Consider the following 72,089-nt stretch of genomic DNA (forward strand, 5'->3'; position numbering starts at 1 on the left):
ATTTTGTGCTCCTTCTCCCTCCCCTCATCTTCTCCTCCTTCAAGCTCTTGACCAGGCTTCCTATGGTGGTGACCTTATGCTTAACTCATCTTCTCCTTGAAGTGGTATCTCCAATCATCTTTCTTCCTTCTCCATTCCGCTGCCATTGAAATTCAAGAAGCAAAGGACTCTATTGATGAAGAAGATCCAAGGCCTACAAGCTCCACATGGAGCTACATCAAGCTGACTATAGACCGGTGAGACAACCACAGAGGAGACTTAACCCATCCATGAAGGAGGAAGTGTGAAAAGAAGTCCTCAAGTTGCTTGAAGCAGGTGTGACTGTGGTGCTTGGGTGAGTCCAGTCCAAGTAGTGCCCAAGAAAGGCGATATGATTGTGGTTCATAATGAGAAGAATGATCTCATTCCTACACTAACAGTCACAGGGTGGAGAATGTGTATAGACTACTGCAAGCTTAATGATGCCCCAAGCAAGGATCATTTTCCTCTGCCATTCATGGACCAGATGTTGGAACAGCTAGCTAAACAAGTTTTTTATTGTTTCTTGGATGGCTACTCGGGGTATAATCAGATAGCAGTAGAACGTAAGGACCAAGAAAAAATTGCTTTTACATGCCCTTTCGGTGTCTTTGCTTATAAAAGGATTCCATTTGGGTTATGTAATGCCCCTGCCACCTTCTAGAGATGCATGCTAGCTATGTTTGTTGATCTGGTAGAAAAATGCATTGAAGTGTTCATGGATGATTTCTCAGTCTTTGGCCCCTCCTTTGACTGTTGCCTATCCAATCTAAAATTGGTGCTATGGCGGTGTGTAGAGACTAATTTGGTGTTGAACTGGGAGAAACGTCATTTCATGGTTCAGGAGGGGATAGTTTTGGGCCGTAAGATCTCATCTAGAGGGATTGAGGTAGACAAGGCTAAAATTGATGTTACTGAGAAGCTACCTCCACCGGTTAATGTGAAAGGCATTCAGAGTTTTCATGGACACGTCAGCTTCTATCGGTGGTTCATAAAAGAATTCTCCCAAATTTCCAAGCCATTAAGCAATTTTTTGAACAAGGATCCTGTGTTTAAATTTGGTGAAGAGTGCATGTTAGCTTTTCAAACTCTAAAGGAAAGGCTTGTGTCTACTCTCATGATGGTGCCCCTAAATTGGAGCCAGGAATTTGAGCTGATGTATGATGCCAATGACTACGTAGTGGGTGCAATGCTAGGGAAATGGAGGGATAAAGTGTTCCATTCAATTTATTATGCCAGCAAGGTCCTAAATGATGCACAGTTGAACTATGCAACCACTAGAAAAAAGTTGTTGGCAGTTGTATAACCATTGGGGAAGAATAACGTTGAGAACATCATCAAGTTTCTTAAGAAGAACATTTTCTCCTACTTTAGGGTTCCAAAGGTACTTATTAGTGATGGTGGGTCACATTTCTGTAATGCACAGCTGCAGAAGATGTTGGGGGCACTACAATGTCAAGCATAAGGTTATTTCTCCTTATCATCCCCAGATAAATGGCCAGGCCGAGTTATCCAACAGAGAATTAAAGAAGATCCTGGAGAATACTATTGCATCTTCAAGAAAGGATTGGGCTATGAAATTGGATAATGCCCTATGGGCCTATAAAACTGCTTTCAAAATTCCAATTGGTATATCCCGATTTCATATGGTCTATGGGAAGACATGTCATCTACCGATACATATGGAGCAGAGGGCTTACTGGGCTCTCAAATTCCTCAATTTTGATGCATCCTTATCAAGGGAAAAGCAAAAGTTGCATCTGCTGGAGCTAGAAGAAATGAAGCTCAATGCTTATGAATCCTCCAAGATTTATATGCAGAAGATGAAAGCTTACCATGATTGGAAACTTGTTAAAAGGAACTTTCAGCCTAGACAACAGGTGTTGCTGCTCAAGTCCCGTATCCAGCTTTTTCCTAGAAAACTCAAGTCCAAGTGGTTTGGCCCTTTCATAATCAAAGATGTGAAACCCTGTGGAGCAATTGAGCTGATGGATCCTTCATCTACTGACCCAGAGCATAGTTGGATAGTGAATGGCCAAAGGTTGAATATCTACAATGGTGGCAATATTGAGAGATTAACCACCATCATTTACCTCAATGACCCGTGAGGGTGTTTTATGTCAAGCTAGTGACGTTAAAAAAAAGCTTACTAGGAGGCAACCCAGGATTTCTAACCTTCTTTTCTTTTATGTAATTCATGTCCCCTGATTTTTGTTTGTTAATTCTTATGTGTGTGATATTAAGTAAATTTAGTTGAGCCTTAACTTTCACTAATGATGCGAGCTTGTTGTTACTATAATGTGATGTGCTCAATACTATAAATGTTCTTCATGATTAGAATTGGTTAAGTTTGTTGATGTAAAAGTGTTGATCTTAAGTTTTGAAAAATGCCACCTATGCTCGCTAAGCGCACAATGCTCACTAAGCAAAAGTTATAGGTCAAATTTCACCTACAAATCAAGCTAAGTTGGAACAGCGGCTCTGAGCCCAAAAAACTCTCGGGTTTGAAATTTCACGAATTGGGCTTAGTGAGCACACTCGCGTTAAGCACAAGTTTTGTGCCAATAAAAATAAAATTTGAAATTCAAAATAAAAGTTGAGGGAGAAGACAAAGAACATCATCCTTGGCGCGCTAAGCAAGTCTTGCTCACTAAGCGTAGGGATCATAAATGCAACTGTAATTGTCAGGCCCAACAGCTAAGCGCGATGCTCGGCTAAGTGTGTAGGCCATAACTGCAGGTAATTTCAAAACTACCATGCCCCCTCCTTATCTCTATTCTCCCATTTTCTTTTTCTTTTTACGCATTCTAGAAAACCTTCTCCTCCCTTACTCAACCTCACACTTTTCCTTCCCTTAGCACTTCCCCCCTTCAACCTCTTTGTGCTTCCAATCTCCTTCGACTTTGCACCTTCAACTATCCCTCTCGTTTAGCTTCTTTGTATTTTACCTTGTGCATTTTTTTATTTTTTCCATTGTGTGTTTACTTATTCTTATTTGCTGTGGTGTCCCCAAAATAATGACTGGTTTAATAGTAATGATTTAAATAACAGAAACCATGGTAAAAAAAAAAATTCTTCTTTTTCTTTTTCATTTCTTTCTCTTTTCACAATAATTAGGTTCAGAAGGAAAATCCTCACTATAGAGTCCTGAATGGCCAGTTCACAACTGTATTCGGAGTCATTTCTTTCTTACCGCTCGTAATCTCTAAACTATTTTGTTGTTTCAAAAGGCAGAGTATACCAGCCATTACTTTAGGTCGTCACGTGAAAATAATAAAACAAAATACGGTCGGTAAACTCTTTTGCAAATGAAGTTTGCTAATGCTTTCTTTTCAGATAACAAGATTAAACATAAATACATTCATCATTTAAAGCTATCCAAAATATGGGAGTTTTACAAAATACTTAGTGTCATCCAAAGCAAAAGTATCCACTGTAGTAGCTTCAGCCACATGTGTACAATCATAAAATTCCTATACAATAGGTCTACCCGTACAAAAACAAAAGAGTAAACCTAACAGTCAGTCCTAGATACACCCACCCTCAAAAAGTATATAAAACTAGTCCAATGAGCTGTCTACTATGATGAAGAGCCTCCACTAATCGCCATCTCTCCAGGGCCACTATCCTCCGTAGAGTCTGCCTCAGATGCCGACATGACGTCCTCGGGAGAATCCACATCAGGGAGTGGGTCCTCATCACCCTCTAGAAAGTCAAGAGCATCCACAGCAGGTTCGGGAGGTAGCTCCTCAGGGTCCTCCTCAGGGTCTTCCTCGGATGACGTCACCTCGATCACTTGGATTGGCTCCACTAGACGGTATGGTGTAGGCGTGGGTAGTATCCACTCCACAGTACGCTGAAGCGTGCGCGCGGGTTCATCTGGATGCACCAATGAAGTAGCCGTAAATCGAATCGTGCCCCGAAATCAGCACCTCGTGTTGCCTTCGAGGGTCTCCCAAGCTCCCTCTAGGCACTCCATCTCCACTCGATCATGGATTAGCTGCGCCGCCATCACGATCTACAAGAAAGAAAAGAAAGGGGTAGACTCTTTCACGAGAATCTAACTACGCCGCAACACAATGCGTCTCATAACCACTACATGCAAGTAAAAGGGGTATCTTTAGGCTTTTCATCTCTGGTAATCGATTACACAACCTTGGTAATCGATTACCAGAGGCTAAACTTGAATTACACAGCCTCAGGACATGAAACCTGCAAAAATGCACTGTGTAATCGATTACACATAATTGGTAATCGATTACCAGTGGCATGTTCCTCTGTGTAATCGATTACACAGCCTGGTAATTGATTACCAGAGGCCTCCAAAACATGTTGCCTTCATTTCTAAGCCTGGTAATCGATTACAACCCCTTGGTAATCAATTACCAGAAGCCCTCCTAGCTTCCTGACCTCGTTTTCAAGCCTGGTAATCGATTACACTCCCTTGGTAATCGATTACCAGAGACCATCTTAGTCTCCTGTCTTCATTTTTAAGCCTTGTAATCGATTACCCACCCTTGGTAATCGATTACCAAAGGCCATATCCCATATATCAATCAAAGTTCACAGCTGGCCAGCCACCACACAAGCCTCCTTGCTTTGTGGTCTTTGTTCCTTTTATCTGTTGACTGCCAGGAGCTCGCCTGCTTAGGTACATCACAGGTTCTCACTGACTGACTATGCCCGGGTTGGGTCGGGATTGGTCAAGCTTGGTTTTGGGCAATAGCACCCCACCTGACGTCCCCAAGGTCTCCTGACCCCCGCGACATATCTCCAGGTACCACTTTGTGGTCAACGAATAAAAGCAGGAAGTTTCACCCTTCTACACTTCCTCATTTCAAGCTTGTAGGATTATGGGGTATCCATCACATGTGGTACTAGGTGGAGGTCGGGCGATGGTGCAAAACAAGTTCTCCACATCCACAAATCACGTACAAACCCACCATCCCCTGTTGCCCACCTCCAACTGAGCTCACGTACTCCCACGTAGCCCTTATCCTCGTTCCTCTCAACGCCGAGTCCCAATCAATCCTCCCAAGCTTCCACAACATCCAAGTAATTCAACATCCACCCATCATGAACTAACAAAACCAAGCAAAACAGGGCAAAGGCAGAAAACTCTGCCCAAAGCTCAAACCAAAAATCACAGCTTTTTCTCACTTAAAGACCCCAGTAACATTTCCTTTGTTCCAATTCGTTCACCGTTGGATCGACTTGAAAATTTTACTGGAAGTCCCTAGTACATAAGTATACATTTTGACCGTTGGGATCTGCTAGCAAATATCCAGAACCCCATATGTACTACCCTTTTCACAACCAGCCATACACAAGCATTTTTCTGCACTTATACAAAATTCTACTGCACATTTCAACAGCAAAATTCTGCATAAAGTGCAGATTTCGAAAACCACTCTTTCCCTCATCCAATTTTGCCCAAATCGAATCCTACAAGTCCCAAATCATGTATCAATCATGTATAAACCAAGGACAAGCTTCAGACTAAAGCAACACAAAATCTAGGTATCCAAAACCCCTCAATTTAATGGATTTTCAAGGTTTGAGAAGTGAAATTGAGAATGAGGTAAATTTGGAGTAAACTCTCACCTCACACAAGTCTATAACATCGATTTAAACTTGCTCAAACTGGATTTACACCTAAAATTCCACCGAATCAAAATTTGACTCCTCAACACCCAATTTTACCCTAGAAATGGCTCTTTGTTCACTTTGGTCATTTGTTTTTCTCTCTTGCACAGCCCAAGCTTTCTCATAAGTCCTAAATGACATTTCAAACTAGGATTAACTCACTTTAACCTCCAAATACCACTAAATCCAGATTTGGCCTTCCAACTCTCAAAACCTCACTCTTTTTCCACTCATAACACCGTATTCTCACTTTCTAACCCTAGGTTAACTCTACCCTTCATCTCTAACAGTTTTCCATAAGCAATTTCAGCACACCAACATCAAAAGCATCATCATAAAAACCCTAAAACTGAATGGGTAAGCTTAACTCACTCAAACATAACAAGTTTAGCATGCTTTCGTCAAATCTCTTCACAAATAACTATCACAAAGCATTAACCAAGCAAAACTGCCCATCATATCTCCCAAAGCCCCATACCCACGAAAATCAAGTGAGAAAGAAGTCTACCCAAACCTGAAATTTCGAAGTCCCACACGTAGAGATGCGCTTCATGACTCCGAAAATGCCTTCCTTTCGCAATTTGGAGCAGAAATGGTGACCAAAGGTTGGAGCTTTGTTGGGCAACAATGGTGGATGAGAGAAAAGAAGAAGAAGGCTGCGTGAGAGAGAGGGAGAGAGCTTCTGAAATTTGGGGCTGAGTGAGGAGAGAGAATACAGCTTTTTAGTTTAAAAGAAAGGCTTTTCTCTTTTCTATTATTTTATTTTAAGCTATGCCACATGTCTCCATTTGAGTGGAGCAAAAAGGGCCCACTTTTCCTCTTGATGTGACTCATACTCAGTCACAAAAAGGGAAAAATCTGACCTTTGCAATGCTAAAATCCTGCCTCGGTTTGCGTGTCGTTTCTCTGGTTCCAGTTCCTCGCGTTTCTCTGCACCCGTCGGGGCCAGTTTTCAAAAGTAGGCAATATATATATCAAAACGCTCAGAATGAAACCCCGAGCGTGGTTCAGAGGTTGGTTTTGTTAAATTTTAGACTAATTAATTAAGAATTAACCTATAACCTTCCAGTTATGGATTTCTCTTCCTTAATTAGCCTAACCCGCGTATCTTGCCCCCACCATTCCTACTTCTACCAGGAACATATATGCATATACACTGAATAATACTTATATATATATATATATATATATATATATATATATATATATATATATATATATATATATATATATATATATAATCATTCAAAATACACCGTTTACAAAAAATTCCGGGTAGAAATTTCCAGGATGTCACATTTGCAGTGTGTATTGTGCATTTCTTTTTCAATTATATGAATGTTTGTATGTTTGTCATGTGGCATACCGTAATTTCGTTCGGGGACTATCATTCATTGATGTTTTTTATTCTCGATAACCAAAAGGTGTTGTTTGACACTGGTTTCTGCACCAGGCATGAGATCGTTCGATGTTTTGGTCAAGGATGCGAAAAATACCCAAGGGGAGGGGCAAAAGGGTCATTTTAAGCAATTTTCTGGACCTTAGCTTGCCCATGCTAGCCTTTGGCTCACCTGGGCCCCCAAATTGCTTAGGGGTGAAGGTACCAGCTTGCTTAGGTAAGCAAGGTTACTTTAGAGTGAAGCATCAGCTTGCCTGGGTGAGCTGCAAGTCCACCAAATACCTTTTTTTGCTATAAATAGGCATGAGGCAGGCTGAGTGAAGGGTTTCAAGGTTCAATATTAGAGGATATTGAGAGAAGAGGGAAAGAAGAAGAATAAAGAAGAGAAAACGAGACCGAGGCGCTACCTAATCGCGATCGTAATCAACTTCTACATCATTCTTCGTTCAGTGTTCTTCGTTCGTCATCTGGTTAGTTTTTGTTTTAAGGATTTGGATACGATTTATGCGCCCTTAGGGGCCCTCTTTGTCATTTTGTGTATCTTCATCTCCTTCTTCTATCATCGGCAAATCTCTTTTCTTTTGTAAAGTAAATTTTAACCGATCATTAGTTACGTAAGTCATCTTTTAAAGAGGTTGAAAGCTAATAAACAAAACCAAGATAAAACCAAATCACAACTAAACTTCTTTTTATCAAATATTACTCGAGATTGTTTCAAGGTCCAACGCCTTAATGACTCTCTTTGCTTTTCAAATTTAAAAGATCGTTTCAAGGTCCAGCGCCTTAACGATTCTCTCTGCTTTTCAAATTTAAAACATTGTTTCAAGGTCTAACACCTTAAACGACTTTTTGTTTGCAATTAAAATCAATCTTTAAAAAAACATAAAATCAATTTAACACATAAACTTTCAAACTTAAAGAACTACGTAGGTCTGAATTCTTCATCGCACCTGAGGACACGTAGGAGCAAGGGCAACACCCTTGTCGACCCCAAAAAAATAAAATAATATAAAAAGGGAAAATACATAATTTTGAAGTCACATTTTAGCACACTTGATTAAAGGTTGTTGTCCCTTGTGATGAGCGCGTGGGGTGCTAATACCTTCCCCGTGCATAAACAACTCTCGAACCCTTCTTTGCAATATTTAACGTTTTCCTTGAATAAACGTTGGTGGTGACTCCCACGCCTTTTCCTTTTTGGAAGACGCTCATTTGGCTACTCGCCTCGCCCTCCCACCGAAAGGTAGGTTGCGACATCATGCATTGTCATTTCTTTTCGTTAGCTTTTATTTAAATTATCTTGATTCTGGTAATGTTTTGATGAACTCGCTAAGCCTGAATCACAAGCTTAATGAGTTCATGAGTTTCTGGGTATTATATGCATTTCTGGAAAAAAAAAATTATGAACTCCCTAAGTCAGCGTTGCACGCTTAGCGAGTTCATGCGTTCTGGGTTTTTGTTGAGTTTCTAGAAAAATTTCTGATGAACTCACTAAGCCAACCTCGCACGCTTAGCAAGTTCATAAGTTTATGTGTTTGTGTTCTTCGTAGTTAAGTGTTCATCATCATTAATAGAGCTGGGAATTTCCCAAACTCTGCTGCTTGCTAAGTGCCAATACGCGCTAAGCGAGCATCTTGATATTTTTTTTAGGTACTTGGGCTTAGCGCTGGTTGCATGCTAAGCCCACATTTCGTTTTAACTTTCTGGGCGTCCTTTTGTTTTTTTGTGCAAGAGCTTAGCGCCAGCTTCACGCTAAGCCCAAGTGTCTTTTCGTATGTCAATACAAAGGCTTAGCGCCAGTCGCACGCTAAGCCGTCCATCAAAAATTGCATTACTGGGGGCTAAGCATGCACTCTTACGCTACGCCGCCACTCCCCTGGGACATTTATTATGCATTGTTTGGGCTTAGTGCCTCTCTTCGCACTAAGCCCAAATTCTTCTCTGTCCCGCAATTGGGCTAAGCGTGCCTCCTCGCGTTAAGCCCAAGTTGTTCATTTAATGTCCCATTTTGCATTGGGCTTAGCGACCAAGTCACGCTAAGCCCAAAACCTTCCCTATCTTTTTTTGCGCTAATTGGGCTAAGCGTGCAACCTTGCACTAAGCCCAACCTCAGTTTTGCCAGAGTTGCACAAAGCGCCCAGCCATTATATGTTACCTTTATTTTTTTTCCTTTTTACCTTTACAATTTACTATTTATCTTTCTCTTACTAGTCCTTTTTTTTGTCTTTTTTGCAAATGGTCTCCAAGAAGCGCAGAGCTCCTACCAGCCGACATCAGGGGGCGGAACCCACATAGGACTCCACCAGATTCGTCTCGGAGGTTGCTTGGCTTCGATATCAAGGCAATTTTCATCTTCGAAACATTCTTTCAGAGAGGAATGTGGAGCTAGCTTTCAATTAGTACGAAAAGTTCCTCAAGGAACTGGAATGGAGGCAGTGGCATAGAAGACTCACTAGACTGCCAAAGAAAAATATTGATGTGGCACTGGTAAAGGAGTTCTATGCAAACATCTACGACCCAGAGGATGGCTCACCTAAATAGTGTAAAGTCTGTGGGAAGCTCATCAGGTTCAACACCCAGACATTGAATGCCATCCTAGAAACACTGATCATCATTCAGTAGGGGGAGAGACTACCCACTTTTACCAAGTTTCTTCACACTTATCCCGACCATCAGGCCATTGCGACAAAGCTATGTATACCGAGTTGCCAATTTATGTTGAATGTAGAAGGAGTCCAATGGAAGATTTTGCGAAAGGACTTGACCACTCTCGCTCAAACATGGAGTGTCTTGTGTTACACAACACTACTACAAAAGTGATTTTTTACGACACGTGTTCTAAGACGGTTGTCAATAACCGTCTTAGAATACGGAGCGGTGGCAATTTTGTAATAAACAAAATAACTTTTGTATTTAACGTCGCACATTCTAAGGCGGTTGTAGATGATCGTCTTAGAATGTCCTTCGGTGGCAATATTGTAATTACGTGGAACCAAGACAAGGACGGGTTTTACTAATGATCGTCTTTGTATATCTACCCTAGCCCACGAAGAATGCACGTTCTTTTGTTTCTCCTCCCTCTCTGCCATTGTCTTATGCGTCTTCCTCAGGCACTGTCTCCCTCTCACAGTCTCATGGAAGCATCCTAACCCCCCCCAGGCACTGTCTCCCTCTCACAATCTCATGGAAACATTCTAACCCCCTCAGGTACTGTCTCCTTCATACCCTAAGGTTCTGGAGCTTATGAATCTATTTCTGCATGCTAGGGTTTCCGCGCGCCCTCCACCCTGCTCCCAACACTCCCAATGCCTTTGTTCATGACGTTTTAGCGCTCCCAATGCCTTCGTTCTCGATGCTTCACCACACCCCCATTATGGTGGAAGCCATGAGAAGGTCAACTCTTTACACTAATAGCGCTTCCCTCGTGTGTTTTCTTGGTACAGTAATCTCATCTGACGGTGGAGCGTTTTCACAGGTACCATGATTTCTGGATGTCATTGATTGCTGATCTCATGCTGCCCAACTCTTCCCCTCCCACGATTTTTCCTCCCCTTGACATCCATTGGGTTTGGTTCTGTCACACTTTAAACCTCGTAAGTTTGTTAGTTATCCTTGAAAAATATAAAAGTAAAATTTATTCAGTATTTAATGTTGTTTATTTATTTATAGGTAAGTTACAGGGAATACTGTGAAACGAGATTCTCAAAGCTGATTGGGAAAGCGGGAAACTTTGATGAAGAGAACAGAGAGTACGCGTTGATGTGGTGCAGGGAGATTTGGAGCAGTAGATACCCGTTGGAGTCGTTTGAAACGAGGCGAGTTCGGATTCATAGGATTTGGATATTGTGGTTGTTGTTGGGGGGTGTTTGAAGGAGAGTCTGTTTAAGGAACTTGAAAAGCAGAGGGTGTTGTTGTGTTCCATGTTTGTAGAGCCATACAGGTCCGAGGTGGTCTACTTGATAGTTGCGAGACAACGATACAAGGCTTTCTTGTTTATGCTGCTGAGGTTCGCACGTGACTTCTCTTCGCGTTTGGTTCCTACTTCGGACATCCTCTTAATGTGGTTGACCCACCAGGTGTGTTTCACCTTGTACTTCAATTCCGTTTGAACCAAGTTTACTTACCTATTTGTTCTTTTGGTGACTTTCTTCCTTGCTTAATTTTCTTAATTCCCATTTTCCGATTCTCTCTCTCTCTCTCTCTCTCTCTCTCTCTCTATATATATATATATATATATATATATATTATTGGAGTAGAGCTACCCAACAGTGTATTGTGAAGATTTGAAAGCATTAGCTATAGAAGGTGATCTGGAGAAGGTGGCAACTCTGTCTGAAAAGGTGAAGGAAAAGCAGTTTGAAGAAACCAAGAAGTTGTGGGATAGGGTGTTCAATCAACCTTATGAGATAGATGGTGGAGAGGTGCCTTTGATGTTGGAGGATGTTATCTCAATCAAATCCCCTATCTATTGGGAGGATTCGGGCACAGATGTAAATACAAAATACAGGTCCTTCTTCCAAGATTTTTACTGGAGGTCAATTTCATATTCTCTTTTTCTATATGCTTCTTTTGTTATCTTTTCTTTTATACTTGCTAGAATGTTTGAGTTATGTTGTTTACTTATGTTGGATTATGATCATGATTTTATTATGTAGGTCCCAAAAACATCGAGGAATGCTAAATCAAGGAAAAATTGAAAATTTGCTTCAACTAGCAACAATGAAGATGATAGAAGCTTGAGCCTCCAAGTCCAAAGGAATAATAGTTGTTTTTCACAGAGTGACTCTAATGTTTTTCATTTCACTGGTGTAGCATTAATTATGGGCTTAACATTCTACAGGGCATTCAAAATGAGAACAAAAACTCAAAAAAATCACTGAAGGTAATTTAATATTAGATGTTACAAATATAAACCTTTCTCCATCATATTTTGTGGTGATATTTTGCATTACTACTGGTATCCATCTAGTTTCTTTACCTTGTCATGATTTGGGCACTGGGGAAAGGGTGTTTAAAATAAATATGACATGACCCCCCTTTTCCCCATTTACCTGCATTTTATTAATTTATTTTCAGGGAAAGGCCTTATTGGTGGAGGGCATTTGTAATCCCTGCCTCGCTTGTGAAACCATCCAAGCAATGACAGAATTTAAATTTGTAGGTTGGGTTGGGGGTGGTGTAAAAAGCATTGTTGTCCTCCTTCAGTCCTGTTGGGTGTCTACGAGGGAATGAATAATGAATAATTGGTTATGATGTGTTTTTTTTTTGTTCCTCATTTATTTTTCCTTCTCTTTTGATGTGTTTTTTTTCTAGGAGTTTTGTTAGATATTTGGGAGAACGAAAAGTAGCATCTTCTGGACCAAGATAGGACTCACAGGTAACTGAATTTTTTGCAAAAGATTCTTTAATATTTAGCTATAAGAAACATGAATTTCCAGCTGGAAATCAATTTCATTACTAGCTTGATATAGAGAGAGTTCTTGATCTACGTAAGTGCTTAACACATTTAGATTTGTCAAATTATAAAGATCAAAGAGAAATATCAGGGGAAAATAATGCTGCTAGCTCAAGGGGACTATAACTTCCATTTTGATGTCTAATGAATATACTCTTGTCATGACAACATTTAGCAGAACCCCACTAACTATTAATTTTTTTAAAAGAATCTATAAATTAAAAAAGTTACTAAGGTACATGGATAGGAATCTATAGTTGAGATTTTTTAAGAAAATTGAAATTTTATTTTATGTAAAATGGGAAAGTACAATTAGCAGAGGATATATATCCTCTAAATGGAAGGGTTAAGTTACTGCAGAAAATTAGAACATTACAATGTAGTTATTGTAAATTGTGACACAAGATAGCTAAAAGGTTTCCAAAGCACTTTTCCTTTTTAATCTTCTAAAAGCAAAGTCATTTGTGATGTGTTCATTACATGGCTGATTGTTTGAATATTTTCCCTTTCATTTGTGTCCTTATTTACTTGTTGCTTGATGGCTTGTTTGTTAAATCGTGGGCATAGACTTAGTTTAGGGTAGGCCTGTGAATGTTACTGAACTGGATACAACATTGACACATGGCAAAGATATTGACAGTGGTTTTGGTTACTTAATTCAGCTAAGTGTGAATGAAGTGTCAAAAGGAAAGTACTCTGCAGAATGGCTTTTCAAGCATGAATAATAGACAAACTTATTTTTTGTTTAATATAATTTTTCAAAAATATAATAGTATTGATAAAGATTTTGCTACAAATTTTATCTAGAAATTAACATATCTTAAGAAATATATATACAATTATATATGTAAATACTGAAGATAGTTATATATATATCAAAGTGTGAATAGACTCACCACTGACTAGAAAAAATGTCTGTCCAAATTAGAAAAACAAAGTGGGAGTAGAAGATATCTCTACTTTTAGTTTCATAAACAATTAAAAAATATAACGTAAAAATAAAAAAAAAACTAAAAACAAATAGTTTTTTGTTAAAAACGAACTAATAGAATGATTTTTTTTAATTAAATTTTATCTTTTTTAACTAGAATTAAACATTCTTGATCATTTACTTTGTTTATTTCTTTCGTAGGCTTGTTTCTTATAATTTTTGCAAAGAATCATTTTAATTTTAAAACCTTTTCATGAGTTTGTTTAAGAATTTCAAAATAATGAAAAAGAATTTTGTTACTCCATTTGGAAATGGGCCGAACTTTTGAATTCTCAAGTAGTCACATAAAAATATGTTATCTAATCATATATACTTTCATTTTATTTTTTCTTACTCTTTATTCCTTTTTTATTGCATTATTTATCACTTTTTATATTTTTCTTTTTACTTATTTTCTCTCTCTTCATTCCTATTCAAGTCATCCCATAATCATTAGACGCTTATCATGTAACTCAAATTTTTTCTTTGGGGAAATATTTTTGTCTAATTTTCTCATCATTGTGGAAATTGATTTTCATTTTCGTTTTTCAGATTATTATGGCAAAACCAGCTGGTGGCATGGATGAAGACTAAAATTAATGGTTTGCTTTGACCATGATGACTTGAATTTGCCTTAGGCATGTTTTCTTTATTTAGACTTTAGTATTGGTGGCGATCTTACAAATTTTGAATTTTATTTAATTTGCCATGAAATACAAAGAGATGTGGTCTGCATGTAAAACAACATTTTATTCATAGTAATGTTAGATATTATATAGTAATTTAAATTCTTGCAAAATTGTAGACTATCATTAATTATGTAAATTCTTGTATTATGTAATTAAATGATTTTACAATTGTTAAAAATGATAAGTATATTTTTGCTTCAAATCAATGTTCAGAAAAAATGAAATAAAAAATTACAATTAATAAAACCGCACCAAAAATAATTTTTTTTAAAAAATTATTCTAAGATGGTTATTGGCAAAATCGTCTTAATATGTCATTGGTTGACATGGGAATCTACGACGGTTATACATGTAACCGTCGTAAAAAGTCTTCGACACAAATGAAATATTAAGACGATTATTTCAAAAATCGTCTTAGTATGTCTAACTTTCTAAGACGGTTGTGCGTATAACCGTCGTAGTAAGTTAAATATATTAAGACGGTTTTTAAAATATTCGTCTTTGATACTCTGCATATTTTAAGACGGTTATTTCAATAACCGTCTTAGAAACTCTACTATACAAAGACGGTTCCTTAACCGTCGTTGTATCTATTGACCTATTTTATGACACTACGTTCTATGACGGTTAAAAATCGTCATAAAATGTACTATAGAACCGACTTAAAAAAACCTTTTTATAGTAGTGCAACTTGGCTCCGACTCTCGCTAGAAAAATTACAAATTAATGCATGCATAAGCTAATTTCAATTATCTTATAAAAAATATTATAATATTAGATATAGTATTTCTTCTCATCTAGAGAAATTTATGGCCTGCATTATCAACAACGTCCACTTAGGATCTGTGTTGATTCCAAGGGCTTATATTCAACCGAACATTGTGGGTTTGTCCTCACAAACTGATCAAGAGACAAAGCCACAAGAAGTACACAAATTTGAGATTTGGGTTTTGCATTTGGGTTAACAGATTAATGAATCGGATTTTCAGGACCCTTGCTCTCTCCCACTCTTTAGCACCACCAATTTGCAAATATTTTTAATTTTTAATTTTGCTAGCAACAATTTGACTTGATTATTTATCTACGAAAGTACAATATCGAACAGCTAGAAGACATGGATCACAACATGGGATATAAAAATGGAATATTTACTACTGTAACTGTAGAAGGGGGGGAAAACATTATAAAACATGCAAGACATGGGTCACGACGCCCGACATATTTAAACATAGTTCGTTGAACATTGTTTGGGAAAGTGAAGTTATGTGTGTCGGGTTTATCAAACTCATAGAAAAGTGAATATATATTCGATAGGAATAATTAATCTTAAGTATATCATTTGTTATGCACGTATGATCAAGATATACAATAACATAAACATATTAATTAGCTTGCAGTGTTTAGCTAGAAAATAGTGAGTTGTTATCCAACACTCTTTAATTGTGCATATAATTTTATTATTTAATAAACAACATGTAAATTTTATTTAATAATTTGAGGAGTCATTTTTATTTAATAAGACATATAATTTATTGAATAACAATGAATCCGTTAAAAAAAAGTATTGCAAAGATTATATTATTCGTATTTCATAAAACAATATTACAAATGTAAGGAAATGTCATTCTGCTATATAACCATGTAGAATAACTATTTGAATCAAAATCAATTTTCTTTTTATTTCCATTATTTAAAGTGGTGAACTATTTCACTATCTTTAAAATAAAAATATAAACTATTATATTATTTTTTATTTTGGGTCTAGAGCAAAAATATCTTTTATTTGAGAGAATCCTATCGAGCCAGATAATATTATTACAGGCGACAACGTTCTCGTGCTGAATATTTGAATATTTAACGTAATTACACACTCATGACATGAATTCAAGACCTCTAGTTAACTTAGAATAACTCTACACCAATTGATCAATGCATTTGGTAGTAAAGTTTTACTAATATGGTACAAGTCATTAGAAAGTTAATTTATTTTAAGAAAAGATAATCAAATTTAGTGTTTATAAATAAAAAAATAAGTATTTTACTTCTTTATAGTAAATATCTCAATTTAGAAAATAAAGTAAGTAATTAGAATCATTGATGCGAAAATCAATGGTTAATATTACATGTGCAAGTATGTTTGTGTCTAATTTTTTTCATCGAAAATTAAGATTTTTTTATTTTATTTTCTTAAGTGAATTGCTTATTTTATGGGAATCAAATCTAAAATTTAATTGCCATAAAGTTTAATTTGACCCAAATTAATCAAAATACAGTGTAATCTTTAAACTATATGTTTTTTGTATGAGTAAAAGTAAACTAATATAGCAACTATCATTTTTTCAAAAAAAATCGCATTTTAATTTTAAATACAACCTAAACAGTAGCTGATAGGCAGCAAGACCCAAAGGGCAGGCCCAAAAGGAGGATTAAACCACCTCGTCATTTGAGAGATTATGTTTAAGGAACTCACCAATTCTGCTATTTTTGTAATGCTCCACTATGCTATAATCATTAAGGAACAATTTTGTTAGTATTGTTAGTAGTGCTTTGCATTTTGGCAATTTTGTTATAGTGCTCTATTAGTGCACAGGTGATTTTGTTTTTGGCTCTTGTTTGATAACAAGCACTAATAGCTATAAATATCTTAGATGTATGGAAAAGAAGAGAGGAAATGATATAAGCTATTTCCCTTCTTTATCTCAAGTTCTTACTATGTCCCTCATTCTGCAATTCTTCCTCTATCATTGTTCATAACATTGGTGCTTTCATTGTGTGCCCATGACAGATTCCACACGTTCTAAATCCACCTTAGATCGTCTGAAAGATGTCATCGCAAAACTTGCCTCTTCGCAACTAAACCTTACAACCAACCAAACCACCATGTCCACTAAGCTTGACGACCTCATACAGAAAATGTCTTTCCTTGAAACCAACCAAACATCACCTTCTTCCTCCTCGGCCAACCCCACTTTTTTGCACCCATCATCAACCTCGTATCATATGAAGCTCAAAGTATGAATGAATATCATGCAGGTTTTGATGATGCCAAAAATTTTACTTGATGAGCATGGATTGAATCAAGTAAAAATAACAAGATCAAGTAAAACTAAGACAAGAACTTAGTAAATTTGGTTAAAGAATCTCAATTTGATTGCTTTAGTTTGGCCTCAACATCTTTAGTATCAAACACTCTTTTATCAAAGGCTAAACCAATTCAAAAAGATATTTTTGAACTGGTAATCGATTACCAGACTGTGCAATCAATTAGCAAAGAGTTTGTGAAGATATTTTTTACTAACGATAGAAAACTGTTTTAATTTTGATCTGTGTAATCGATTATCAGAATCCTATAATCGATTACCAGTGAAGAGATTTCAAAAAACCTTTGAAAAGTCATGACTCTTCAGAAATATAACTGTATAATCAATTATCAATGAGAAAATTTCATAAAAGCTTTTTGAAAAAACACATCTCTTCAAATCATTTTGAAAAGGCACAATTGGCCTATATATATGTGTGTCTGACTTCGAAAAGTAAGAGAGAGATTTTAAAAATAGAACTTAATTGTCAAATGCTCTCTAAACAACTATTGGCCAAACACTTGCAAGTCAATTGAGTATTCTTCTAAAATCTTCAACTTGTATTATCATCTGTAAAGGAGAGAAATTCTTCTGTACATTCTAAAAACATTGTTGTGATCAAGAGATTGTTTGTCTCTTGACTTGTGAGAATCCTGAACACAAGGGAGAGGGATCCCAAGGTGTGTTCAGAAGTTGTAAAGATTTTACAAAGTTAGTGGAAAATCTCAAGTGGGTTGCTTGAGGACTGGACGTAGGCACGGGAAGTGGCCGAACCAGGATAAAACGAATTTGCATTTCTCTCTTCCCTTATCTCAGTTATTTTATTGCAGTTTACTTTGTCTTGCGCATTTAAAAGAACATTATTAAATTGATTGTTCCTTCTTCTTCTGCATTCTGAGCCTATCATATATCATTTAAAAGGGGGTTAAAATTTGTTAGTGGAAATTTGTAAGACTTCATTGACCCCCATCTTAAGTTATTGAGGCCACTTGTTCAACACGAAGTGCCTCGGTTGGATGGCTCAGACCCACTAAGGTGGATCTTCAAGATCACCCAGTTCTTCAACTACCATGCGACCCCTGATAGTGAACGCTTGATGATTGCCTCGTTTTACATGGATGGCCCAACACTTCCTTGGTTTCAGTGGATGTCTCTCAATGGCCAAATCATGTCCTGGTCCAACTTCTTAAAAGTATTGGAAGCCCAATTTGCTTCTTCCCATTACGATGATCCCACTGGCTCCTGGTTCAAGCTCACTCAGAGAAGCACAGTCAATGACTATCTCATGAAGTTTGAGGCATTGACCAATTGAATCATTGGTTTCCCTCCTCCCTTTTTGCTCAGCTGCTTCATCTCGAGCTTGTCATCAGACATTCGCCTTGAGGTCCAAGCTCTACAACCTCTCACATTGTCTCACGCAACAGCGTTAGCACACCTTCTAAAGGAGAAACTCCTTGATTCGCGTCAGTCTTTTCGTGATCGCACCCCCTCCCAAGGCTCTTTCGCTCCTCGACTACCAACCCAAGCTTCCCCTCCACCCTTATTACCACCACCACCACCCTTACTACCAACACCACCTAAGTCAACCATCCAATATAAACGCTTGTCGCCGGAGGAATAGGCTGCACCATGAAAAGGGGCTCCGCTTCAATTGCGATGAGCCCTTTAGTAGAGGCCATCGTTGCTCTTCCAAGTTCTTCCTATTAATTGCGGACGAGGATGAACCTCCATCAGGGGATTATGCACCATCAGAGGATCCTCAACTCGAACCTAAATCAACTAACCCATCTCAAGCCCAAATTAGCTTTCACATGATTTCGGGCCATGTTGCTCCTAAGACCTTACGGTTAGTGGGTCACATCACTAATCAAAAGGTGTTGATATTAGTGGTCCACTTATCCCCTACAAGTCATGGTGCGTAATGGCAACGAGCTTGATTGTCTTCACCTTTGCAACAATGTCTCTATCCATGTCCAAGGGCATGTCTTCATCGTTGATTTTCACGTCATGCCGTTGACGGGAGCAGACCTCGTTTTAGGAGTTCAATGGTTAAAGTCACTTGGTCTCATTCTTAAGAACTATAGTGACTTAACGATGCAGTTCTTTCACACAGGCAGGGTTATTCAACTACAGGGAAACCGTGACGGTGACCTCGACTCTGTCAATACCAAGCAGCTTCAACAAATGGTCACAACTGATAGCACAAGCGCTTTCTTCCATATTTGAGTCACAGGTCCTTTCCAATAGTTTGACGGCCTTTTCCAGCATCCCAATTCCTTACCGCCACCACATCCCACCAATCATACCATCAACCTTCTTCGAAACTCCACATCTATGAATGTGCGTCCCTACCACTACCTTTATTTCTAGAAGCAGGAAATTGAATGTCAAGTGGATAAGATGTTGAGAAATGGAATCACCAGACCCAACAATAGACCTTTTCGCCACCTGTCTTGTTGGTGAAGAAGTGAGATGGATCATTTTGTGTGGACTACAGAGCCTTGAACGCCATCACCATTAAAGATTGTTTTCTCATCCCGACGGTGGATGAATTGTTGGACGAACTGGGAGGCGTCTACTGATTCTTTAAGCTCAACCTCCTACAGGGATACCACCAAATCCTCATGCGAGAAAAGGATGTGAAGAAAATGACCTTTTGAACTCATCAGGGCCATTACAAGTTCTGCATCATGCCCTTCAGGTTATGTGACACACTTTCATCATTTCAGGCCACTATGAATGACACCTTCAAACTGTACTTGTGAAAGTTCATCATCGTCTTCTTCAACGACATACTAATTTACAACAAGTCTTTCGATGACCACTTGCATCATTTGGCACAAACATTTCAACTACTGCAGGATCACCAGTTTTATCTTAAGCTTTCAAAATGTTCATTTGCACAACAACAGGTGGAGTGCTTAGGGCATATCATTTTTGCCAGTGGAGTCGCCCTAGTTCAGGACAAGGTCGTCATCGTTCAACAGTGGCCAATACCCAACTCATTCAAAGCCCTTAGGGGATTTTTGGGCCTCACAGGGTTTTATCGTCGATTCATCAGGAGATATTCAGCTATGGCGACACCCCTCACCCATCTTTTGACAAAAGAACACCTCGAGTGGCCAGAGGAAGCCCAACTTGCCTTTCAACAATTGAAGGAGGCCGTAAGCACGGTGCCGGTTTTGCCCCTACCAAATTTCTCTTCAGGAACAGGAATGGGTGTCATTTTGTCAGAGGATGGCCACTCAATTGTGTTCTTTAGCAAGCAGTTCTACCCAAAACTTTTACATGCCTCTACTTATTTTCAAGAATTATATGTCATTACCGCCACAATCAAGAAGTGGAGGCAGTACTTACTAGGTCATTCCTTTATCATTCTGATGGACCACAAGAGCCTTAAGGAACTCATGGCCCAGCTCATACAAACCCCAGAGCAACAGAAATATTTGCTTCACTTAATGGGTTATGATTTCACCATTCAATACATATCTGGTAGAACCAATGTGGTGGTAGACGCACTCTCGTGAATCCCTGAGTTTCCACCAGGGACATTGTTATTATTGTCAATGCCTTAATTTACTTTTTTGCAAGCCATCAAGCGTGAATTATCCAAACACCTAAAGTTTGTCTATCTACAAAAGGAATTAAGGGATCATGTCGCTGCTTATCCAGACTATACCTTCGTAGAGGACTTGATATTGCAGAAGGGTCGTATATGATTACCTAGTGATCTGAAATTTATTCCTATGTTATTACAGGAATTTCATTCATCTCCTCCAAGGGGCCAAAATGGGCATCACTAAGACATTGGCTAGGTAGCAGGAGAGTTTCACTTGGCTGACCATTAGAAAGGATGCTCACCAATTTGTAACTCAATGTTGCAACTGCAAACACACTAAGTATGAACCTCAAAAACTCGTCAGACTTTTGGAACCTCTTCCAAATCCGACTAGATCATGGGAAGATTTGTCCTTAGACTTTATTGTGGGACTCCCTTCTTATAAAGGCAACACTTAGGGATGTTACCTTCTCATTATACAACCTATATTGTCGCCATTTTATTTATGGACATTGTTGCAAAACACCATGGTATGCCCAAAAGTCTGGTATTGGATAGAGTTCCTTTGTTCATTAGCAAATTTTGGCAAGAATTGTTCAAATTATCCGGCACAAAGTTACGGATGAGCTCAGCGTATCATCCTCAGTCTGACGGTCAAACGGAGGTATTAAACCGCTTTATAGAACAATACTAACAACCCTTTGTGCATTCATAACCATCAACCAGGGATAAGTTGCTATCGTGGGTGGAGTGGTCTTACAACACTTCCAAGAATGCAAGCACGAGTGTTTCACCATTTGGAGTTACTTTTGGAAGGAAACCCCCAGTTGTTCCTCAGTACATAGAGGGAACTTCAAATTTAGATGATATCGACACTCTACTGATAAACAAGGACAAGGAATTTGAAAGGTTGTGCAAGAAGCTTCTCAAATCCCAGGAACAAATGAAACATTTTGCTGATCACATGCGCTGGGAGGTTCATTACACCGTTGGGGATATGGTTATGGTGAAGCTACGTCCTTACCAATAATCCTCAGCAATGGGGACCCCTTATTTGAAACTTGCTAAACATTACTATGACCCTTTTCAAATCATTGAACGAATTGGAAAAGTTGCTTATAAACTCATGAATTCACCCAGTATTCCACTGTTCTCTTCTAAAACCTTTTAATTCATCCTCACCAGATGTTGCTCAACCCATCAATCGGAACTTCAGATGTGGACAATCATCCTGTCATCACTCTTTTAACCATAATCACTACTAGTTGGGATAATTCCAACTCTGAACCTCGTTTAGAGGTGCTTGTTCAATGTCCTAGTCTAGCTCCTGATGACACTACGTGGGAGGAATTGGTAACTTTGAAGAATGCTTTATCACCTTGAGGACAAGGTGATTTTTTATGCCCTGGGGAATGATAGGCAGCAAGACCCAAAGGATAGGCCCAAAAGGAGGATTAAACCACCTCGGCTAGACATGGCAAGAAAATCCGTACCTGTGGGTACCCGCCCGAATCCGTCCTGACTTTGACGGGTAATAGTCGAGTTGACCGGATATGGGTTTGGGTTCGGGTTTTCCCCGATGTCCAAGGGTCGGGTACAGGTACGGGTACGGGTATGGGATTACTGTATCCGCCCCGACCCCGACCCCGAACCCACCCCGCCACTATAACATAAATAAAAATCTGCACCTAGGAACAAGTTCGTCTAGTTGGTAGACCATCATACCAACAAAAAAAAACACGGCCCAAGGTCCATTGAAAAGACACTCCGTTGGGCCCAAAAGCGAACCCGATGAAGAAGGCATGAGTCGCATGACTATGTATGTTATGCAAAACCCTAAACACACTAAGGTTTGGCTGTAACCCAGAGGTAACCATTTCTCTCATCGATAGTTCCAAGTCTCGGTAAGATCCACTCACCTTCTGCGAGCTCTGTTTCGAGTTGGAAGAAGAAAACGAGTCCAATTGCAGCGTCAGAGTCGGAGGCAGAGGCAAAGGCATTTGCGTTGACTCTGACAAGCGGGAAGGAAGCGACTTTGTTGGAGTTCTACTCCCCCAAGTGCAGGCTCTACAATTTCTTGCTCAAATTTGTCTCCGAAGTCGAAACCAGAAACTCTAATTGGCTCAACATTGTTATGGCTGATGCTGAGAACCCCAATTGGCTACCCGAGGTATCTTCTTTTTCACTTATTTGACCTAAATGATAGAAATTGAGATTACTCTTGGATTCATTCATGTTGGACTGAAGTTTCTGTTATATGTTTTATTCTATTAGTTCAGGGTTCGACTTGTTTTACATTGTTTAACATTTGATTATTACTACTGTAATTTGTTTGTGCTATGGAAATTGGGTATACTTGTCATTGGTTTAAGATGGATTTTGGCTGGGCATCATACCTTATTAACATTTACTTTGTTGCTTTGTGAAAGTTTTTTTTTATATTTTTTTGTTTCTTTAACTCAAAAGTACGAGTAAATATCAAAGTTGGTCATTAGAAAGAATTAAATGTGACAAGGGAGCTTATCAAAGCTTAATATAATAATTATTCATGTTATCTCCTGGAGTAAGTATGTTGAACTACATTTGGGCAAACCTGACCTCGCACTGTCAGTCTCATGCTCCAAGCCTTCTTTTCTCCTCCTCTTTTAGATGTAGACCTGTTTCTCTATTTATTTTTTTCCAAATGTAATGATCCTTAGTATATCCCTCTCGAGAAATATTGCATTCTTGCCTCTTCTTGAAAATACTTTTTGGCTTTTTTATTTTTTGTTCATTCTTTCATAATTACCTTTGCATGCAAACCATTCTAATTTTCTTTACACTCCAGCTACTGCTTAAATGAGCTTAACCTAATATCTTGCCTTGGATTATGTGCAGCATGCATTGTAACAAATGTTGCTTCCACATTAAAATAAAAATGTATGGATTCAAGTAAAATATAAAATTAAATTTGAAAAATATTAGAGAGAAAAAACATATAACAAAGTATAATGAAATATGAATTATTAATTTAGGTGCAATATAAAAATTAATTATATTAGAGAATAAAAATTAATTATATTTTAAAGAATTAAAACAGAGAGAAAAATGATGTCGTTATATAAAGTGATAAATTTAGAATTTCAAAAATAAAGATAAAGAAAAAGAGGATAAGGAAGTATGAAAAGTAATGAATTATGTGGAAAAAAATTATATAAATTGTGTATAAATTATTATATGAATAATACAACTATTTTTTAGGTACATTAACACGGAACATTTTAACAAATATTTATTTGCAGTGGAGTTTAAATTGAGGGATTAAAATTCTTCACTTATCATTTCACACATATAGTCCAAATGAAATTGAAACCAAACTATTATTTAAATTTTGTGAAGCTCACTATTAAAAGGAGTAAATTATACTGATATTTTTAAAGTTTTGGCAACTTTTCTCTGGATATTTTTTTTTTATCTTTTTACTAATTCTTTTAATTGTTTGAAAAACATTATTATTAATTTATGTATTACAATAATACCTTTAAAACAACATCACATCATATATTTTTATAAGAAGTGTTGTAAATGTTAAAAAGAAATAAGAGATTATGTATAATCTAAAGAAAAACTTCAGAAAAATATCATTAAAATCTCTTGGTCGTTATTATGTAGGAAAAACATTACATTCTAAGTCCATTTTCATATATATGTCCTTCAATGCATCTATATGCAAGGGATCCATTTTGACATATTTATGTGTGAAGAGCATCAATTTTTTGACATGGTTCTGACAAGAAACATCAATTTTTTGGAGGGGTATGGGAAGAACATCAATTTATTTGTTTAATCTCAGGAGAATACATTTTGTTCATAATGACTTCTTGCTGACTTATTGTTAAACCTTTTGAAATTAAAATGAAAACCAAGATAGCTCATTGAATAGCTCTCGTTATTTATACGAACTGCCCCCTGTTCAAACTACATTTGATATGTTCAAACAATTTCCAAACTAGAATTAGATTGACTAGGATTACTTACATTAAATTAAGTGTTCGTCTGACTATTGGATAGTGTTCGTCTGACTATTGGATTGAGACTGAACTTGTACATTTTGTCAGAACATGTTTTCTTTTTAGGCCTTTTAGATTTAAAATAGGAAAGCTTTTGTTAGTTGTTGTTGTATATTAGTTTTAACATTGTTTTTCAGTGTTGAATTAAAAATGCATTGGCAGTGTATGAGAATTGTTATGACAATGCATTTTCAGTTCTGAAACATCAATTTTTTGGAGGGGTATGGGAAGAGAATTGTCAAACTAGTATGCATTCTCCTGAAGAAAAAAAATAATACTTCTCCTGCTATGTTGTCCAACTGATTTTTATTTAAATATTTTTTATTCTCTGCACTAGTTGAAGTCCATGGCAGAAAATATGCAAAATGAGGAACCTAGTTCACACCAACTAACTCCACAGTCTTCAGACCATCCTATTTTGTTGTCTTCACACCAACCAACTCCAGTAGAAAGTTCTACCGGTACAGCTGAAGGTCCTAATAATGAACCTATGCAACAACCACCTAGCTTGGAGGTGGATGACCATGGTGTATCATCAACAAAAACTGGAGGAGGAAGGCTCAAAAGTATTGAGTGGAAGCATTTTGATAAGATTAAAACTGTTGATGGGCAAGACAAGGCCCAATGTAAATACTGCAAAAAGTTTCTCGGGGGAGCATCAAAGAATGGAACAAAGCATTTGCATGCCCATATGGAGAAATGCATTCAAAAAAAGGTTACATGACAAAGGGAAGGTACAAACATTTCTTATTCCTAAGGTTACACAAGGTAGACAAGAATTGACTGCTGGAGGTTATAATGAAGAAAATGCAAGGAAGGAGCTTGCATGTGCTATTATCATGCATGAATATCCACTTTCAATAGTGAATCATGTTGGGTTTAGAAGATTTTTAGCTACACTCCAACCACAATTTCAATGTCCTTCACGAAACACTATAAAGAAAGAGATATTTAATGTTTATGACTTTGAAAAATCAATTGTTATGAAGTTTTTGGATACAAATGAAGGAAGGGTGGCAATTAAATCGGATATGTGGACTACAAGCAACCAAAAGAAAGGGTATATGGCTGTCACAGCTCATTACATTGATAGCTCATGGACTTTGCAAAGTCGCATTTTGAGGTACTACCAACATCCTTAATTTTATAGCTTCCCAATATATTGTGTTGGATATTTTTTAGATATTTTTGTGTTGATATATTGTGTTAGATCTTTTTCTGTGATAGTGTGATTAAGTTACTTATTGTTATATTATATGCTAGGTTCATTTATGCTCCTTCACCTCACACAAGTGAAAGACTTTGCAATGCATTAGTTGAGTGTTTGCTGGATTGGAACATTGATACAAAATTGTCCACTATCACTTTGGATAATTGTAGTACAAATGATTGCATGATTGAAAAAATTAAGGATAAGTTGAAATTAGGCACTTTAATTAAGGAAGGAGCGTTTCTTCACATGCGTTGTTGTGCACATATCTTAAATTTGATAGTAAAAGATGGTTTAGGAGTTGTGAAGGATGGAGTCGAAAAAATTCGAGATAGTGTAGCATATTGGATTGCAACTTGTGTTATGATTTGGTTTCAGAATATCAAGCCAAAAAGCATCAAGATTCTACTAGTTCTTTTGAATCACCAGATGTGGTTAGTGATGGAAAGAGTAAATTGTGTGATTATGATAGATACATTGAAAGAAAGAAAAGAGCAAGAACCTCAACTATGAAAATGGAGTTAGATCATTACTTAGAGGAGGAAGTTTTACCAAGAAGTTCAGATTTTGATATCTTAATGTGGTGGAAATTGAATGAGCTAAAGTATCCAACACTATAAGCAATTGCAAGGGATGTGTTAGCTATTCCGATCTCCACTGTAGCTTCTGAATCGACATTTAGTATTGGAGGTCAGATATTAAGTCCTCATCGTAGCTGACTTCATTATACTACTTTAGAAGCTTTGATGTGTTCTAAAAGTTGGTTATGGAATTCAGAGAATGCAGGTAAAATTCTGAATGCTTATGTGATACTTTATGAATTGCTTATATTTTTAAAACTTATAACTTGTTATTTATTATTTTATAATTATTATTTATAGGCTCTAGATTAATTGAAGAATCAACTTTTACTGATGAGATTGAATCCGATGATGAAGGTATATTCACTTTTAGTTGTTCTAAAAAAATTTTGATATCATTATACATAGCTAATTTTTCAAAATTTTTAAAATATAGGTGGATCTTTGGTCAGTAGCATCACTCAATGCTTGCAAGATTAGTAGACACTATTGTTGATCGATAAAGTAATAACTATACTTATTTACTAATGCAATGTAAGATTTTAAGATTTGAAACATCTAAAATATGATGTTTGATTTTATAAATACCAGGTTGAGCGTTGAAGAAGAAATGTTGATGACATCTTTGGTGAAGTTAGTGGTTATTTTGATGATGGACATTGTTTTCATTTTCTAGTTATTTCTAATTTGGTGTAATTTGAACTAATGAACATTTGAATCATGTTGTTTCATATTTGACGTATTTTATTTACCTTAAAGAATTATAAAATCACGCTAGACAAACGTGTTAGCCTTAATTTTATTTATTACTAGTTAATTTTATTTTAGAATTTTTATATAATTTAATATTCATTTCTTAACGAATTTTGTAGACACATACGCTATAATAAATTTAATGATATATATAAGTAGTTGAAAATAAATATTTAACAATAATTTTTTTTCTAAAATCAAATTTTTAATATTTTTTTAAAAATATTTTTTTAATTTAAATCGGGTATGGGTCAGGATCGGGGATACCCGATATCCGTCGGGTACGGGGATGGGATAATAATTTTAAACCCGTCGTGTATCAGATACGGTACGGAAACATGTTTGAAAGTCGGAGTCAGAAACTAGGGAGACAATACTCATCCCCGCCCGCCCCAATACCATGTCTAACCTCGGCATTTGAGAGATTATGTTTAAGGGTAGTTTGCGCACCAATTCTACTATTTTCGTAATGCTCCACTATGCTATAATCATTAGGAAATAATTCTGTTCTGTTAGCACTGTTAGTAGTGCTTTGCATTTTGGCAATTTTGTTATAGTGCTCTATTAGTGCACAGGTGATTCTGTTATTGGCCCTTGTCCGCTAGCAAGCACTAATAGCAAGCACTAATAGCTATAAATATCTAAGATGTATGGAAAAGAAAAGGAAATGATATAAGTTATTTCCCTTCTTTATCTCAAGTTCTTACTATGTCTCTTATTCTGCAATTCTTCATCAATCCTTGTTCATAACAGCAGCACTTTTTATACGGCAACTATCATTTTATAAAAAAAAAAAAGAAATAAAAAAATGCGGCAACTACCATTTAATGTTCCGGATAAAGCTGACTTTGACTATGGGCTATTGTTTTATGTTTGACCCCTTTAGATTAGAGGCAACAACTGTTCATGCAATAATTTTCAGTGTCCATCCATCGGTTGGTGGTATTATTTAAGTTTCACAGCATAGATTGTTTGGGTATTGATTCCAAACGTACGTTAGGCGGCATGAAAATTGAGGTTGTACAGAACTTAATTTGTGTTAGGTTATTTTAGTCTTTAGAGAGGTTAAAAAAATTAACAATTATATTGACTTTCCATTTTTTAGAAGAATATTGACTTTCTTTAATATTATATTAGTATTAACTATACTTATTTTTTCCTTGAAAATTATACTAAATTCTTTTGCAAATTTATGATTTTATTTTTTTAAAAAATACTGTGTGTTTGTCTATACAGAAAAATAAGAGTACTATGCATAATTTTTTAAAATACAGGAATAATATATCACTACTACAAAAAGAAAAAAATAATGATAAATTTTTTTTAAAATAATTAAAGGAAAAAAAATTAGTAGCGTTTATAAAAAAAACTAACATAAATTGTTTGAAAACCTTCATTAATAGTAGTAATTTCGACGACTCAATTTTTTTAATACTTTTCTTTTTACAGCAAATAACTTATTGTATTTTTTTTTCCAAATAAGAGCATCAATGCAAGATGATATGAGATTAAAAATATAGCCAACATAAAATCGTGACGTCTTTATTAAAAAATGGATGACATGATTTGTTTGTCTCTGAATGAAACTAATCATATAATTTTGAGAATTGTTGAGAATGATTCTACATTAAGACAAAAATAGAGCCGAATTCAGTGTGAAAGACCGAGCCACAATGAAGTACATCAAATTTGCAGCCTAGCTCAATCACAACACTGTTGATTCCAAGTTCCATAAGCCATTTTGCTGCTTCAAGTAATCCCATAGCTTCCGTCTCTTGATGTGGTGGATGCCCGAAAACAAAAAAGTTTTAGCTTTGACAAATTCTCTACGATCATCGCGGATGCAAATACCAATGCCAACTTTTTCAATCCTTTTAAATATATAAACTCACCCACAAATGAATATAATTTTCTTACATAATTAAATTTAACTATTTAAATAAATTTATATAAGGTATTATATTTTTCATAATATTTTTAAATATTAACTTTTAATTTGTTCAATCCTTAAAATATCATAAACTCACCCACTAATGAAGTATAATTTTCTTACCTAATTAACCAATGGACTAATATTATAAAATAATTATAGTATATTTTTTAGTATTATTAATAGACTTATTTTATCTGATCAAATTAAATAGATTTATAAAACTATTAAATGATATGCACTTAAATTAATATATGTCAATGACCTATTAAAGGATAATAATAATATTTTATGTTAACACACTATAAAAAAAAATGTATATATTCAAAATACCAAACCTCAAAATAATTTTTTTTCTTTCCATTGAAGAGTTACAATTTCCCATTAATGAATAAAGAGACTTTAAGTTGACAAAAAAATTATCAAAAATTCTTCTTAAAAAACACTTAAATTAGAAATACATAAGGAATTCAAATATGTATTTTAATTTTTAATGATTAAAAATATTATAAATTCTACAACTTTTGCTGAATTATTCTAAGATATGTACCGGTAATTTTTTTTTTACTTCTGCATAGAAAATAAAAATTTGGAAATAAAGAATAAAATTCCAACAACACTCACACTGTCGCATCAAGAGAAGTAGGTCATAGCATTATTATTACTATCTCAAAAAAAAAATTCTATGATATTGGAATTAATGTTAAGATAAGTCACAAAAAAAGAAGTAGCTTTGTTAAATGTGGAGAATTGAATATTTAATGTATGAAGCGAAGCCCATAAAATTCTTCACGTTTACATTTTAAAAACGATTTCACTGTCCAAACAGGTGACATACAACGAGGACCCTGAGCAAAAATGATCCTTCATGGACCATTGAATGTAAGCCATTAAATATAATATTGCATAAATTAATGATTCAGATAAGATCCAACACTTAGTTAACTGGTAAGATTCACTTTTATAAATTAAAATTAGGCTTTATAAATATATATATATATATATATATATATATATATATATATATATTGTAATTTATTTAAATAGATAAATATTTTTTCCTTTTCTGTGTCATATGTTTCTCTCATTTTCTATTGATTGATTTTTACAAATATTCTAGTATAAAGTATTTGAATTTCAACAATACAAAAAAAAATATATATTATTCAAACTATCTTTTAATATTCATTCATGTTTAGGGATGTATTGGATTGAGATTTTGATGGATTTTAAAATATTTTTTTATATAAAAAAATCTTGATATATTTAATTAAAATTTTTAAATTACATAAATAAGCCTTGTGTTATTCAATTAAGATTATTAAGATTTTTTGAGAAATACAACAAAATTTAATAATTTCGGTTAAGATTTTTTATAACTTTACAAAAGTCCTTTAGTATTAAAAAATATAAAAATTTCAATAAATTTTTTTTAGTATGGATTTTGACATATGACTTTCCTGTATTCTTACTTTTTTTTCTCGTTACTCATAATTCATTTTCTTTTTCTTGAAGGCAATATAAACATTTATGTCCAACACTTCTTAATCTTCAATACCTTCATAATTTTCAATAACCGCATGATCATTTATCACTGACATGTACATGTTGCTTTTGTTTTCTCTTGCTTCTCTGTAACAATTTTTTATTATTAAAATATAGATATAATCATCTACGATGTATTACGAGCACGTAGATATTTTGGCACATGGAATTGAAACTCTACCTTTTTGTATCTACGGATTTTTTATGACACTCCTTGTGGTTTATTCAACTTTTTATTATTAATACATATACAATCATTCTCAACTATACTCAAACGAGGATTTGCTTCAACAATATAAAGGTTTGCAAACTTAGATACATTTTTTAGCCTGCAACTTGTTGAGGGATTTGGTTGATGAAGAATAACATTATTTTTAACATTGGTAGACCCAACAATTTCTAACTCATCACATCTATTAAAACTTCTTTATTGAAGTGGCTATTGTACAAAGTCTTCTATTCCTCATATGGTGCACCTATCATGTAGCGTGTCTTCCTTCATGACTCTGTGGATGTTATTTTTTGTTTTGATAACCAATATTATATTTTGCTTTTCCTTTTGAAAAAAAAAATAATCATTTGTTGTGAAAAAAAAACATGCAATAACAAAAATCTAATTTACTAGCTTCAATTGTAAATTAAATAGGATTTACTCTGTTGAAAAGTTGAATCAAATAGGATAAAAAAAGGGTCATGTAACTCATTTATTTCCCATGGAAAAAAAATTAAGGGTATCAAAGGTTCGTTGGATTTTTATGAGTAAAAGAAGAGTTTGCAAATTATCAATAATTTTTTTTTATAAACTCTTATAATTTTGAATGTTTTCTAAAAATTTAGGAAGTCTATTAAAATCTTTTAAATCCATAAAGTCCCTCCAAATCTTATAAATCCATTAAAATCTATACTACAAAATTCAAATCATAAAAGTCTTTTAAAACAAATCTTAAAAGTCATTACATTTTCACAAAGTCTTATAAAATTCACAGAATTTTTTTATACTAAAAAAGTCTTTTAAAATCCTAGTTCAATACACCTCTTAATTTATACTTCAATATGTTTACTGTTTAACATAAACAAATATAAATTAATTATTAGTGAAAATTTTAGGCAGATAATAAAAGTTGGAGTTTAACAATTTATTTTCAGGTTTCATTATTTTTTAATGATTTAATATAAATATGAATTATGGTACAATTAACATGGAAGCGGATTGTTGATTTTTTTTTTTTAGTAGTGTTTTACAATTACGAATTACCTACAAAACATATGAGAACTTTGAACCACCGTAGAAAAAAGCCAAAACACTTACATGAAATATTTGAAAATACTTTGAGAAAATTGGTGTGATACTATTTTTTTTTTAATGTTATCTTACACACTTTTTGTAATATGATAACCTCTTGTGTTAGTTTTTATTTTAATGAGTTTCAAACTTTCTTTTTATTATGTTAAACTCATTTTTTGTGTGATGAATTTCGTCAAGTTGTGACTCATGAATATATTACCTATTAAATACTTATATTCAATCTTTAATTATAATTTATGAAAATATTAAAATTAGTCATTAAAATTATATAATATGTTAGCAAAATGATTATTTTACATAAATATTAAATGAGAAAAAAAATTATATGTTGACAATGTAAAAAATAATATCGAGTCATCTAATCACAATCTAAATGTTATGTTGTTAACTTCTAAAATAATTATTTTAAAATAATTCAAACGGTGATTTATGATTAAATGAGTATAAAATTATTTTTACACCGTCAATGTATAAACATTAAACTCATATTAAATATATAATAAATTTTTTTTATCATATTGTTTATATTTTTTTGGTGAAATTTATATTGCTATGAAATAAGAAGTGAGTTAAATTTAAAAAAAAAAAAAAAAAAAGCCTATAAGCTAAGCCTATTTGATCTGTAGCTCACAGCGGGTTTGATTAAATTCAAGAAAAAATTAATTTGTAATTAAATTGACCGAGCCCGGCCTAGAAGACAAAAATAAGGTGATGTTATGGGTCAATCCATATCCGTCCAAAATTCACAACTCTACCCAAAGTTCATTCATTTAATTTTAAGATGTAGAGATTAGAGTTTTTGAAGCTTAGCTATTTCTTATGGAATCAATTGCCTTAATTAATATGATCCCCAAATTATTTTAAATTATTCAATTTGATCTTTAAATGTTTAAAAGATTCAATTTAGTCTTTAAATTCTTAAAAATGAATTAATTTGATCTTCAAATTTTTAAAAATAAATTAATTTGGTTTCATATTTCTAAGAACTTAAGTACCAATTAAACTATTTAAAATAATTTAGAATTAAAATTAATTCATTTTTAAAAAATTGATGATCAAATTGAACATTATAAAATTTTGAAAATCAAATTGATTTTTTTAAAAAATTTGACGATCAAATTGAATCTTTTAAAAATTTAGGGATCAAATTGAGTCATTTAAAATAATTTAAGAACCAAATTAATAATTAAGCCAAATAAATTAGGCATTCGCTCACAATAAAGTGATAATACACACAATTCATATGTGTGTCTTTTTGGCAATTGGTTCAGGCACCCTAAGTCAGAATGTTATTTACATTCCAAATTAGTCATTCTTCAACAATATAAAAATTTACATTTCAGTAACATTTTGGAAAGACTAATCCATAATGTAAAATTACATTTCGGATTAGGCTTTGTGGAAGATTAAAAAGGAGCGTGAAACAAATTCAGAGACGAAGGAAGCAATTGCCTGTCTATTTTTTATATACATAGATACTGAACTGGGTTTACGCCCAACAATAAAGGCATGCTTCATGAGTTTAGTTTGATGGATCAAGATGAAAAAGTCATGAACATGACTGCAGGTGCCTTTCACTAGTTGGATCACTTGCTTTGAATCTACCTCCACCACCAGCCTCCTTCCTAATGTACAGACAATGGGCCAATTGTGAGTCATGAAGTAAACCTCCAAAATTCTGATACAGAGAAATGTTAAGAAGAAAGTCTCTAATACACTCTTATATATGGTCAACTCTTTATTGGTGGAAATCTATTAAAAATCAATAATTTTGTGGATCATATATCCTATTTAATGATTTTTTCTCTTAATTTTATAATTTTTAATAAATTTTAACCAATAAAAATATATATTCATAGAAATGTATTAGAGTGTCACGTTAGCACTCATTTTCTGTTTTATCACTATGCAAATGACATATTATTAGATAGATTGAGATTATTAAGTAGTCATATATTATCAATCAATTTTTATGACATTTTAAAAATTTAAATTTATAAAAAAAACAATTAATAACTCTTAATTATGACATAAATATTATTAAACAACATAATAATCTTTAACCATCTAATATTTTCTCGGGACAAACACTAAGGTTAGACACAAAACTCTAATCTCTTCATAATAGACCCACCACAGGCAGAATAACCGTATGGACTCCGCACTAAACCATCAACATTATGCTTCAAAAACCATGAGGGGAAATGCCCAACTAACAAGAGAATCCATACTAAAATTGTACGGGTGTTGCTAGGTGCACCCAAAAGTATTGCTGGTGCACCCAACAACTTCCCATTATTCCAATATTGATCTCCCATAAAATTTGATGGAAGAACTTCTTCCGTAACCTTATACGAAAAAAGATCTTCCGTAAGATTTTTTGTACATTTTTACAGAAGAAGTTCATTCGTACAAACTTTACGGAAGAAGTTATTCCATACAAACAAACAACGTTTACGGAAACATTATACGTACGAAAGAAGTGCTTCCGTAAGTATGATTTTGGCAGAGCTTCCTCCGTAATGGAAACATTATACGTACGGAAGAAGTGCTTCCATAAGTATGATTTTGGCATTATGGATGAAGTTCTTCCATATGTATCCTACGGAAGAATTTCTTCCGTATTTTCAAATTTATGAGGAAAAGCTTCTTTCATAACAACCTTAACGAAGAAACTTCATCCACAACAAAAGAACAATATACGAAAGACCCAATACCTCGTTCGAGTCAAAACCAGTGCAGCACCTTCCAAGTACACAACAACACTAACCCTCTAACAGTTTCAAAAAACCACACTTTAACATAGCAACGGGACCACACCGAAAAAATGACTCTCAAACAATAAGCTAGTAGGGACACAAGAAAAATATGCAAAAAAACAAAGTTGAAAACGTAAGGGAGGAAGGACCACAACTTTCCTTTTAAAGAAAATAACCACAGGGGCAAAATGGGGATATTAAAAAATTGTTGGGTGCACCTAGCAACACTAAATTGCTGGTTGCACCACCATTATTGTTATTATTACATTATTTTGGACACCTCAATTTTGTTAATTATTTGTTTCATTATCAATTGCTGAAAATAAAATGTAATTATGACTAGAACTAAAAAGCACCAAAATAAAAAAAAAATAGGATCTGGACCCTTAAAATTATGACCAAGTACCCATGTTTGGCATTTTTTTTAAAATTATGAGCGAGTCGAGTAACACATTTGAGGGCCCTATTTCTCATGTTTACACGTCAAGGAACTCAAAAAAAAAATATTGTGAACCGGTTCCATTGAATCGGACCTGAAAAAAAAAGCACCAAAATAAAAAAAAAAAGGATCCGGACCCTCGAATGTCTTAGGCGGTCATAATTTGAAGGGTCCAGATCCTTTTTTTTTTGTGCTTGTTTTTCTGGTCCTATTCGATGGAACCGGTTCACGATATTATTTTTTTTGTGTTCCCTGACGTGAAAACATGAGAAATAGGGTCCCTCGAATGTCTTGCGCGATTCACACATTATTTTAAAATAATGCCGAACATGGGTACTTGGGCATAATTTGAAGGGTTCGAATCCTATTTTTTTTTTTATTTTTTTGCTTGTTTTTCAGGTCCTATTCGATGGAACCGGTTCACGATATTATTTTTTTTTAGTTCCTTGGCGTGCAAACATGAGAAATAGGGTCTCTCGAATATCTTGCACGACTCGCACATTATTTTAAAATAACACCGAACATGGGTATTTGGGCATACTTTCAAGGGTCTAGATCCTACTTTTTTTGAATTGTGGTTGTTTTTCAGGTCCTATTTGATGGAACCGGTTCACGATATTATTTTTTTTTGCGTTCCTTGACGTGCAAACATGAGAAATAGGGTCCCTCGAATGTCTTGCGCGACTCGCACATTATTTTAAAATAACGCCGAACATGGGTACTTGGGCATACTTTCAAGGGTCCAGATCCTACTTTTTTTTTATTTTTGTGCTTTTTTTTCAGATTCTATTTGATGGAACCGGTTCACGATATTATTTTTTTTTAGTTCCTTAACGTGCAAACATAAGAAATAGGGTCCCTCGAATGTCTTGCACGACTCGCACATTATTTTAAAATAACGCCAAACATGGGTACTTGGGCATACTTTCAAGGGTCCAGATCCTACTTTTTTTGAATTTTGTGCTTGTATTTCAGGTCCTATTCGATGGAACCGGTTCACAATATTATTTTTTTTGCGTTCCTTGACGTGCAAACATGAGAAATAGGGTCCCTCGAATGTCTTGCGTGACTCGCACCTAATTTTAAAAATACACCGAACAGGGGTACTTAGCCATATTTTTTACGGTCCAAATCCTTTTTTTTATTTTGTGCTTTTTAGTTCTAGGCATAATTAGATTTTATTTTCACCAATTGATTATGTAAGTCATAAACACTACACAAAAAATTAAATAATGAAACAAATAATTAACAAAATATGTATTACCAAAATAGTGTAGAAATAACAATAATGTTATGAAACACAAAAATAATACACATCATATCAAAAGCTAATCTATGCGCTGTCTACGTCACGTCCTAAGACTTCCAGCAATGGCCTCTCCCTTAGCGAGCCACAGGCAATCTTCCATGATGTCATGTAACTCAGTTCCTGCAGTCACCATCCTAAGGTTGAGCACACGCTCCAACCTTTCTGCGATTGCTTCGCATCCTTCACAAGAAACCTGTGACAATCATAAAAACACAGTTATAACAAAATATCAAATAAAGAATAAATTAAAAAACACTAAACCAAATTAAAATACCACTGAATGTCTGGGGAGATCATCTGCGACTGCAACCTCCGGCACATGTGGCTCGATCACATTTGGGGCAACTGGCTGTCTCGACTGATCGCGTTCCTGGGTCGGTGTGATGAACCGGTGAGAGATTTGGAAAAACCAGTCCATGTAGTCCACTAATACCTGCCCGGGGATAACACAGATCTCACCTGTCGGTGCTAAATGGTCCCCAAAATGCATCCACCAGTCGTCTATCTCGTCATACGACAATAGAGCAGTTATCAGCGGCAGAGGGATGGTCTGGATGTACCCGAACTGTCGGACCACCCGCTCTGGTCGGATGTTGACCACAACATGACCTCATCTGAGCTGCCCCTAATAGCATGAAATCAGGTCGAAGCCCCTAACTGCCTGGTGGTCACTGTAGGGCAACCAGGAAACATTTGTGATCGTCAGAGCGTCCAAACGTGCCCTGTACGGTGCTCCCTTGATCCCCTTCATGTGTGCCTTCATCATAAGCCACCTCGAGGCACGTGGGGTAGTCTCAGCGTACGCATCATCAGTCACGCACTGATGAACACTGCCAAAATACTCATATATCCAACACTACACAAATAAAGTGAACATAAGATAAAAAAAACCTTTAAAATTCATTTTTCAACTTAAACCAGTTTACGAACTTTAAAATTTACCTGTAATAGCGTCAAGTATCCACCCATTTGTCGTGTGGGGGTCTGCGAAGCTTCAATCAACTGGTCATACATGTGAACCAGGACGGCAACTCCCCATGCATAGCCCCCAGACTGACCCAGGTCTCGAAAAGCCCCCAGATGCACCACATGAACATAGGTTGAACTCTTACTAGCAAAAAGAGTACAACCCACTAGGTGGAGAAGGTAAGCACGTGTCGCTACAATCCAACGTCAGGCCTGGCATCTACTCTCATACATGTCACGGAGCCATGATAGTCGCACATAAGCCCCCATGAGCACGTACGGTCTCAGCTCGAGCCTCCTGGCTAGATACCTCTAAAAGCTCGGTCAACAGCAACACGACCTCGTCCACGACCTGAGGCTCAAACCTGTGTAATGCCCCTGTGATAGGAAGATGGAGGAGACACGCCACATCGTCCAGTGTGATAGTCAACTCTCCCACTGGAAGGTGGAAGGTGTTGGTCTCCCTATGCCACCTCTCCGTAAATGCGGATATCAGTCCAGGATCGCCGATGACCACAGAACATCCGATCAATGGACTTAATCCGGTGCCGGCAACAAGGCCTTCAATCTCAGGCGCTGGACTCCCAATTTTATCAACTTTCCTACCGTGGGAGACCAGCTTCAACTCAGGTCGTTCCTGAGTTGAATAACACAACATAAAAGTTAACATTCATTATCACAAACAAGAGAACAAAAAATAAAAAATAAAGTTACTTGGCCAGTCCAAATATTGTACGCCACATGGTCAACAAACGATGTCAGGACCGATGGGTCACGTGGCCCACCAGGGAATCCCTATCCATGATCAACAGGTGACTCCTCAGCACCATCTGTAGCTACGTCCGCAGCATCTACGTCCTCCTCCACATCATGGACATCCTCGGTCATATCAACAACACCCTCAGTCACCAGATCATCAAGATCCTCAGTCACCTGAGGAGGAACATCCTCAGCGACAGTAACTTGAACTCGTTGCCTATGGGCAGAAGCAGTAGGCCTACGACGCCAGGGAACATCAACATCATGCTCATCCCGAACCGTGCCTCTACCTGTACCACTACCTAAAGCACGTGCTAGACCTCTTGTTCTAACCATGATCTGAAAAATCATGAAGAACAATGTAGTTTTTTTGTCAAATTAAGTATTCATATAATTGGTAAATAAGGTTTCTCAGTACTCATTTGGTTTAAAATTTTCTACCTAATGCAACACAAATAGGTATGTCATGCAATTTTGTGTATGTTGGTTTCAGGAGAAATTGTTCTTAATTTTGCTTTTGAAAATTTAGAGACAAACAACTAAACTATTAAAGAACTAAGGGAGATAGTCATAATAGGCTTCGCCCAATCACTACATTAGACAAGGTAAGGGAGATAGTCAGAGATGATGACAATCAGAGATGAAGTTGATCGATGTCATGCTTGCCTACATCAATGTGATGAAGTTGATCAAAAGTGTAGAGCTTTCATTTGGGGAGATAATGAGAATCAGAGACAAGTTCATACAGTTGCCTGGGAGAATATTTGCAAGCCTAAAGCTTGGGGTGGATTGGGTTTGAAAGCGACTACAAATGTTAAGTCTACCTTAATGATGAAGATGGGGATAGGGATTTTGAATATGAGTGTTAGGGATTTTGTCAGTTAGGATGGACATTGGAATTTGAATCTCATGTTTCAATTTCTTCCCCATGAACTTTGTCATTCCATTTGTTTGAATAAGGCATGACTGATGGTATTTTCACTGTGAGATCTACGTACAATGAGTTGGTTTGTTTGAATAATTCCCATAATATTCCTTTCTTTGACTCTATATGGCATTGGAAGGGTCTGCAAAGGATAAGTCTACTCTCGCAGATTGAGAAGCCTATATGTCATATGGGTTACAAATATGACATTGTTATTTTCAAGGATATAGAAAGCAAGGGTTATATACAAATTTTTGGTATTTTTGGTCTATATGATTATATACAAGGCAAGGGTTGCACTTAAGAAGTGACAGTGTATTTCATATATTCAAACATAGCATGTGAAAAATGTATTTCATGCAAGATATGCACAACCATAGCAATTCAAAAATCAAATTTCAAACAAAAAATTAAAAATTCAGATTTTGTATCACATTCGGAAGAAGGTTCTTCCATAACATAAAAACCCTTCATACGGAAGAACATTTCCGTATGAACATCTCCGTATGTTCATACGGAACAAGGTTCTTCCATAAGAACATACGAAAATGTTCTTCCGTATGAAGAATTTTTGTGTTACGGAACAAAGTTCTTCTGTAATTCCATACGAAACAACCTTCTTCCGTAAGAACATACGTAATAAGGTTGTTCCGTATGAACTTACAAAAGAAGGTTCTTCCGTAACATAAAAATCCTTCATACGGAAGAACATTTCCGTATGTTCTTATGGAACAACCTTCTTCCGTATGAACATAAGGAAGAATGATCTTCCGTACGAAGGATTGCTTCATACGAAAGAACGTTCTTTCGTATGCGAATAACCTCTTCGTCTCCTACCTTTCTCTCTCCCACGCTTTCTCAGACCAAACCACGCTTTCTCAGACCAAAAACCCATAAGTCTTCTACCCTAAAACCACCCTAAACTACATTATACTAGCAGATAAAAGGTGAGGGGAGATACAAAGCACTAACCTTGAGCAAACACAACAAATGCACCAAAAAGCTTCACCAACGAGCGAAAATGGCAGAAGGAAGAAGATGTTGGGTGCGCAGGAGAAGAAAAGCGAACTCGGAAGAAAAGAAGAAAAGAAGAAAAGAAATGAAGGCGAAAGAATATCAAACGTCCAAAAAAGCTTTTTTTAATATATTTGACTATAAGGGTAATATGGCCAATTCATATAATTGCTAGGTGCACCAACAATACTGCTCGGTGCACCTAGCAACACCCAAATTGTACCCTTGGAGGCCACTAGAAGTAACAATCAACAATGTATCTACATGCCATTTTAGTAGATTAATATTAAAAAAATAGATTTAAATACATTTTTTTATCTTTGTAATTTATTATTTATTATTTTTCATTGTTATAAAATTATTTTTTTAGTTTTTAATCCTTAAAGTACATAACACTTTCAACAACTATAAAGAATACTTCTTCACGGGACGATCATCATTTGCAGAATCAGTAGGAGCTTTTCCAGCTTCCAAGTGCATACGTGCATCGGTGCATGATTGGTAAGAAGCCTTTGGTTTGGAGGACTTCCCAACGCCACACACCATAATTAGCAGAGAAACATTCACGTTCTCCTGCTATAAGGGAACATTATTATTACTACAAGCATGTTGATCTAGAGGTCCCAAACTAGGAATAAAACTATAAAAGGGTTCCTTCCAAAACCCAATATAGTGCCCACAACCAACCGTGAAATACGATCAATTACGTTCCTCCAAACCTTCACAACTCCTTTCCTTCAATCTTGAGTAGAGACCCAGATAAGATACCTTCCCTGCAAGCTTTCTCAATCCCTACAGACTTCAATAAGCATGATTGAAGTTTGCCTGACGTAATTAGCCAAAGTAAGTCTTCTTGCAATAGATTAGCTATTCATCTTCCAACTAACAAGCTTTTTCTTAGCTTTTTAAAACCAAATGAGCATAAGACCTTCTATATTTCCTTCTGTAGATAATTGGTCCCTAGATAGCTACCAAAATCATTAATCACTGGTTCAGACTAGAACTGATCTCTCATTAGTCAAGACAACATATGTGATTTTCGAGAAAAAAAAAATCAAGGATTTCTCATTGTTAATCTGCTTGCCAAAGGCAACACAATACTGATCAAAAACCATGAAAAAAGTTTGTGCTTGATGAGTGGAATTAAGCTTACCCCAACAGCACCAAGTCATTGGCAAAGAAAATATGAGAAACCAAAGGGCCACCTTAGTCTAGAGAGATGCGATTCCATTCACCTCTAGCGCTATAGCATACCATATGCTCAGTACATAACACGGAGAGATAAAGGTTCCTCTTGGTGTAAATCTATTTCTGAAACCGTAAGAGACACTGAAGAATTACAATATGTCACGAAGGCCATTTTATTTTATCATATGGTTCAGCTATTGGTGTGATGACCTTAAGAATGTGAGGATACTGACAACATCCACCTTGGGAATTAAGGTAATAATTGTTGGGTTCACATCCTAAGTATCATCCGGGCATTCGAACCAAAATTTGGAAGGGTGGAGCAGATACCATTGACTCATGTAACCAGTCAAGACTTGGGGCTGTATAGCTATCCAACACCAAAGGAAGCTTCAGTTTCTTCAATAGAAACTGACAACCGCACCAATCCAAATCACCTAGAGAACAAACAGGAATTGTGCAAATCAACCCCACATGAACCAGACGAGTGATGAAATAGATTTCTGCTTACTCTTCAATCCTCTCTTCAAAAGAAATAAATCCATATTTAACGAAGGTGAGATTATAATTTCTGTCTTCCATTTGAATTATATACTCTATAACAATAATACTACTTCATTTCCATTTTATTTTCAAGATTTTGTCAAGAAAAGCTGAATAAAATGGCTGTTTTACGAATTTCATTTATAAAATCTTAATACAAGATCGAGATGGGTACTTCACAAATCACAATTATTAACTAAAACAGAATAACAGAGCAAACCAATCATTCTCTAAATATTCGACAATACTGTCAATACAAGGTTAAAATTTTAAACTTTTTAATTGGGCTTACATTTCACTGTTTTAAAAGTAGCGTTTGCATTCTGCAATACAGACAACAGAAGAAATATTTCCCCATTCATCTTCAACTGGAGGGGCCTTAATCGAAGACCACAAATATTCATACAAGGCTGTTTGGCCTAAACACTGAAAGTAAAAATCGCTCTCTTCTCTATGTCAATTAGCCCATGGCATATTTCTGGGTCCAGCTTCTTGCAGTTGACTCGTACTTGTTCCTGTCTGTCTTGTACATGTGTGCAATTTCGGGGACCAAAGGATCATCAGGATTTGGGTCCGTCAACAGGGAACAAATTGAGAGCAACACCTAAAGATGCCAAATACATATAAACAAAGTAAACAATGATGTCAAAGTACATAGTTTAAAGAAGAAATTTTGGACTCAGCTAAACCCCCTGCATGGGATCAGTTCAAAACTGATCACATCAATACAAACTTCATGCAAATCAGCCAGCATAACTTCAACAATGAAAACAACCAAGCTTTATATGGATCAATGGATGACATTCAAACTTCAAGACACAAGAACATCATATATAGACTAATACTAGTGTTGGGAAGCCTGCACTGGACAGACCGATTGAGCCAGTTTGTCCAAGCACCAGGTTACCTGCCAGAAGTCAACATATTCTAGCTGTTATGTTGAATTCGATTAAAAGCAGTCAAACAAGGGCAGCCTCAGTTCAATCGGTTTGAATCAAAGGTGATCTGACTAATCTCATAAAGAGTCAAACTCAGAATCTGAAATCAGGTCATCCAACAAGTCCAGCTTGATCACCATGTCACCTCAATTGTTGGTTATGGTGTTACCTATTTCGTTTAAATTCAATTTTTTTCAGGCTGCTAAATTTTACAAATCACTTAAATAATGTTATTGATTAAACTAGATAACATTATAATACTTTCAGTATATTAATATCTATTATTTTTTTAAGAGATATATTAATATCTGTTAAATTTATTAATTAATATTAAAAAATTATATTTAACTATCACTAATTCTATCATGGTTAGATTAATATCATACAAACTTGTGTTATAGCCTTTTAAATCTTAAAAGTATGGACTCATGTCATATCTTTATTTATCCAGTCAACCATTTCAAGAAGTGACTAATTAGTTGAACTAATCATGTAATTCAACAAAGTTTGATGACCAAGTTTAATATCAATGACTAGTCATGGTGATGAATACAATGTTCGGTAAAATACCATTTGACAGAGTCTAAGGAACTGCTAGATCTTAGTTCAAACTTCGGAGATAGATGGCACTTAAAGAATAATAATATTTTAAGAAACAAAGGCCTTTCAACAAAGTTTTTTGACCAAGTTTAATATCAATGACTAGTCATGGTGATGAATACAATGCTGGGTAAAATACCATTTGACAGAGTCTAAGGAACTGCTACATCCTAGTTCAACCTTCAGAGATAGATGGCACTTAAAGAATAATAATATTTTAAGAAACAAAGGCCTTTCTAACTATCTGATAAATGAACAAACCTTGGAAATGGTTAGAGCAGGGCTCCACTGCTCCTTCAATATATCAAGGCAAATGCTTCCATTGCTATTTATATTTGGGTGGAACACCTTCGTCCTGAATGCAACCTGAAAGATCCATCACCATACATAAGTACACACCCGAGAACAGTCGGGAGTTATATAGCGCTCATGACAGCATACTACATATACATGTTCAGATATACAAAAGGATTTCGGTCCTAACAAAATTTTTCAATAGAACCACACACTTGTAGTACTAAACCTTTTTTTTCATAGAGAAAAAGATCATGCATAAATTTTTTTTATCATTTCCCAGAAATGAGTTTTAAAAGACAAAATCAATTAATCAATTCCAACAAAATAAAGGGAAAATGCACTACAGCATTATTTAAAATAAACTTATAAAGAAATGAAGATATTTATCACTACATAAATAGACACCTTATCAATATACAGACCTTGGGTGGCTTAAAGGGATAATCTGGAGGGAAATGAATAGTCACTAGGAAAACACCTCCAGCATAGGGACTGTCTGGAGGACCCATAATTGTAGCTTGCCAATGAAACATATCTTCATGAACAGGACCTGCAATGTTTTGAAACGAACAACAAAGCATGACGTATGCACAACTTATCTTTTATAAATGCAGACATTTAATAGAGTGCATAAATTCCTAAAATGATAGTGCTACATAATGCCCCATCATGTTAATTAGTAAATTGTCACTTTTGAGAAATAAATAGGTGAAAATATTAATTTCTAACAGTTTTATGCAACTTTTATCATCCAAACACTAGAACAGTACTATTAATCTTTTGCCTGTTTAGCACTAAATTGCTCTTAAATACGACAATATTAAAATAATTTTATTTCTTTTATTTTATGATAATTATTAAATTAAAGAATATTTATTCAAAATGAAAACTTTACCCTCTCTTCCCTTTCCCTCCAAAACATATAATGTTGGAAAGTAAAATCCTCTAGTCATTATTTGATTTGAGAACTTAATGACAAAAATACAAGGAACATGACCAAGTTTTGTCCTTAAAATACCCACCATCACATATAAAGGTTTGGACCACACTCCATCAATAGTGTGTAAATTTACAACTACAGCAGTTCTAACTTCTTTTATTGCATAATCTTGTCATAAAACAGACAGAGCCGCCAACAGATGCATGATCCAGGAAACAAAACGCTGAATCATGAATACACTTGCATAGGGAGATGTTGGGGACTATGTATCCTATTCCCACCTTAAAATATATGAAACAATATATGCTTAGAATTGTACATTCCCCTAAACATTTTTTTGTCCATGGCAAAAATTAATTCAATACTCTACAAAAAAAACAATTATTTCTCCTTCAGCTTCATCAAGCCTCAAAGAATTTGCAGCTCAGGCAAGCCTCCTGAAATCACTACAACACAGAATCAAACACACTGTTCTAATCTACAAACGGCACCAAGACCTATATCAAACGACATCCGCTACAACCGATTGAAATAAATCTCAACAAAAAACCTAAGAAACAAAATTCTAAACAGGAATTTTATTTTACAATATACAAATATTACTGCTAGAAAATCAGAATCGCGCAGCTTCTTCCTTACCAAAATTTAAATCCAAATTGTTTAAACAAACACAACCAAATTCTCAACAATAAAATAGGAAAAGAATATCAAAACAAAAAAATAAAAATATACCGGCACTGCAAGATGTTGGAGGATCCTTCTGCAAATCCTTAAGCTCCTTCAAAATTCGCTTCGACGCCATCGCGAAAAACCTAACAACAGATCGAAACCACAACTCGGCTCAGATCAAAACGCAAAACACGAACAGATCCAAAACACGCGTAGGCTAAGAAATAATCCTATAATAAATAAATAAATAAACAAATATTTGCATACCTAGAGAAAAAACAAGAGAGATCCTACTTCGGATTTGCGACGAAGAACACGAACTAGAAAGAGAGAAAGAGAGAGAGAAGAGGAAAAGGTGCGACGAGAAATGGAGAAGGAAAACGAGTTTTTATATGAATAACAAATGGTATGTGGGGCTTCGGAATCGATCTTCTTCTCTGTGATTGATTGGGTTTGGGTTATTCTTCTATAATTAATTAATTAATAATTAATTATTGTTATTATTCTATGTAATTATTTATTTATTATTTATTGGTTCCAAGAATGACTCGTCATTGAGGGTATCCTGCAAGGGTCCACCAGGAAGCCAGCCAGAAATGAGGTTAACTTAACTACACCTTTGAAAAGAGACTGTGTCTTTACCATATTTATTTAAATTTAACTCAATTTATTCCTTAAGGATTTGAATATGAAATTAAGTAGTAATTTAACTGTACAATTCATGGTAATAAATTGTAGAAATTTATTATTTATTAAATTAATTTTTTAAGTAAATTAATCGGACTTAAGTGAAGAGAGAATGCGTTGCAGGATTTAATTTAATTTATTTATTTATTTACGCGGAATACATTTTTTTACATCTATAACTAAATATAAGAAATAGTCAAGAAGATGAATTACTAGTGTACATATTTTTATGCTATTTTATTTCTGTAATTACATTTATAAATTATTATTTTATTTTTATAATTATTTTTACAAATCTGATAAAAACATGAAAAGATAGGTAGTTACCAAGTGTCTGTTTTTTCCTAATAATTAATAATATTTGTAAAAGAAAATTAATTTTTATTTGTGTGTGAAATGGAGTGTGGCATTGAGTGGGGGCCTACTCTGCGTTATTTCTAAGAAATGAGATTCTCTGTGCTCTATATGGAATACAAAAGTGGCCGCCCCAACAAAAGGACCGGTGTTTATATTTTGCGTTTGACCTTACGGAAGAAGATGAACCTTTCGCGACCACGTTCTCTTACCGCGTCCAGCAGCATAAAATGTTGGGTCAAACATTATATGCAATACTTTCCGCGTTCCGGAAGTTTTTATCTGACTACGGTGGATTTTACACGAAAATAATAGAAAAATAAAAGAAATGTTTGTTTAAAGGAATTTTCTTTTGTTCTTGTAAATGTTATTTTCAGGAATATAATATAGAAATATATTATTTTTGGATATTTTTAAAAATTATGTTTAATTATATTTTAATATTTTTAGAATAGTTTTTAAAATTTAAAATAATTTAAATAAAATTATATCACTTTTTCATTCTCTCTTCGCAGGAATATAAATACAAAGCATGATAAAAAAAATTATAACATTCACATAAATCAATAATACTCAAAAATATTTTTAAAAATTATAACAAATATAAGAATATATATTTTTAGACATCCATCAAGATTCCATGAAACAAAAACTTTCTAAATTATGTATTTGGAGTGTAAAATAATTATTTTATATTATCATTTGATTACAAATTAATAATCTAAATTTTAAACTGACAACGTGTAATGATTAAAATGAATATATTGTTCTTTTTCCGGTTAAATAAACAAAAAAAAAACACACAAATATTGTTTTGGCTTGTTTAAGTTTGCATCTCTATTATACTAATAGACTTAGGTATGACCTAATTCGTTTAAGGCTCATCCCACGAAGTCTGTAAGTTTAGACGATTAGGTTAGTCTGGTTTGCAGAATAAATGAACTCTATTTTTTGATTCGAATTTGTCTTGTGAAATCGGGGAACTCAATAAAAATACCCAAAATTCAAGTTTTTTTTTTTTTAAATTGTAAATGTGTCAAATAATAGAGATTTTTGTTTTCTTTTCCTTTCCTTTGTTAAGCTAATGGGAATTTGAAATTAGGCCTTTTTGATTGGCTAATCCATATTCCCTGACGTGTGATCGTGTTCGTGATCATGGTGAACAAATAAATGCATCGTGTTTATGTCGCAGAATTATACAACAGTACAGGTGAAGAATTGCTTTGGCAGCGTCGGTGGGCGTGAGCCTCTGAGGAAGAAAACGTATACGAAAATCTGAATAGGAAGAGAAATATACAAAGGCGGTTTTAGATGAGTTTTAATCTGAGCGGTTGGTTTTTTAAAATTATAATCTAAGAGCTATTAATAAAAATTCTCATTTCTTATTATAAAGAGAGTTTTCTTTTAAAACATTTTATATATATATATATATATATATGAGAGTTAAAAAATAATATAATAATCATCAAAGTTATATTAATATAATTTGATTTTTATTTTTATACTAAATTTCAGTCACTCAATTTAAATAATCTAAAGATTGAAATTGATTTAATTATAAAATTTAAAAATTTTAATTAGTAAGTCACGAGATATGATCATATAAAATAGTCCACTACCCAAGAAAAACATTAGATATGGATAGGTGAAAATCAACTCTATTTTTTTCTTTCAAAAAGCTAAAATTATTAATAAACTCAAACCTAGTGTAAGGAGTTACCAACCCCCTATAAACCACGTAACCCATGTAAAGATCGAAGCAAAAGCTTTGCCCAATACTCCAGAACACCAACTTCCTATAAACGAGAGTCCCCTACTCCTCTTTTAAGACTTAGTGCATGTAATGATCATATGAACACCATATTTCTCTCAATTCTAATTGACTATATATGGTTCACGTGTACCAATTCATTGAATAATATTGACTACGTCGTTGAAAAAAAAACTATTGCAATTAAATAAAATCACGATATTACTACTGGCTAAAAACAAAACTAATTCTACTTGTTCACTGAATAAAACTATGCAAATTTAGTATTGAACAATAATATGTCAGAAAACAAACTTACGAAAGTTCAATTGTTGGTTGTGTCGAGAACGCTTGAATGATCAGTCTTGAATTAATTGTCTAAGAATTTTAAACTTTTTGTTCTTTTAGAAATGAAAAATGCACATGCTAAATATATTTTTTATGGAATTCAAAATCTGGTAAATATATTATTTATGAAATTCAAACTCTTATTTTGATGTAGAGAAGATTGAAAAATATCATGGAAAATATTATTTGCTACTATTATTAATGTTTTTCATCAATTAGTTTGATTAGAAATAACAAAATCATATCTCCACTATTAGAAAAATAGATTTTTAACCGATTTTTTTAATTTTTAACATTGATTTTTGATCGATGTTAAAACTACCAACATTAACATTATCAATGCTAACATTGATTTTCAAAAAATCGATGTTAACATACACTATACAAGATCAATTTTTATGAAAATTGATGTCATATATTAAGAAATATACAAAAAAAACAAAAAATAACATCGATCAATATTGCTTCTTTCCGAACCAATGTTCTTTTTGCATTTTTTTAATATGTTATCTATTTTAATAATTAACCCAAACCTACAAATTGAAAACATAACCAATGCATACAAGTATCCAGGCAGTACAAAAAACAAGCATGAGCCTCGTGAAAAAAGTGATTATGATATGTTGATTTTTTAAAAAATAATTATTATTATTTAAGCAATGATGGCTTAGTTGCTACAAATTTTTCCACTTTTTACAGATATAAGTTTTCTTCTTCTTCTTTAATTAACATCCTTCTAATTTTCTGAATTATAGGAACTAACTAAAGGATTCAATTTTCATATGTGAGAATTAAATATTTTTTATGCCTCATGAAAAAACAAAGCATGAGCCTCATGAAAAAAGTGATTATGATATGTTGATTTCTTTTTTCAAATAATATTAATTATTTAAGTAATGATGGCTTAGTTGCTACAAACTTTGCCACTTTTTAGAGATATAAGTTTTTTTCTTCTTCTTTAATTAACATCTTTCTAATTTTCTGAACTACAGGAACTAATTAAAGAATTCAATTTTCATATCTAAGAATTAATTTTTTTTCTGCCTAGTTAAATTTAAGTCTTATATATTCTGTTTAAATAAATGGCGGTGATTTCATTCCAATAGCAATTTTATTAAGAATAATGTTATATTTGTTCTCCTATAAAAGAACATAACTGAAAAGATTGTTGCCATATATCTTTTAGAACAAAATATTAGACCTTGGAATAGAGGTTGTTTCGCGGACCTCTAGGTCACAATGATGAAATTTTTGGATGGGTCCACGTTCCTCTGTTTTTCCCGTTGTGGTTTTTTCGGGAATTTGTTTTTTGAATGTGGTTCATTTTCCTCCCACGTTCAATCCTTATCTCTGCAATGTTTCGTAACAAATTCACGACCCTATCCTCAAACTCACGTTTTGATCAAAATTAGTTGAGCTCTGTGATGGGTAGATTCTATAAATAAGATGGGGTGCTCTCAGTTTTGTATCACCAAGCCTACTTCTCTATTAAGAAAAATACGCCATTTATTTTGAGTGAGTAAGGGTCTGGAAAAACAAAGTTGACTTCGGGTTCGTGCTTGCGCTGCTTCGTGTTTGATCTGCAATGGCTGGAGGTATGCTTGTGTTGTTTAGCTTCCGCTGTTTGATCTGAATATGTCATTTAAATTCATTCGAGTGTTTAGATTAGTATGTATATCTCTTTCATTTGGTATCAGAGCGATGTATGGCTCTGCCTTGCTTTTGTTTTGGAACTATATGTTAGTAATGTTGTTCTATTCAATATGGGTATTTCGTTTTGATGGCTTTTAATTCAAGCTAATATGAGAAATCTGAAAGAAATTGATGAGCCTTTTGTGATTTAAAGTATTATTTTTTTCGTGTTGAATATGGCTGGAAACCTTTGGGTTTTCCTTTTTGCTGCTACTTTTGGCCCACAATGACATCACACGTTTTAATAAGTCATGAACCCATCTTATTCTATTGAAGCCCAATGGCCCTTGATATCACGGGAAACCCGTCCCTAAAGTTTGAAAGTGTATATTGAAACTTATATATATATATATATATATATATATATATATATATATATATATATATATATATATATATATACACATGTAATAAGGCCATCTCTTCACCTGTAGGAAAAAACATATTAATTTATTATTTATCTATTAATCAATATGATTTAAATGAGTTATTAAGTGCCTTTTAGTGTGTTTGAATTATTTATTAAGATTAATCGTATGTTTATTTTGTTGTTTAAGCATGCAATATTAAGCTAAATAATTTATGCATATTAAATTTAATGGTTAAGAGCTTATATGGTTTCAACTATTGGATAATCGTATGCATATATTATTTATTTACTTTTGAAGTTTTGTGTGTGATTTAATGATTTTATACATGCAAAGTTATCTTGAATATTTTTATGCAATGCTATTCAATTTATTTACATTATTTAGAATACTAAGCAGCTCTTTATTAAGAATTAATGTTAGGTGATTAATATGATTTAATTAATTAGAGAATAGTCACAACATCTTTAATTGATTAGGTTTATATATTAAGTGTAAAAATCACATTTAAAAAACATTGGTTGTGATTAATCATATTTAATGTGATAAAATATACCCATAGGAATTTTGTTACATTTGTATGATTAATTAGGATAAAATATTAGGTTATATTTCTAAATTTACCCACAGAAATTGAGAAAAAGGAACATAATTTGATAGTTCTATCATAAGTATGAATCTAATTGAGTAGGACTTTGGCCCACAGGCAAGTTGTATGTCACTAGGTTCATAAACTAATACATATTTTACATTGGTAAACATGACAATTTATCGAGTCTCAAATTATGAATAATGAGAATGTATTCTTGAACTTTGCAGTTAATCAATCTACAAACATGTCTGATATTAAGTGTGATATTCCCGAATTGAAAGGGGATAATTATAAGGTTTGGAGGGAGATAATTCTCCTTCATTTAGTCTGGATGGATATTGACTATGCTATTAGGAAAGACGAACCGCCAGGCATTACTGAAACTAGCACTCCAGATGCTGTCGATCTTTATGAAAAGTGGGAGAGATCTAATCGTCTGTCCGTAATGTTCATAAAGATTAATATATTTACTAGTATCCGTAGTTCCATCGATCAGCATGAAAAGGTCAAGGATCTTTTGAAGGCCATTGATGATTAGTTTATTACATCTGATAAGGCCCTTGTCAGAACCCTTATAATGTAGTTCTCATCCTTAAAGCTCAAAGGGATAAGGGGTGTACATGATCACATCATGAGCATGAGGGATATAGTGGCTCAACTAAAAGCCTTGGAGGTTACCATGTCTGATTCTTTCCTAGTACACTATATTTTGTGTACTCTGCCCTTGCAATATGCTCCCTTCAAAATCTCTTATAACACACATAAAGAAAAATGGTCAATTAATGAGTTGATGACCATGTGTGTTCGAGAAGAGGAAAGGTTAATTATGCAAGAGGGCGAAAGGGTGAACTTAACCGTTCATGGAAAGAAGAAAGGGGATCAACCCAAAAACAAGGGCAAGATTCCTGCTTAACCAGTCATAAAGAAAGAGTCCAAGTGTTTCTTATGCAAGAAGAAAGGACACATGAAGAAAAACTGCTTAAAGATTAAGAGCTGGACGGACAAGAAAGGTACTCCATTTGCTTTTGTTTGTTATGAATCTAATATGGTTAGTATTAATCATAACACATGGTGGATTGATTCTAGTTCTACAATCCATGTTTCTAATACCTTGCAGGGTATGGAAAACCTAAGGAGGCCAGTGGGAAGTGAGCAACACATCTATTCAGGAGGCAAGATGAGCTCACATGTGGAGTCCATTGGGACATGCAATTTGGTTTTAAGCAGTGGTTTCATTTTACATTTAGAAAAGACTTTTTATGTTCCAAGTTTTTCTAAGAATTTGATTTCTGTATGGAGACTTGCACCATTGGGTTTTTCTTTTAATTTTTCAGATTCTGGTTTTAGTTTAATTAAGAAATCTAGAATTATTAGTTCCAATGCATTACTCGATGGTCTTTACTATATTGAATTGCAAAATGATGCTGCTTATAATTCTATGCAGGTTGCCACTGGGGTTAAACAATGTGTTGTGAATGAGGAATCCTCTATGGTGTGGCACCGTAGATTAGGACACATCTCTATCGAGAGAATTAAGAGATTGGTAAATGAAGGAGTATAGTACTTTGGATTTTGTTGATTTTGAGACTTGTGTGGATTGCATTAAGAGGAGTTCAAACCTATTAGAAATCAAACATACAAATATTTGTTGTCCAGATATGGATACAAGTAGTCCAAAATACTTTATTACCTTTATAGATGATTATTCATGATATATGTATCTCTACTTACTTCGTACTAAGGATGAAGCTTTGGATGCCTTTAAAGTTTTTAAGGCTGAAATCGAGAAACAGTGTGAAAAGCAAATTAAGATCGTGAGATCTGATCGAGGTGGAGAGTACTATGGTAGATACACAGAGAATGGACAAGCACCTGGTCTGTTTGCGAAGTTTCTTCAGGAACATGGGATTGTTGCCCAGTACACTATGCTTGGTTCTCCGGATCAAAATAGTGTGGCAGAAAGAAGAAACCGAACTTTAATTGACATGGTAAGAAGTATGAGAAGTAATAGAAAAGTTCCTCAATTCTTGTGGATTGAAGCATTAAAGATGGCTGTGTATATATTAAACCGAGTTCCAACCAAGGTTGTCTTAAAGACACCTTTTGAGTTATTCAAAGGTTGGAAACCGAGTTTGTGACATATACGTGTTTGGGGATGCCCATCTGAAGTGAGAATTTATAACCCACAAGAGAACAAACTAGACCCAAGGACTATTAGTGGATATTTCATTGGATATGCTGAAAAGTCCAAAAGGTATAGATTCTATTGTCCATCACATAGCACTAGGATTATGGAATCAAGAAACACAAAATTTCTTGAGAATGACTTGATTAGTGGGAGTGATCAATTTTAGGACATTATTTTTGAAAAGGATCACTATGAAGCTTAACCCTTTAGCTTAAGTGACAAATTGATTCTCATTCACACCCTTCAAGTACAAACGGGTGTTAGACAACCAATGATTGAAAATCCATAAATTATTGGAAACAATCATACAGATCAAGTTATTGATGAGGAATATCAAGATAATGTTGAACAACCTATTGAACAATCGGTTGAGCAACAAGTTCCTCAAGAAAATGATGAGGTAACATTAAGAAGATCTACTAGAGTCAAAAGGTCAGTGATTCCTAGTGATTATGTAGTGTATCTGCAAGAATCGGACTACAACATTGGAGCTGCAAATGATCCTGAAATGTTTTCAGAAGCCATGAGTTCTAAAGAATCAAACTTGTGGTACAATGCCATGAAAGATGAGATGGATTCTATGGCATTTAACCAAGTCTGGGATCTTATACAGTTGCCTAGTGGTGTAAAAGCCATCGGATGTAGATGGGTTTTTAAAACCAATAAAGACTCACAAGGCAACATTGAGAGACATTAGGCAAGACTTGTTGCTAAAGGGTTCACTCAAAGAGAAGGAATCGATTACACAAAGATTTTTTCTCCTGTATCTAAGAAAGATTCCTTTTGAGTAATTATGGCATTAGTAGCTCATTTTGACTTTGAGTTACATCAAATGGATGTGAAAACGACATTCCTTAATGGTCATCTAGAGGAAGAGGTTTACATGAAACAACTTGAAGGATTCTCCTCTACTAAAGGTGAGCACTTAGTTTGCAAGCTTAATAAATCAATCTATGGCTTGAAACAAGCCTCCCGCCAATGGTATCTAAAGTTTCATGATGTCATCACTTCATTTGGCTTTGAAGAGAATATCATGGATCAATGTATATACCAAAAGGTCAGTGGGAGTAAGATTTTCTTTCTTGTGTTATACATGGATGACATTTTGCTTGCAACTAATGATAAGGGTTTGCTATATGAGGTGAAACAATTTCTCTCGAAGAACTTTGATATAAAGGATATGGGAGAGACATCTTATGTCATTGGCATTAAGATCCATAAGGAAAGATCTCGAGGCATTTTGGGTTTGTCTCAAAAGACTTATATTAACAAAATTTTAGAGAGATTTAACATGAAAGATTGTTGACCAAATATAGCTCCCATTGTGAAGGGTGAAAAACTCGTTTTGAGTCAGCGCCCGAAAAATGATTTTGAACGGGAACACATGAAGAATACTCCATATGCTTCTGCTGTTGGAAGCCTTATTTATGCTCAGATTTTCACCAGACCTGACATTGCATATTCTGTTGGAGTTTTGGAAAGATATCAGAGTAATCTAGGTATTGACCACTGGAAAGCTGCAAAGAAAGTGATGAGATATCTTCAAGGGACAAAGGATTACATGCTCATGTACAGATGGACTGATTTTTTGGAAGTGATTGGCCACTCTGATTCATACTTTGCTGGTTGCGTTGATTCACAAAAATCAACATCTGGTTATATTTTTATGTTAGCCGGTGGAGTTGTATCTTGGAGGAGTGCCAAGCAAACATTAACTGCTACTTCCACTATGGAGGCTGAGTTTGTTTCCTGTTTTGAGGCTACCTTACATAGTGTATGGTTGAAGAGTTTCATGTTTGGCCTTAGAGTTGTGGACTCTATTTCCAGGCCATTAAAGTTTTACTGTGACAACTCTGTTGCGGTGTTTATGGCTAAAAACAACAAAAGTGGAAGTCGAAGTAAGCACATCGACATCAAGTACTTAGCCATAAGAGAACGTGTTAAAGTGAAGAAAGTGGTCATTGAACACATCAGCACTGAGTTGATGATTATTGATCCTTTAACTAAAGGCATGCCACCAAAGAATTTTAAGGATCATGTAGTATGAATGAGACTTGGTTCCATGATGTAATTTCATTTTACGTACATTTGTTATTTTCAATGAAACTCTTATTCAGTTAGATGTTTTCTCATATGGATTTGTGCACATATTTATTTATTTCGATAAAAATCATTCGGTTTAGATCAGGAATAAAGATATGGTTTATTCATTAAGTTGAGAGCTAGTGTTGAGAAACTTGATATATTGTGGTACATGGAAGATATTACTCATCATCAGAGGACCTATCACTATGAATCACATATTATGTTTCTTGTTATGGTTGATGTTGAGTTAAATGGACCAAGTGGGAGAATGATAGAATTTTCGGATGGGTCCACATTCCTCTATTTTTCCCGTTGTAGTTTTTTCGGGAATTTGTTTTCTGAATTTGGTCCATTTTGCTCCCACGTTCAATCCTTATCTCTGCAACATTCAATAAAAAACTCACGTCCTTATCCTCAAACCCACGTTCTGATCAAAATTGGTTGAGTTCTATGATGGGCAGACTCTATAAATAGGATGGGGTGTTCTTAGTTTTATATCTATAACACCCTGAAATATTACTAGTTATAAATCGATGTTTAACTATATTTATCATGTTATTTGACTATATGGTTGACTTGAATGAGTGGAGGTATGACTTGAATTAGTCATGTGTGAATTTCTTGATGTGGATGTTGAGATATGTGGAGTTTTATTGAACTAAGTTGAAATTATGAGATTTTAAATTTTACCTAAACCTATTCCAGTAAGATCGTGATCCCGGATTCGTTAACCGTTGGATCGTCTTCAAATTTTTTATGGAGCTTCCTAAGACATCTATCCACAGTCTAACCGTTAGGATTTTGAAATTAACAACTTTTTATGTCTTGCTAAGTGCAAAGGGCACGCTAAGCGCAATTCCAACCCGAGAGGGAATTGCGCTGAGCGAGAATTGGCCCGCTGAGCGAGCCACAGTGCAGAGGAAGTTGCGCTGAGCGAGAATTTGCATGATGAGTGAGAAAAGTGGACTCCTTCTTAGCGAGACGAGCTCGCTAAGTGATATTTGTAGATTATAAATACATTCCTCAGCTTGAAAAACACGATTTTTCACTCCTCTTCTCCAAAACGCCACTCAAACCTTAACATCTCCTTCTCCACCACCCACGACCACCGGTGGCCGCCGCAAGCCGCCGTTGCTTGCCACTGAACCCCGACACCAAGAGGAGCACTTTAATCGGAGCGGAATCCTCATAATCCTCCTCAAGGATTTGGTGGAGAAAATTCCCCCAATCCACCATTTCATAGCTTCTCTAAGGTAATCTTGACTTCTAAGCCCTTCTCCTAGTTAGTTTGAGTTCCTCTTAGTGTCTCTTGTGTGTTGGGTACTGTAATAGGGTGTTTTTACACTTCCTTTGAAAAAACCTAGAGAATGAGACATTGTAAAAATTATCATTTTATAACATTGATGTTATTTTTGTGACCTTCACTGAACCCTAGTCACATTAGCGTGATCGGAATTTTAAAACGATGTCTCCTTCTAGTAGAATCCAAAACACCCCTCAGCCCTTTATGTTTTAATAGGGGTATTTGACTCCGGATATGGTTATTAACCTTGTTTTTGAAACTTATACTTAATTCCCTTCAATTTGGCATATAGTACCTTGCGTTTGGACCGACGAGCGTGAACGAGAGAGACCTTTGAGCAACACAAATAGGAACTGAAGGAGAGATCACAATAGGTGAGGGGAGTTTATTATAGTTTATAGTTTTTAATACCGTAGTTGGGGTCAGGGAACTAACTGTGGGGATGTATGCTTGTCCCTGTTGCATGCTGGTTTTCAAGAAAACAATATTTTTGACTAATGAGATGTGATGTATCTATTATTAAAGAATAACATTATTATTTATTAGACTTGTGTGGTCTGAATACCTGGGGAGTGTGAATCTCAGACATTAACTATAGATGTATATATATGCGTAATGTGACTTACTGTTGATGTTGCTATTGATGACATTAATTGATATGAGATGAGGTTGATGCTTATGATGATATTGATATGAAATGATGTTGTTATTGATGATTATGTCAATATGAGTTGATGTTGTTATTGATGATTATGTTAATATGAGATGATGTTGTTGTTGTTGATAATGTCATTGAGATGAGATGATGTTGATGTTGAGCATATTGAGATGAAATGTTGATGATGTTAAAAATACACTGTGATGATGTATGTTGTGTATGTACATGGGGGGTGCATTGACCTTGTTGAATGTCCCTGGTGGGGGAAATAGAGTGGTTAAAGAGTTTTAAGCATCTCTAGAGGGGGATGACTTAGAATCTTTAATTATCCACGGTCAGTGCATTGATGGTGTCCATGTTTCATACGTTGTGTGATGTGTATGTACATAGGGGGTGTCGTGACCTTGTTGGATATCCCTGGTGGAGGAAAAAGAGTGGTTAAAGAGTTTTAAGCATTTTTGGAGGGGAATGGCTTAGAATCTTTAATTATCCACGGTCAGTGCATTGATGGTGCCCATGTTTCATACGTTGTATGTTGTGTATGTTCATGGGGGGTGCAGTGACCTTGTTGGATGTCCCTGGTGGGGGAAAAAGAGTGGTTAAAGAGTTTTAAGCATTTCTGGAGGAGAATGGTTTAGAATCTTTAATTATCCACGGTCAGTGCATTGATGGTGCCCATGTCTCATACGTTGTATGTTGTGTATGTTCATGGGGGGTGCAATGACCTTGTTGGATGTCCCTGGTGGGGGAAAAAGAGTGGTTAAAGAGTTTTAAGCATTTCTGGAGGGGAATGGCTTAGAATCTTTAATTATCCACGGTCAGTGCATTGATGGTGCCCATGTTTCATACGTTGTATGTTGTGTATGTTCATGGGGGGTGCAGTGACCTTGTTGGATGTCCCTAGTGGGGGAAATGAAGTGGTTAAAGAGTTTTAAGCATTTCTGGAGGGAAATGGCTTAGAATCTTTAATTATCCACGGTCAGTGCATTGATGGTGCCTATGTTTCATACGTTGTATGTTGTGTATGTTCATGGGGGGTGCAGTGACCTTGTTGGATGTCCCTGGTGGGGGAAATAGAGTGGTTAAAGAGTTTTAAGCATTTCTGAAGGAGGATGGCTTAGAATCTTTAATTATCCATGGTCAGTGCATTTGATGGTGCCCATGTTTCATACTTCATATGACATGGAAATAGTATAAACTTTGTCAGTAAATACTTGTAGTTTCTCATGAGGAGGAATACTTGTACTAGGGGGCATGTCACTCGGTTTAGAACTCCCTTGAGACTCAGGGCTGATCACCGGGGGGAGTGGAGGGAGTTGCCTGTGCACGACAGCGTGACCTTGACACTTACTGTCTAGTTTTCCTAAGTGAGAGTGTCGTGTGGACATGCTTAGGCTATTTCCTTGGGGATGATACCACATTGCATATGAGAGTTGAGGTCAGGCGCATGCATCATATTGAACATGAATAATTGGAATTGTGGATGGATGATGACTATTTGTTGAGTGTGTATTGGACTACTGAATGTTGGTGCAAGCTTATGATATTTGTTAATGTTTTCTTACTAATTGTGGTTATTTGATTTTTGTATTAATTTCTTTTATAATAAACTCATCCCTCACAATTTTTTTACCGTGTGGTTGGTACCTGTGATGATTGCGAACTCTTGTTCGTGGGAGCAGAATGACTGCAGTAGAGTACGAGAAGTGAGATTTTTTTGTGGAGCCGCTGAGCCAAAGTGATGACGTTGGGATTATTTTGGGAGAGAGTTGTGTTTTGTTAATCAACTCCTCCATAGCTAGTTCCATAATTCTTTTGTTGAATTGAGGATGTAAATCACAAATTTATTTTCCATTATGCGAATGATGTGTACTGAGTTACTATACCTATATATATATATATATATATATATATATATATATATATATTCATTTACTTATGTAATGGTGTGTTGTTTGGTGAATGTATATCGAGAAAAAAATTACTTTCATTTTTCATAAGCAAATTAACGAAGTTTTCATAAAAAAATTGAAATTTCTAGCAGTTTAGAGTTGTGATATCGTAGTGACTAGGCGGGTCGTTACAGTATCACCAAGCCTACTTCTCTATTCAGAAAAATATACCATCTATTTTGAGTGAGTAAGGGTCTGAAAAACAAAGTTGACTTCGGATTCATGCTTGCGCTGCTTCGTGTTTGATCTGCAATGGCTAGAGGTACGCTTGTGTTGTTTAGCTTCTACTATTTGATATGAATATGTCATTTAAATTCATTCGCATGTGTTAGATCAATATGTATATCTCTTTCACACAACATATAATCCTACATCCTTGCTATTGTGCCAAGGCAAGCTCTCATTCAACTAAAAATAGTTAAAATAACAAAATGTACATACTTTCAGACTTATTTTAAATGGATAGGAAGAACCTAACCTCAATATCCCGGTTAATATTATATATTGAGGTTAGGTAATAGCTGATACCTTATATTTAACCATTGCAAATTCTTGAATATCTAACCAAAGAACTTCTGAGCTGATACTTGCATACAAAGGTTGAGCCTTTCTTAAAGATGCCTTGCCTTTCCACTGAGCTTGCACTTTGGAATGTTTCCTTTGAGACTGTTGCCCTGAATGTTCCTGTAAATAAAAAAGGCACGACCATAGATTAATTAACTGGAACTTAAAAACTTATAAAATTAGACAAGAAAACAAAATGTGTTCCGTACAAGCCTAAGTAAAAGGAGAAGGAAAAGTTCATTGATTGAAGTGATCATAGCACAAAAGAACAAGAAAATTAAGTTGCAGACTTGCAACTATCTTGATAGACAACCATAAAGCACATGCCTTTTTAGGAGTTTTAGACTGCATGCTATTAGCAGGAACTTTTCCACTGGGAGCTTGACAACTTCCAAATAGGCAATTTAAGAAATGAATACCCAAGTTACTAAATATCTTTTACATACTTTTGATCCCACATAATCTGGATAGATAAAGTCTATGCAGTATGGTATTATGCAGTAACATTCAAACAAATGTACAAGCAATGAAGTGATTTGGTACTAAATGAAGTTCAAACACGTAATTCCCTTTCAGAATTCATGTTGGAAACACATCATTGGATACTAGGAATTGCTACATTAAAGTCTATGATACTAGGAATTCATGGTGAAGATGGCATACTTGAAAAAGTATTACACTAGTTCTAGGCTCATGTATTCACTACCACCACCATAAGAAAGAGAAAAAATAGTCTTGCACTTTGTCAGCACACACAAGTCTCTCAGACACATGAATTGATGACTGGTTTTTGAATTATAATTGGAATGATAAACTGGAAATAATTAAAAATAAAACATTATACCTAGCATAAGAACAATTCATCATGTTGTAATAACCAAACCAAAAAGCTGGAAATCAGTGATAAATGACGGCATTGTTCAAAAAGCTTTTAACTGATATTTAATATACACTACCCAGTAGCTGAGACATTCACAAGCCAAGTCATTATCTAATTTATTCAAGATTATGGCCCAAAATAAACAAAACAACTGAGCAATGATACAAAAATCGTGTAACCTTTCCTGTGAGGAATAAGAATTGTAGTTGAAGAGGTGTTATTGACAGCACAAGCTATAACCTATGAATTGAAAAACTTATCACTTCTCCTCTTAATAAAGAAATAATCTCCACGATAGCTGACAGTTGTGTCAATACCATCAACACGTGGTGTCAGAACTTTAAGACCCTCTTCAAGCTTAGAAACATCCAAATAAAAATTGAACTTTGTATTTTTACTCTCTGATGCAACTGATGTAGCTCCATTGGAGCTTGTAGGCCTTGGATCTTCTTCATCAATAGAGTCCTTTGCTTCTTGGGGTCTGATTGCAGCGGAATGGAGAAGGAGAAAGCTGAATGGAGACGTCACCTCAAGTAGAAGATGAGTCTAAAAGAAGCTCACTACCATAGGAAGCCATGGATAAGAGCTTGGAGGTAGGAGAAGCAGAATGAAGGCCGAAGGAAAGAGACATGATGTAGCTCCATTGGAGCTTGTAGGCATTGGATCTTCTTCATCAATAGAGTCCTTTGCTTCTTGAATTCTAATGGTAGTGGAATGGAGAAGAGGAAGAGTTGAGAGGAGACGCCACTTCAAGGAGAAGATGAGTCTAGAAGAAGCTCACCACCACAGGAGGCCATGGATAAGAGCTTGGAGGAAGAAGGAGATGAATGGAGGGAGAGGAAGAGAAGAACACAAAATTTTATGCTCTAAAAGAGCTCTAAAATCTGAAGTTTAATTTTCAAATGATCAAAGTTGAAAAAATGCACACACATGACCTCTATTTATAGCCTAAGTGTCACACAAAATTGGAGGGAAATTTGAATTTCAATTCAAATTTCACTTGAATTTGAAATTGAATTTGTGGAGCCAAATTTTGGTGCCAAAATTTCACTAATTATGATTTGTGAATTTCAGTTATGGTTCAGCCCACTAATCCAAGATCAATTCCTAGATTCTCTACTAAGTTTGCTTAGGTGTCATGAGGCATGTAAAGTATGAAGGACATGCACAAAGTGTGACTATATGATGTGGCAAGAGGGTGTAGTAAGCAAATGCTCACCTCCCCCTCTAAAATTTAATTGGATTGGGCTTCTACCAATTCAATTAAATTTATTTCCCAACACACACATCAAATATTCACTTAGTGCATGTGAAATTATAAAACTACTCCTAATACAAAAACTAGTTTAGGTGCCCTAAAAAGCAAGGGCTAAAAAATCCTATATTTTTAGGGTACCCTACCTACATTATGGAGCCCTAAATACAAAGACAAAAAAATAATTAAATCCTAATCTAATTTGTACAAAGATAAGTGGACCCAACCTTGGCCCATGGTAATGTAAGCACCATTGGAGGTTGTAGGCCTAGGATCTTCTTCATCAATGGATTCCGTTGCTTCTTGGAAGATGAATGACAGCGGAATGGACAAGGAAGAGAGAGAGAGTAGACGTCACTTCAAGGAAAAGATGAGTCTAGAAGAAGCTCACCACCATAGGAGGCCATGAATAAGAGCTTGGAGGAAGAAGGAGATGAATGAAGGGAGAGGAAGAGAAGAGCATGAAATTTTGTGCTCTAAAAGAGATCTAAAATCTGAAGTTTAATTTTCAAATGATCAAAGTTGAAAAAATGCACACACATGACCTCTATTTATAGCCTAAGTCTCACACAAAATTGAAGGGAAATTTGAATTTCAATTCAAATTTCACTTGAATTTGAAATTGAATTTGTGGTGCCAAATTTTGGAGCCAAAATTTCACTAATTATGATTAGTGAATTTCAGTTATGGTTCAGCCCACTAATACAAGATCAATTCGAAGATTCTCCACTAAGTGTGCTTAGTTTTCAAGAGACATGTAAAGTATGAAGGACATGCACAAAGTGTGACTATATGATGTGACAATAAGGTGTAGTAAGCAAATGCTCACCCCCCCTCTAAAATTTAATTGGATTGGGCTTCTACCAATTGACTTAAATTTATTTCCCAACTCACACATCAAATATTCACTTAGTGCATGTGAAATTACAAAATTACCCCTAATACAAAAACTAGTCTAGGTGCCCTAAAATACAAGGGCTGAAAAATCCTATATTTCTAGGGTACCCTACCTGCATTATGGAGCCCTAAATACAAGGACCAAAATTAATGAAACCTTAATCTAATATGTACAAAGATAAATGGGCTCATACTTAGCCCATGGGTCCGAAATCTACCCTAAGGCTCATGAGAATCCAAGGGCCTTCTCTTACATCTCTGGCCCAATCTACTAGGAGTCTGCTATCCAATGCCCTTGCGGGGTCAGATTGCATCATTCCCTCCGCCTTGAAATGGATTAGACCTCAAATCCTGAGGTTCTTGTAACTCTCGGCTTTTTTCCTCAACACCTAGATGAAGATGCTCTTAATACCGCATGATGTAAGCTCCATTGGAGCTTGTAGGCCTAGGATCTTCTTCATCAATGAATTCCGTTTCTTCTTGGAAGATGAATGACAGTGGAATGGACAAGGAAGAGAGAGAGTAGACACCACTTCAAGGAGAAGTTGAGTCTAGAAGAAGCTCACCACCATAGGAGGCGATGGATAAGAGCTTGGAGGAAGAAGGAGATGAATGGAGGTATAGGAAGAGAAGAACACAAAATTTTATGCTCTAAAAGAGCTCTAAAATCTGAAGTTTAATTATCAAATGATCAAAGTTGAAAAAATGAACACACATGACCTCTATTTATAGCCTAAGTGTCACACAAAATTGGAGGGAAATTTGAATTTCAATTCAAATTTCACTTGAATTTGAAATTGAATTTGTGGAGCCAAATTTTGGAACCAAAATTTCACAAATTATGATTAGTGAATTTGAATTATGGTTCAACCTACTAATCCAAGACCAATTCCAAGATTCTCTAGTAAGTGTGCTTTGGTGTCATGAGGCATTTAAAGCATGAGGGACGTGCACAAAGTGTGACTATAGGATATGACAATAGGGTGTAGTAAGCAAATGCTCACCTCACCCTCTAAAATTTAATTGGATTGGGCTTCTACCAATTGAATTAAATTTATTTCCCAACTCACACATCAATTATTCACTTAGTGCATGTGAAATTACAAAACTACCCCTAATACAAAAACTAGTCTAGGTGCCCTAAAATACAAGGGCTAAAAAATTCTATATTTCTAGGGTACCCTACCTGTAACGACCCGCCTCGTCGCTACGGTATCCACACTCTAATATTCGATAATTTCAATTTTTATAAAAAGAACTCCCTTAATTTTTTATTTTGAAAATAGAAGTGATTTTGTCACAACATAAATTCATCCAACAACACGCCATTACTTAAGTGACTATGCATAATTACATAGAAACAATAATTCGGTACATGTCATACACATAACGAAAATTAAATATGTTCATATATATATATATATATATATATATATATATTTAAAATTCCTGTTTTACATCTTTAACTCAACAAAATAAAACTTAAAAACCAACTACGGAGGAGTTGATTACAAAACACAACTCTCTCCCAAAATAACGCCAACGTCATCACGTCGGCTCGGCGGCTCCTCACCAGAATCTTACTCCCTACACCCTGCCACTGTCATTCAGCTCTCACGAACAAGGATCATGATCATTATAGGTATCAACCACACGATACAAAATTGCAAGGGTGAGTTTATTATAAAAGAACCAATACCAATTCCAAATAACCACAATTAGCAAGGAACATAGGCAAACATGATAAGCATACACAACAATCATTATTCAACACTCATATCCAACAAATATTCATCATTCACATCCAACAATTACTCATCATCCATCCATGGACCCAATCAAGACTGCACAGAATGATGTATGCACCTAACTCAACACTCAGATGCAATGTGGTACGTACCAACAACAACCGAATCTCAGGAAATAGCCTAAGCATGTCCACACGACACTCTCACTTAGGGAACTGTGCTGAGTTTGTCGAGACCACCCGGTTGTGGACGTAACAGCCCCCCTCCCATAGGTGATCAGCCTGGGAGCCCAAAGGTGTTCCCTATCAGGTGACAGCCCCCTAGTACAAAGTACACTTGGCCACAATTACTCTATTTCCTGTGTCGTATGAGCTATGATCATGGCCAAAAGTAAGTGCCAAAGACCATGGACCAATTAAAGCACCTAAGCATCCCCTCAGAAATGCTTAGATTCTCTAACCACGCTAGTTACCCACGTCTGGGCCATCCGACAAGGTCAGTGCACTCTACCCCCCATGACATACACTTCATACGACGTATGATCGTGGCCAAAAGCTAGTGCCAAAGACCCTGGAAGGTTAGTGCACAGTGCCCTCCACGATCATACACAACATCCAATGTATGAACGTGGCCAAAAGCTAGTGCCAAAGACCCTGAAAGGTCAGTGCACAGTGCCCCCCACGAACATACACAACATGCACATGCCAATGCATTTCCAACATCAATCAACAAATCGTATTTCCATGTCATTCACAACATAAATATCATCTCATCTTAATGACGTTATCAACAACAACAACAACCTCATTTCATATTCACATATTCATCAATAATAACAATTCATGTTGACATGGTCTTTATTAACAACATCATCTCAAATCAATATCATCATAATTATCATTATCATCACATATCAATTAAAATCCTCAATAGCAACATCAACAACAATTCAAACAAACACAACAATATCATTTCCACACGCACGGTCTTCAAACAACACATTTCAAACAACCAAAACAATATCATTCATCACAATACATATATATATCGCATCCCATTAGTTAAAACGTAATTTTCTTTGAAGAAAAATCAGCATGCAACAGGGACAGACAGATATCCTCATAGCTAGGTTCCCTGACCCTAACTATGGTGTTAAAACGGTAAATTTTATAATAAACTCCCCTTACCTATCATGAGCTACCCCGCGGATTCCTCGTCACGTCACTTGAAGATTCCTTTTCGTCCTTGCTTGTCGATTCCACACAAGCCTCTACCATGCCAAAACGAAGGAGACTTAGTATGGATTTAAGAAAACAAAGCTAGTAACAGTGTGTCGCAACCTACCCTTCGGCGGGAGGGCGACGCGAGACTCGCGGGATGCGTGTTCCACGAAAGGAATACGCGCGGAGTCGCCACCAACGTTTATTTGAGGAAAATGTCAGAAAAACCGGAAAAGATGCGATCTATGAACTTTTAAGTGAAAGGTTCGGGAGTTGTATTTACGCACGGGGAAGGTATTAGCACCCCACACGTCCGTCCCAAGGGACGGCAACCTTTAATCGAATGTGCAAACATGACTTTGATTTTTACGTTCCCTTTTATGTCCTTATATCCTTTATACCCTTTTTATATTTTTCCTTTTTTGTGGTCGACAAGGGTGTTTCCCTTTGCTCCTACGTATTCCTCAATTTGGGATGAGAAAATCAGACCTACGTAGTTCTTTCTTATCAAGTGATTCTTTTTTACTTAAGTGGTGATCATTTTAAGGCGTTGGACCTTAAAAATGATCCATTTTACTTAGTGAGAAATTGAAATGACAAACTTCAAAAGCCTATTTTTATGGACGAGCTTGACTAGGCGAGTTGATTTTAGCCTTAGTTTCACTTTAGTTATTAATCAATTCGATTAAGAATGAGAAATCCCAAAGAGAAAACGTCCGATTGATTTTCCGCTTTATTTTGCTAAAAGATTTTTTTTGATTATTATATATTTTTTTACCTCCTTTTTTGATTTCCAACGTGGTTACGGCACGACCGAACGGTCGGAATTTATTTTAACCGAAGTTAACGGATAATACAATTCAAACGTTCGGTGGAAATTTATTTTATTTTTAAGTTAAGCGAGAAATGACTTAAGTAAAATGGCTTAAGCACGTCAAGAGGGGGTATAAAAAGTAGACAAAACGAGAATAAAAATGCACGAAACACCATGTGGACCACTACGGGTACATAGAATGAATCGAAAAGCTTGGTTCGAGGTACTTACCCGTTGAAGATCGAAGAACGATGAAGAACGTCGAAGAACGGTCGAAACCTTTGCGAAATTCTTCACGGAAAACGTTATGGAAATGTTTCGAAAGCGCCTCGGCTTAGATTTTCTTCACGGAAACAATTTTTCCAAGCAAATTCGAAAGAGAGAGAAGTGCCTAAGGGGCTGAACCCTTTTCTTCTTCACTTCCTCCCCTATTTATAGCAAAATAGGGGAGGTGGTTGCCGCCCAGCTCGCCCAGGCGAGCCAGGTTGCTTCCTCCATAAGCAACAGCCTTCTGGAGGAATATTCTGGAGGGCCCAAGTGGGCCTGGGTGCTATTTGCACCCCCATTTTTACTAAGTACACCTCCCTCTGCCTTTTTTTTGGTGATTCTTTTTTCGTAAAGTTACGAAAACTTATGAATTTCGTAACGATACTTGTTTTCTTTCCGTAATGTTATGGAACCTTGCGGATTACATAATCATCCCCTTTTTGACTTACGGAATGTTACGGAATCTGACTTAATTATGCAACGATGCTTCCATTTGATTTCCGGTGTGTCACGGAAACTTACGGATTGTGCATCAATATTTTTTCGGTTTTTCGGCATGTCCTGGAATTTCACAAATTGCCTAATGATGGGTGCCAAGCACCTCACAAGGACCAAAGAAAGGTCGCATGTCATCAAGCAAAGGTCCCCGGACGAAATTAGGGTATGACAGTTGCCCCTCTTTACTTGTCTTTTATTGGAGATAAAAGGAAAGTAAAGATAAGACACTAATTTCGTTCCTCTCGATTTGACGAGAGTCGCGGGTGACCATAAAATCTCCACATGCAAATGACTTGTTGTTCCCGGAATTTCACAAATTGCCTAATGATTGGTGCCAAGCACCTCACAAGGACCAAAGAAAGGTCGCATGTCATCAAGCAAAGGTCCCCGGACGAAATTAGGGTATGACACTAATTTCGTTCCTCTCGGTTGACGAGAGTCGCGGGCGACCATAAAATTTCCGCATGTAAATGACTTGTTGTTCCCGGAATTTCACAAATTGCCTAATGATGGGTGCCAAGCACCTCACAAGGACCAAAAAAAGGTCGCATGTCATCAAGCAAAGGTCCCCGGACGAAATTAGGGTATGACACTAATTTCGTTCCTCTCGGTTGACGAGAGTCGCGGGTGACCATAAAATCTCCGCATGTAAATGACTCGTTGTTCCCGGAGGAACAAAAGGTGCAGAAGACTATGTCAGTCTCTGCATGTCATCGGGCCCGCCGCCTCTGGATGATAAAAGGGTGCGGATAACCGTAAGGTATCTCCGCGCGTCATCGGGCCCGCCGCCTCTGGATGACACAAGGGTGCAGAATGACCAAATTTTGTCTCTGCGTGTCATCAGGCCCGCCGCCTCTGGATGACAAAAGGGTGCGGATAACCGAAAGGTATCTCCGCGTATCATCGGGCCCGCCGCCTCTGGATGACACAAGGGTGCAGAATGACCAAATTTTGTCTCTGCGTGTCATCGGGCCCGCCGCCTCTGGATGACAAAAGGGTGCGGATAACCGTAAGGTATCTCCGCGTGTCATCGGGCCCGCCGCCTCTGGATGGCACAAGGGTGCAGAATGACCAAATTTTGTCTCTACGTGTCATCGGGCCCGCCGCCTCTGGATGACAAAAGGGTGCGGATAACCGTAAGGTATCTCCGCGTGTCATCGGGCCCGCCGCCTCTGGATGACACAAGGGTGCAGAATGACCAAATTTTGTCTCTGCGTGTCATCGGGCCCGCCGCCTCTGGATGACAAAAGGGTGCGGATAACCGTAAGGTATCTCCGCGTGTCATCGGGCCCGCCGCCTCTGGATGACACAAGGGTGCATGTCACATGACCTCAGGGTCAGCATGACAAAGATTATGGGGCGGCCGACAAAAGCAAGGCTCTTGCTCCTACGTATCCTCCAATGAGGAACTCAGACCTACGTAGTTCTAGATAACTTGTGAGACTTGAAAAAGTCTCCACCAGAAGATGCCTACATCTCCGGAAAGGGCGCAGATGACCATATTGGCCTCCGCTTATCAATCACACTCAAGGTGCGGATAACCGTAAGGTGTCTCCGCGGGCTACCAGCTCTTGGGTCATGGTAACAGAAAGCAGTGTGGTCGACAAAAGCGAGGCTTTTGCTCATACGTATCCTCCAATGAGGAACTCAGACCTACGTAGTTCTGGATAACTTGTGAGACTTGAAAAAGTCTCGGTGTTTTCTCCACTAAAATGCAAACATGCTTTAGTAAAGAGACAAATATTCCAACTGATTAGAGCAGCATATGCTTTCTGGAGTGAAAAACAATGCGTCTACCGGGGAAGGAGAGTCTGCTGATGAAACCCCCATAACCATAAATGAGATTCTGGATGTTAGCATTTCGTTTCTAAATGACCATTTAGAGGAAACACTGGGTTCGACAAAAATAGAAGAAAATCACTCAAAGTGTATCAATCTCGCACAGGTAAGTGTTTTATCCTAATTCCGAACCATAGATATGTCATGACTTAACTTTGCAAATTATTTCCTATCAAACCAAAAATTACATGCGGGATCATGGATCAATAGGGCTTCCCTTGGGAATGGGTTCTTTTGGTGGGTTTTTCGGCTTTTGTGTGTTTTTGCCCTTTTCCTTTTCTGTTTTGGTTTTGTGCGAGGCGAACAAGTCACCGACGCACAGGATTTTGGTTGGTAATCAAAGGGAGAAGATCACTTTAGGTCATGGTTTCCTTTCCCCTTTTTTTTTTGTTCATTTGGTGACAATTCTGTATTGTACAGATATTGTCCGGTTCAAAGACCTTTCTGCACATTTCTTCTGATTTCTTTCGATCCTTGATCAGGAGCTTTCTTTCCTTCCTTTTACTTTCTCCCACTCTTTGGTTGGGAATTTTCTTTCTTTTCTTTTCGCTTTCTCCCACTCTTTGATTGGGAATTTCCTTTTCTCTCTTTTTTCCTTTGATTGGAAATTTTCCTTCTCTTTCTTTTTTTTTACTTTCTCTTTGATTGGAAATTTCCCTTCTCTTTTTCTTTGATTGGAAATTTTCCTTCTCTTCTTTTTTTTTGCTTCCGAGGGTAAGGATTGACATTCTCACCCTGGGTCAAGGTTTATGGTGAGTCAGGATTTTGACTCAAGACTTGTAGAATGGCTAGGCATGATACATGTCAGGGTTTGGTTTGGTTCAAGGATAAAAGGGATGCCCCACATTATTTCCATGACACAAATGCAAAAATGATGATTTGGAAATTTTATGCAAAACTGGTCATGCATGCACCTATGCGGACACTCAAGTGTCAAATTTTTATGGTCATGTGATGCTAGGGCTCAGGATTCATTTACTCTTTTTTAAATCAACCCAATGTTTCCAAAATATGTTCTTTTATCAATTTGTGCATTCATCCGAGTCCATTTTGGGTACTCGGGAAAATTTCACAGCATTCACCCTTCAAGTGTACACACATTTTTTTTCTTCCAAAAACTAGCTATGATCAGCGAATTTTTTTCAAAGAAAAGTTGGAAGTCATCTCTTTTCAAAAGCATGTTGGCTTTTCAGCTAGACAACTTATTTTTCTTTTTTCTCTTTTTTTCCTTGTTTTTTCATTTGTTCATTTCTTTTTCTTGTTTGTTTTTTTTTGTTGTTTTTTTCCCCTTTTTTTTCATGAGGTATTTTGCTACCTAAACATGTGTATATTTTTGTGAGGTATTTTTTCTATATACACGCATATCCAAGGTATCTTGCTACCTAAACATACATATATATGTTTTGTAAGGTATTTTTGCTATATACATGCATATCCAAGGTATCTTTCTACCTAAACATACATATATATATTTTGTGAAGTATTTTTTGTTTACATACATGCATATCTAAGGTATCTTTCTACCTAAACATACATATATATATTTTGTGAAGTGTTGTTTTGTTTACATACATGCATATCTAAGGTATTTTCACTACCTAAACATACTTATATATATTTTGTGAGGTATGACTACCTTCCGAGCTTGCGCTTGTTTTATTTAAATTCCCAGGATCATGAGCAACTAGGTGTGTCCTACTATAAAAAGTGATCAAATAACAAGCATAGATTCAAAAGGTACTAGGTTGCCTCCTAGTAGCGCTTCTTTAACGTCTTGAGCTGGACGCCTTATGACTTGTCGGTCAATGACCTAGTACTTTGCTTACCTTTGGCTTTGGACTTGGTCGCCTATTGGTCGGCCATGTGGTGTAGGCAATACTCAAACCTTTTTGTGGATGAGCAGAGGTGAACTCTAGAGGTGATGGCGGTGCGTCTATTGCCGCTGCCGGCCATCCCCAGGCTGCTGTGGTGTTTCGCCCTGCGCCTGCCTGGAGACGCAGTACTTCTTGATGAAAGCTCGATTAGTAGGGGGCCTGATGCCCTTGCTGGAGGTGACAGGTACTCCATAGAACTGACAGAGACCCGTAATTAGAGCTTGACAACTCCAAGACCCTGTTGGACTTCTTCGGGTCCACTGGGTGTCTTGCAGGCGCGATCCCTGCAAACAATAGATGAAATCAGAAATCAGTTGAGCGATGTGCATACTTACCTATGATGATGTGACCTTGCCGGGGGGAACGGGCACCCTGTAGGACTATAGAGGCCCGTAACCAGAGCTGGAAACCCCGGGGCCCTGTTGGACTTCTTCGGGCCCACTGGGCGTCTTGTGGGCGCGATCCCTGCAAACAATAGATGACATCAGAAATCAATTGAACCATGTGCATACTTACCTATGTCATGACGACACAGACCAACCGATACATATGCAGGGGGAGATTGGCATTACGATCACTGGGCAGAATGTTGCTAAGTAACAACGTCATTTATATCTGTGTAAGAGTGGTCATGTTGGTGCGCATGATCCACACTCGTCTCTTTGCAGCGGCCCGGGTGAAATCTTGCCCCGGTATGCATAGTAGCTGTGTGATAGCCTC

General features: G+C 35.9%; 1 protein-coding gene and 1 long non-coding RNA gene across 2 annotated transcripts; both read right to left on the reverse strand.

Moving 5' to 3' along the window:
- Positions 1–36,712: 36,712 nt before the first annotated feature.
- On the reverse strand, positions 36,713–39,007 carry LOC114383149. The gene is made up of 3 exons (XR_003660411.1): positions 37,640–39,007; positions 36,972–37,553; positions 36,713–36,890 (listed from the first exon to the last, which is right to left on the reverse strand). It is a non-coding gene; the product is annotated as an uncharacterized LOC114383149 (long non-coding RNA).
- Positions 39,008–42,267: 3,260 nt separating this feature from the next.
- On the reverse strand, positions 42,268–46,030 carry LOC114384749 (ubiquitin-conjugating enzyme E2 10-like). Its single transcript, XM_028344515.1, has 5 exons — positions 45,804–46,030; positions 45,600–45,679; positions 44,350–44,477; positions 43,892–43,996; positions 42,268–42,696 (listed from the first exon to the last, which is right to left on the reverse strand). The coding sequence occupies exons 2-5, from the start codon at positions 45,667–45,669 to the stop codon at positions 42,553–42,555; spliced, it is 447 nt and encodes a 148-aa protein (XP_028200316.1). The 5' UTR covers positions 45,670–45,679; positions 45,804–46,030; the 3' UTR covers positions 42,268–42,552.
- Positions 46,031–72,089: the final 26,059 nt, after the last annotated feature.

The sequence above is a fragment of the Glycine soja genome, chromosome 14 (assembly GCF_004193775.1).
Source record: "Glycine soja cultivar W05 chromosome 14, ASM419377v2, whole genome shotgun sequence".
NCBI lineage: Eukaryota > Viridiplantae > Streptophyta > Magnoliopsida > Fabales > Fabaceae > Glycine > Glycine soja.

Coding starts and splice junctions, on each gene's coding strand:
- LOC114384749 (XM_028344515.1), bottom strand. CDS start 45,669: ATGGCGTCGAAGCGAATTTTGAAGGAGCTTAAGGATTTGCAGAAGGAT. Junction 44,478..45,599: donor TCCAACATCTTGCAGTGCCG/GTATATTTTTAT, acceptor AAAACATTGCAG/GTCCTGTTCATGAAGATATG. Junction 43,997..44,349: donor ATCCCTTTAAGCCACCCAAG/GTCTGTATATTG, acceptor TGGATCTTTCAG/GTTGCATTCAGGACGAAGGT.